Raw genomic sequence first — 72,089 nt, forward strand, 5'->3', positions numbered from 1 at the left:
TAAATTTAGGGGGTATTCCTCTGAGACTACCCAGGAAAAAGAGCAAACCTACCTAGTAAAAAGGAGTGCTTGCGAAGTAAAGCTGCGACCGCTAATAAAGATCCAAAAAGCTCAAAAGTGATCTTTATAGCAGCACAGCGATTTTACGGTGTTTTTGCAGTGATCAGAAAAAAAAAATTCTGTCACTGCGGTGGGGCGGACTAAACGCAAGTGTGGGCACAAGATCAGGCCTGATCGGGCGAACACTGCGTTTTTTGTAGAACCTAAGGTGACCCTAATGTACTTATATAGATCTGATTGCGATCAGTATTGATCACTTACAGATACTATATAGTACTAGTGCTGATTAGCGACAGCGATGACGCTAATCAGCGACTAATCGGTGACTGCGGTGCGGTGGGCGCTAAACTACCTAACAAGTGGCTAACTAACTGGCGGTGATAAGGGACCCTTACAGGGGGGGTGATCAGTGACAGGGGGGTGACAAGGGGGTGATCAGGGTGATCAGGGAGTCTAATATGGGCGATCAGGTGCTAAATAAGGGGTTAAATAAATGACAGGGTAATGTCTAATGTGTAGTGTGGTGATTTGGTGCTACTTACTGAGCTGCCTGTGTCCTCTGGTGGTCGATCCAAGCGAAAGGGACCACCAGAGGACCAGGCAGCAGTTATATCAGACGCTATTTTCAAAATAGCGTCTGATATAAGCATTTCATTTGTCCATTCAAAAATCTACAGCCTGCCAGCGAATGATCGCGGCCGGCAGGCTGCAGAAGAACTTGTGCACTATGCGTTCCTGTGAACGCGCGCTCCTGTGTGCGCGCGTTCACAGGAAATCTCGGCTCACGCGAGATGACGCCAATCGGCGTTAGCGTAGCCTGGGGGAGCCGCAGAGATGACGCCTTTCGGCGTTACAGTAGCGGTAAGTGGTTAAGACTGTGTTCACATGTTATGGTCATAGTGTGTTTGAGGTTTTATAGGTGCTATTAAAAACTATCCCATATTTTAAAAAAAACAAAAAAAAAACATTAACCCATTCAAGACCACGCCACATTTTGCAAATCTGACATGTTTCACTTTATGTGGTAATAACTCTGGAACCCTTTTACTTATATAAGCGATTCTGAGATAGTTTTTTCGTGACATATTGTACTTCATGTTAGTGGTAAATTTAAGCCAATATGTTTCACCTTTATTTATAAAAAAATCCCAAATTTACAGAAAATTTGGGAAAAATCACAATTTTAAAAATTTGAATGTCTCTCCTTTTAAAGCAGATTGTGACAACTCATAAAATAGTCATTACTGTACATTTCCCAGATGTCTACTTCATGTTGGCATCAATTTCTAAATGTCATTTTATTTTTAGGACATTAGAAGGTTTAGAATTTTAAAAGCAATTCTTAAAATTTTTAAGAAAATTTCCAAAACCCACTTTATAAGGAACAGTTCAGTTCTCAAGTCACTTTGTGGGGCTTTCTTAATAGAAACCACCCATAAATGGCCCCATTTTAGAAACTATACCCTTCAAGTTATTCAAAACTGATTTTTCAAACTTTGTTGTCTCTTTAGGTGTTCCACAAGAATGAAAGGAAAATGTCATTCTTTTTTTGCAGATTTTGCAGATTTTCCATTATAATCTATTTCTCCCTGTAACACAGCAAGGGTTAACAGCCAAAGAACACTCACTATTTATTAGGCATCATGCACACGACCGTTGTGTGCATCCGTGGCCGTTGTGCCGTTTTCAGTTTTTTTTTCGCGGACCCATTGACTTTCAATGGGTCCGTGGAAAAATCAGAAAATGCACCGTTTTGCAGCCGCATCCGTGATCCGTGTTTCCTGTCCGTCAAAAAAATAGGACCTGTCCTATTTTTTTGACGGACAACGGTTCACGGACCCATTCAAGTCAATGGGTCCGTGAAAGAACACGGATGCACACAAGATTGGCATCCGCGTCCGTGATCCGTGGCCGTAGGTTACTTTCATACAGACGGATCCGAAGATACGTCTGCATAAAAGCTTTTTCAGAGATGATTTTTTACTTCGTGAAAACTCTTATCCGACAGTATATTCTAACACAGAGGCGTTCCCATAGTGATGGGGACGCTTCTAGTTAGAATATACTACGAACTGTGTACATGACTGCCACCTGCTGCCTGGCAGCACCCGATCTCTTACAGGGGGCTGTGATCCACACAATTAACCCCTCAGGTGCTGCACCTGAGGGGTTAATTGTGCATATCATAGCCCCCTATAAGAGATCAGGGGCTGCCAGGCAGCAGGGGGCAGACCCCCCTCCTTCCCCAGTTTGAATATCATTGGTGGCCAGTGTGCGGCCCCCCCTATTGTAATATCATTGGTGGCCAGTGTGCGGCCCCCCCGGTCCCCCCTCTATTGTATTAATATCATTGGTGGCCAGTGTGCGCCCCCCCCCGGCCCCCCTCTATTGTATTAATATCATTGGTGGCCAGTGTGCGGCCTCCCCCCCGATCATTGGTGGCAGCGGAGATTCCGATCGGAGTCCCAGTTTAATCGCTCTGGGGCTCCGATCGGTAACCATGGCAACCAGGAAGCTACTGCAGGCCTGGTTGCCATGGTTACTTAGCAATATTACAATATTAGAAGCATCATACTTACCTGCTGGCTGCTGCGCTGTCTGTGTCCGGCCGGGAGCTCCTCCTACTGGTAAGTGACAGGTCTGTGCGGCGCATTGCTTAATTATCTGTCACTTACTAGTAGAAGGAGTTCCCGGCCGGACACAGACAGCGCAGCAGCCAGCAGGTAAGTATGATGCTTCTAATATTGTAATATTGCTAAGTAACCATGGCAACCAGGCCTGCAGCAGCGTCCTGGTTGCCATGGTTACCGATCGGAGCCCCAGAGCGATTAAACTGGGACTCTGATCGGAATCTCCGCTGCCACCAATGATCGGGGGGGGGGGGGGGCGAGAGGGGAGGCCGCACACTGGCCACCAATGATATTATTACAATAGAGGGAGGGAGGGGGGGCCGCACACTGGCCACCAATGATAATACAATACAGGGAGGGGGGGCGACGGAGGCCGCACACTGGCCACCAATAAAATTACAATAGAGGGGGGGAGGGGGGCCGACGGAGGCTGCACACTGGCCACCAATGATATTCAAACTGGGGAGGGAGGGGGGTCTGCCCCCTGCTGCCTGGCAGCCCCTGATCTCTTACAGGGGGCTATGATACGCACAATTAACCCCTTCAGGTGCGGCACCTGAAGGGTTAATTGTGCTAATCACAGCCCCCTGTAAAAGATCGGGTGCTGCCAGGCAGCAGGGGGCAGTCATGTACACAGTTTGTAGTATATTCTAACTAGAAGCGTCCCCATCACTATGGGAACGCCTCTGTGTTAGAATATACTGTCGGATCTGAGTTTCACGATGTAACTCAAATCCGATGGTATATTCTAACATAGAGGCGTTCCCATGGTGATGGGGACGCTTCAAGTTAAAATATACCATCGGATTGGAGAAAACTCAGATCGTATGGTATATTAACTCCTGACTTTACATTGAAAGTCAATGGGGGATGGATCCGTTTGAAATTGCACCATATTGTGTCAAGTCAACGTCAAACGGATCCGTCCCCATTGACTTGCATTGTATTTCAGGACGGATCCGTTTGGCTCCGCACGGCCAGGCGGACACCAAAAAACTTTTTCTTCATGTCCGTGGATCCTCCAAAAATCAAGGAAGACCCACGGACGAAAAAACGGTCACGGATCACGGACCAACGGAACCCCGTTTTGCGGACCGTGAAAAAATACGGTTGTGTGCATGAGGCCTTGCCCTGATTCTGCAGTTTACAGAAACACCCCACGTGTGGTGGTAAACTGCTGTATGGGCACATGGCAGGACACAGAGGGAAAGGAGTGCCATATGGATTTTGAAGGGCAGATGTCGCTGGGATAATTTTAAGCTGCCATGTCACATTTGAAGACCCCCTGATGCACCCCTAGAGTAGAAACTCCCCAAAAGTGACCCCATTTTGTAAACTATAGGATTAGGTGATAGTTTTATTAGTACTATTTTGGGGTACATATGATTTTTGATTGATCGATATTACACTTTTTGTGAGGCAAGGTAACCAAAAAATGGCTGTTGTTGCACAGTCTTTATTTTTAGTTTTTTACGGAGTTCTCCTGACAGGATAGATCATGTGTTGCTTTTATAGAGCAGGTCGATACCGATGCGACAATACCAAATAGGTGTATTTTTTTTGTTGTTTCAGTTTTTCATAATAAAGCATTTAAAAAATAATCATTTTGTGTCCTCATTTTCTGAAAGCTACATTTCTTTTAATTTTCTGTCAATCGTCTTGTGCAGGGCTCTTTTTTTTGCAAGAAGAGCTGACATTTTTATTGGTACCATTTTTTGGGTACATATGATTTTTTTGATAATTCATTATGACACTGTTTTGAGGCAAGGTGACCAAAAATGGCTATATTGGCACAGTTTTTATTTATATTTTTTAACAGCGTTCAACTGAAGGGGTATATCATGTGATATTTTAATAGAGCAGGTCATTATGGACATAGCAATACCTAATATGTCTATTTTTTTATTTTATTTCAGTTTTTTACATTAAAATCATTTGTGAAACATTTGTGTCACTATTTTCTGAAAGCTACAGTAAATTTTATTTCTCTGCCGATCGTCTTTTGTAGGGGCAAATTTTTTTTGTGGAAAGAGTTGACATTTTTATAGGTAGCATTTTTGGGCACATATAATTTTTTTGATCACTCAATATTGCACTTTATGTGGCAAAATGACCACAAAAATTTGTTGTTTTGGCAGTCTTTATTGTATTTTTTTATGGAATTCAGCTTAGTTTTACACAATAAAAGCATTTTTGAAAAAAATTATGTTTTAGCATATTTTCTGAAAGCCATATTTTTTTATATTTTGGGCGATTGTCCTATGTCTGGGCTCATTTTTGGAGGGTAGAGATGATGGTTTGATTGTTACTATATTGGGGATACATGTCTTTTTGATTGCTTGTAATTACACTTTTTGTGATGTATGGTAAAAAAAAATTGCATTTTTGGTACAGTTTTTATTTTAAAAAAATTTACGGTGTTCATCTGAGGAGTTAGGTCATGTGCTATTTTTATAGAGCTGGTTTTTACGGATGTGGCGATACTTAATATGTCAACTTTTTTCAACTTTATTTCACTTTTAAACTATAGAAGCATTTATGAAGGAAAAAAAAAAGCATGTTTTAGTGTCTCCATTTTCTGAAAGCCATATTTATTTTATTTTTTTACCTTTTAGGCGATTGTCTTATGTAGGGGCTCATATTTTGCAGGAATAGATGATAGTTTGATTGGTATCATATTGAGATGTGTATGACTTTTTGATCGCTTGGAATTACACTTTTTGTGATGGTGACAAAAAGAAATTAATTTTTGCATTTTTTTTTACGGCGTTCACTTAGATAAAGTGATATTTCTATAGGGCAGATCATTACAGATGCGGTAATACCTAATAATCTTTTCTTTTTTACATTTATTTTAGTTTTACGCTATAAAAGCATTTTGGAAGAAAAAATTAATCATGTTTTAATGTCTCTATTTTCTGAAAGCCATATTTTTTTATATCTTGGATGATTGTCTTATGTAGGGGTTCATTTTTTGCGGGATAAGATGTCGGTTTATTGGTACTATTTTGGGGTACATATGTCTTTTTTATCACTTGTAATTAAACGTTTTGTGATTTATTAAGTGACCAGAAAAATTGCATTTTTGCTCAAGTTTTTTTTTTTTTTTTTAACAGCGTTCACCTGAGGTGGTAGATTATGTGAAACTTTTATAGAGCACATCATTACGGACGCATTGATACCTAATATGTCTGTTTTAAAAAAAAAACCATGCAAACGCTATTTTATGGTGAGGGGGCTTTTATTTTACAGAAATTTTTTTAATTATATAAAACCATTTTTTTCACTTTGTTTTTACTTTTTATTTATTTGTCCCATTGTGGGACTTCAACTTTTCAGGGTTTGATCCCTGTTTCAATTCAGTAAAATACATTATGTCAGCGTCTTACACAGTAGGGCCTCTTGCACACGACCATATGTATTTTGTGGTCTGCAAAAAATACGGATGATATCCGTGTGCATTCCGTATTTTGCGGAATGGAACAGCTGGCCCCCTAATAGAACAGTACTATCCTTGTCCGTAATGCGGACAAGAATAGGACATGTTCTATTTTTTGGCGGAACGGAATTACGGAAACGGAATGCGCACGGAGTACCTTGCAGTTTCTTTGCAGACCCATTTGAAATGAATGATTCCGTATATGATCCGCAATAAAAACGGAACGGACACAAAAAGAAAAAATGTTCATGTGCAAGAGGCCTAAGACGCTGACAGTTGCCTAGGAGACCCAGCCCAAAGTAACAAAATTTTGGTCATCTGTGGGGAGAGAACTGATGAATATCTGTGAGATTGATATTCCCCTGTCTCCTAAAATATACATTTGAGGTATATTCACTAAACTTCAGATTTCAAGCAACATTAAAACATTATTACACCCCCTTTTGGCAATAGCTAGAGTACTGATTGTGGGAAGTTGGAAAATGGAGGAGCCAAAGTGCACGGCAGCGCCGACGTGTGAAGCTTTAACTACGGTCAAGAATAATATATGTCTATTACGGCCCACTGGCTAAATGTGGTTCCTGTCCAGCCAAACCAGCAATTTGGCCAGGTGACACCGCTTTCGCCTCCATGTTCTCACGCCGTTGGTTCTGCGACAATGTCCACCCATGCCTCCTCATCCACCACCATGTCCTCAGCCTCCACTGCAGGGAAAATTCACAGTGCTCCTCTAGAATACCACATGCTCCGTGTCCTTCATCAAGGAATCAAATCCTGGCTTTCTCAGCGACATCTCAAAATCGGAACCATGGTGACCGACAACGGGAAGAACATGGTGTCGGTGCTGCATCAAGGAGGGCTGAGCCATGCGCCCTGCATGGTGCACATGCTCAATCTGGTTGTCAAGTGGTTCCTGAAGTCTTTCACCTATTTGCAAGACATCCTAAAAATGGCCAGGAAACTTTGCATGGTATATTCATCGAACTGCCGATTTCGAGCAACATTAAAACATTATTACACTCCCTCTTGGCAATAGCTAGAGTACTGATTGCAGGACGTTGGAAAATTAAGGAGCCTCCCTCCTTTGCACATTGGCAATCTAAAGGGGATCAGGTTTATAGATTTGAACAACTATCTTTTTGGGAATCACACTCCCCGCTCAAGTTTAAACAGATCTGGGAACTGTGGAAAAAATATAGAGTCTATTCAGATTAGGATTAAGGTATCTGACTTTCCTTACATGGTCAATCACAGTACTATCATGGGCTGCGGAACCTCAGTTCTATGAAACACAAGGCCGAAGTATTCCTCACAGTCCACACTCTACCCTTCCTTCACCCTGACCTACCCTCCCCCCTCTTATAATTACGCTATTACTTTTCTTTGAAATTGCTACAGTTTTATATGTTATGTACTAAATACACCCTGCAGTACTTTTTGGGAAATGTGTGGGTACTTAGACTTGGTTTTGATAATATACTGAGAATGTATAGCTGATGTTGTATAATTCAACAAAACCCCCACTGTGATCATCTTTCTGTCAATTTTGTACCCATGCATACAACAATAAAAATTGTTGTAAAAAAAACAAAAACAATGTGAGCAAAGAGCTTAAATTTTTCATGTATAGTAGGTATAGTATTACTTAAATCCAGAATAATACCAAATCCCTAGCTCTATTGTTTGCATGTGTAATACACCATCCTTTTTTTTTGTTTGTTTGCGGTTTGTATGTAGCTTTATGGATGTACACTTGTGACTTTGGATGTGCTAGTCGAATTTTTCTTGCAGTCTGTTTTTAAATTATGCTTCCCATTTCTTCCAGGTCTGCTTCTCTTTCTTGAAACACACAGTGGAGAGGGCATCCTCTGTCATGTGATGTTTGTGAGAAAGACAGAACACTACATAGAGAGAGAGAGAGATGGAAAATAGTGAGAGATACTTAGAGAAAAACATACTGTAAGATTTGCATACAGGCATACAGGCTTGAAATACAGAAACAGACAAATACCGCTGTGGAAAAGGCAGAAACACACCAGCATCAGGGCACAGACAAAGCAAGCAGTTTGAAACAGCAAGCAACAGATGAAAGATAGAGAAAGACCAAGTGACACTGAGCAACATCTACAGAGGCAAATGGAAAAAAGAAACAGAAAACGCTACAACAAAACCTCAGCTACTGTTACGTCAGGATTATTTAATGTGATGTAATTAGTGATGAGCAAAGTATTTAAAAGTTCGATTCAGCGGCTTTGACAAATTTTCCCAAAAAATCCACTTCGTGACAAATTACCTTGTCATGAAGCCTATTTCTTCGTAAGTAGTGGGGAGCGCGGTTTGCACCGCCTGCAAGCAGTGACAGAGGGAGCGTACTTTTTCGGTACCCCGTGTCTGCCTTCAGTGTTTCCCAGCAGGCTGAGCCAGAGAGGTGCAGCCTGCGGGTCAATGTCAGTATAGCGCTTACCTTAAAATGCATTGCACTATAGGGATAGTGCATTGTATTTCAGAATCAAAAGATTGCCTGTTATAATCCCCTTGTGGAACTATTAAGTGAGACTTCGCGAAGTAATAACTTCTGCTGATAGGAGCCAATACATTCTAATACTGTACGGAGGGCTCGCTCCGTACAGTCTCCAAACAAAGTATTATGCAAATTAGGTTTCATCCGAAGTTGATTTGCTAATCCCTAGTAGCTGCACAAACTGGCAATGGCAGCAGATAACAGAAGATTTCACAGCAGCATATCCAGTGTGACTTTTATTGGGGACCAAGAGTGCACACACAAATACGACGTTTCGGCTACACAGTAGCCTTTCTCAAGTATACTTATACTTGAGAAAGGCTACTGTGTAACCGAAACGTCGTATTTGTGTGTGCACTCTTGGTCCCCAATAAAAGTCACACTGGATATGCTGCTGTGAAATCTTCTGTTATCTACTCGTATATATGGGACGGCGTTGGATTGGCGGTTCTATCACGGCTGATGCATTCCGGATAGGTCAGAAGGTCCATTTTGTGCTGCTCTAAAACTACTTCTTATTATGACAATGGCAGCAATGACTGGATAGACTGAGACTGTACAGGGACACAACCCAACTGGTTACCACCCCTCTGTACTGAAGGCTAATAGCAATTGACTAATATCTTCTAGTAGAATTAATAAAGGAATGTGTAACGGGGTGCCGAAGGCACACTCGGTCTCCCATCAGCCGCAGACCTGCTGCTTAGCTTCGGGAGCGAGGATCTGTGTTTGACCTCGTCCCCAGGGCGGCTTTGCTAGCTGGGAGGCTCCTAGGTCTGCCTTGAATGCCGAGCTGATCACTCGGTGCTCGACTGGTCGGTCTGTCGGTCATGTGACGCTGGCCACGTCACATGACCCTCACTCCCCAATATAAATACAGGCAGCCTGCTGGCCACAGGTTGCCTGTTAATTTAGGTTCCTGGAAGTTGTTGGATACCTGTGTACTTACCTGATCCTGTTCCCTGATGATCCTTTGCCTGTTCCTCCTGTACTGCGCATCCTTCCTGGTATATTGACCTCGGCTTCCACCTGACTATTCTTTGCAGACTCCTTTGGTACTTCTCGACTCTCCTGGTATTTATGACCCCGGCTTCTCCTGACTTTTCTTTGCTTATCCCTCTGTACTGCGTTGTCCTCTTGGTTTTGACCCGGTCCGTTCACTATCCGTTATTTGTCTTGTTTGTCCTTCCCGCACGTATACTAAGTTAGGGACTGCCGTCCAGTTGTCCCCTGTCATCAGGACTCGTGAGGCAAGTAGGCAGGGCCAGGGTTGAGGGTGGAGCGCAGTGGTCACTATCCTCCCCCCTTTGTGTGTGTACGTGACCGTTACAGATTAACAGGCCCAATAACCACTGTATAATGAATCCTCTGGTGACCCTGACGACTGACCATGTCTCTAATCTGACGCAGATGGTGCAGGAGCTAGGGGAAAAACTCAGTTCTTTTGAGTTAGGGCAAGGTTCTTCCACTCCTCAGGCCTCCAGTCCGCATTTTGAGCCCCAGATTAAGCTCCCAGAACCCTTTTCTGGAGACCGGAAGAAGTTTTTCTCTTTTAAGGAGAGTTGCAGACTTTACTTCCGTTTGCGCCCCATGTCCTCTGGCCCCGAGAGTCAACGCATGGGCATTATCATTTCCCGACTACAGGGTGATCCCCGGGACTGGGTGTTCTCTTTACCTTCTGGCGCCAGTTGTTTAACTTCTGTGAAGGGGTTCTTTCAGGCCCTGGGTACCCTCCATGATGAACCAGACTGGGCTCTAGTAGCCGAGACGGCTCTAAAGGCACTGGTTCAGGGCAATCTACCTGCGGAGGATTATTGCACCCAATTCAGAAGGTGGTGTGTCCCCTCAGGATGGAACGAACCAGACCTGAAGAGTCAGTTCAGGTCAGGTCTGTCTGATAATTTAAAGGATCTTCTGGTCAGTTATCAACTTCCAGAGACCTTAGAGGAGATGATGACCCTTGTTGTCCGACTTGACCGACGGGTTAGAGAGAGACGACAGGAACAACAGTTCTCTTCCCAGATGGTGGCCCAGCCAGAGGCCTATCCCAGAGACAATGCTTAGGTCTCCACCGAGGAACCCATGCAGGTTGGCATGACCCGAGGGAATCTTCGCCGCAGACGTGGAGAATGCTTTTACTGTGGAGATCCTGACCATTGGATCAACTAGTGTCCTAAGAAGGTCCTCTCTGTCAAGTCTCCTAAGGCAAGGCAACCTAAAGACCAGGTACACCCTAATTTTTCTAAATGTAAGCTTTTGGTACCCATTACGATTTCTCTGGGGGTGGATAAATGGCCGGGTAAGGCCTTTATTGATTCTGGCTCAGCGGCCAGCTTTATTGACTCTGAGTACACTGTAAGATTGGGTATTCCAATGTTTGCTTTACCAACTCCTATCCATGTCCTAGATATTGATGCTACTCCTCTTATTGGTGGTACGGTGAGCTCATGTACCTCCGAGATTTCTCTAACTGTGGGTGTGTGCCACTCAGAGAGATGTTCCCTTTTAGTCCTGGAGAACCTACTGGCTGAGGTGGTACTAGGGTTGCCTTGGCTCCGACTACATAACCCCACTATAGATTGGTCCAAGGGGGATTTGGTGAGATGGGGGCCTAAGTGTGACTCGTGCTTGTCCGTGGTACAGGCTGGGGTCTCAGTAAAGTCTGATACTTTACCCACTGTTGTTAGGGAATATTCTGATGTATTCTCATCACCAACCCCGGAGGTTCTCCCCCCCCCCCCCCCATAGACCTTATGATTGTACTATAGAGCTAGTAGAGGGGGCCAAGTTTCCTAAGGGGCGAATTTATAATCTTTCTAAGCCCGAACGCAAGGCCATGGAAGATTATATTAACCACCTCAGCCCCCAGTGCTTAAACACCCTGAAAGACCAGGCCACTTTTTACACTTCTGACCTACACTACTTTCACCATTTATTGCTCGGTCATGCAACTTACCACCCAAATGAATTTTACCTCCTTTTCTTCTCACTAATAGAGCTTTCATTTGGTGGTATTTCATTGCTGCTGACATTTTTACTTTTTTTGTTATTAATCGAAATTTAACGATTTTTTTGCAAAAAAATGACATTTTTCACTTTCAGTTGTAAAATTTTGCAAAAAAAACGACATCCATATATAAATTTTGCTCTAAATTTATTGTTCTACATGTCTTTGATAAAAAAAAAATGTTTGGGTAAAAAAAAAAATGGTTTGGGTAAAAGTTATAGCGTTTACAAACTATGGTACAAAAATGTGAATTTCCGCTTTTTGAAGCAGCTCTGACTTTCTGAGCACCTGTCATGTTTCCTGAGGTTCTACAATGCCCAGAAAGTACAAACACCCCACAAATGACCCCATTTCGGAAAGTACACACCCTAAGGTATTCGCTGATGGGCATAGTGAGTTCATAGAACTTTTTATTTTTTGTCACAAGTTAGCGGAAAATGATGATTTTTTTTTTTTTTTTTTTTTCCTTACAAAGTCTCATATTCCACTAACTTGTGACAAAAAATAAAAACTTCTATGAACTCACTATGCCCATCAGGAAATACCTTGGGGTCTCTTCTTTCCAAAATGGGGTCACTTGTGGGGTGGTTATACTGCCCTGGCATTCTAGGGGCCCAAATGTGTGGTAAGGAGTTTGAAATCAAATTCTGTAAAAAATGACGAGTGAAATCCAAAAGGTGCTCTTTGGAATATGGGCCCCTTTGCCCACCTAGGCTGCAAAAAAGTGTCACACATCTGGTATCTCCGTACTCAGGAGAAGTTGGGGAATGTGTTTTGGGGTGTCATTTTATATATACCCATGCTGGGTGAGAGAAATATCTTGGTCAAATGCCAACTTTGTATAAAAAAATGGGAAAAGTTGTCTTTTGCCAAGATATTTCTCTCACCCAGCATGGGTATATGTAAAATGACACCCCAAAACACATTCCCCAACTTCTCCTGAGTACGGAGATACCAGATGTGTGACACTTTTTTGCAGCCTAGGTGGGCAAAAGGGCCCATATTCCAAAGAGCACCTTTTGGATTTCACAGGTCATTTTTTACAGAATTTGATTTCAAACTCCTTACCACACATTTGGGCCCCTAGAATGCCAGGGCAGTATAACTACCCCACAAGTGACCCCATTTTGGAAATAAGACACCCCAAGGTATTCCGTGAGGGGCATGGCAAGTTCCTAGAATTTTTTATTTTTTGTCACAAGTTAGTGGAAAATTATGATTTTTTTTATTTTATTTTTTTTCATACAAAGTCTCATATTCCACTAACTTGTGACAAAAAATAAAAACTTCCATGAACTCACTATGCCCATCAGCGAATACCTTGGGGTCTCTTCTTTCCAAAATGGGGTCACTTGTGGGGTAGTTATACTGCTCTGGCATTCTAGGGGCCCAAATGTGTGGTAAGGAGTTTGAAATCAAATTCTGTAAAAAATGACCTGTGAAATCCAAAAGGTGCTCTTTGGAATATGGGCCCCTTTGCCCACCTAGGCTGCAAAAAAGTGTCACACATCTGGTATCTCTGTATTCAGGAGAAGTTGAGGAATGTGTTTTGGGGTGTCTTTTTACATATACCCATGCTGGGTGAGATAAATATCTTGGTCAAATGCCAACTTTGTATAAAAAAATGGGAAAAGTTGTCTTTTGCCAAGATATTTCTCTCACCCAGCATGGGTATATGTAAAATGACACCCCAAAACACATTCCCCAACTTCTCCTGAGTACGGAGATACCAGATGTGTGACACTTTTTTGCAGCCTAGGTGGGCAAAGGGGCCCATATTCCAAAGAGCACCTTTTGGATTTCACAGGTCATTTTTTACAGAATTTGATTTCAAACTCCTTACCACACATTTGGGCCCCTAGAATGCCAGGGCAGTATAACTACCCCACAAGTGACCCCATTTTGGAAAGAAGAGACCCCAAGGTATTCGCTGATGGGCATAGTGAGTTCATGGAAGTTTTTATTTACTGTCACAAGTTAGTGGAATATGAGACTTTGTATGAAAAAAAAAAAAAAAAAAATCAGCATTTTCCACTAACTTGTGACAAAAAATAAAAAATTCTAGGAACTCGCCATGCCCCTCACGGAATACCTTGGGGTGTCTTCTTTCCAAAATGGGGTCACTTGTGGGGTAGTTATACTGCCCTGGTATTTTCCAGGGGCCCTAATGTGTGGTAAGTAGGTAAATGACCTGTGAAATCCAAAGGTGCTCTTTGGAATATGGGCCCCTTTGCCCACCTAGGCTGCAAAAAAGTGTCACACCTGTGGTATCGCCGTATTCAGGAGAAGTTGGGGAATGTGTTTTGGGGTGTCATTTTACATATACCCTTGCTGGGTGAGAGAAATATCTTGACAAAAGACAACTTTTCCCATTTTTTTATACAAAGTTGGCATTTGACCAAGATATTTCTCTCACCCAGCATGGGTATATGTAAAATGACACCCCAAAACACATTCCCCAACTTCTCCTGAGTACGGCGATACCAGATGTGTGACACTTTTTTGCAGCCTAGATGCGCAAAGGTGCCCAAATTCCTTTTAGGAGGGCATTTTTAGACATTTGGATACTAGACTTCTTCTCACGCTTTGGGGCCCCTAGAATGCCAGGGCAGTATAAATACCCCACATGTGACCCCATTTTGGAAAGAAGACACCCAAAGGTATTCAATGAGGGGCATGGCGAGTTTATCGAAATTTTTTTTTTTTGGCACAAGTTAGCGGAAATTGATATTTTTAATTTTTTTCTCACAAAGTCTCCCGTTCCGCTAACTTGGGACAAAAATTTCAATCTTTCATGGACTCAATATGCCCCTCACGGAATACCTGGGGGTGTCTTCTTTCCGAAATGGGGTCACATGTGGGGTATTTATACTGCCCTGGCATTCTAGGGGCCCTAAAGCGTGAGAAGTCGTCTGGAATATAAATGTCTAAAAAATTTTACGCATTTGGATTCCGTGAGGGGTATGGTGAGTTCATGTGAGATTTTATTTTTTGACACAAGTTAGTGGAATATGAGACTTTGTAAGAAAAAAAAAAAAAAATTCCGCTAACTTGGGCCAAAAAAATGTCTGGAGCCTTACAGGGGGGTGATCAATGACAGGGGGGGTGATCAATGACAGGGGGGTGATCAATGACAGGGGGGTGATCAATGACAGGGGGGGTGATCAATGACAGGGGGGTGATCAATGACAGGGGGGTGATCAGAGAGTCTATATGGGGTGATCACCACAGTCATTGATCACGCCCGTGTAAGGCTTCATTCAGACGTCCGGATGCGTTTTGCGGATCCGATCCATCTATCAGTGCATCCGTAAAAATCATGCGGATGTCAGAATGGAGCTTTACAGGGGGGTAATCAATGACAGGGGGGTGATCAGGGAGTATATATGGGGTGATCACCACAGTCATTGATCATGCCCCTGTAAGGCTTCATTCAGACGTCCGGATGCAGTTTGCGGATCCGATCCATCTATCAGTGGATCCGTAAAAATCATGCGGACGTCTGAATGGAGCTTTAGAGGGGGGTAATCAATGACAGGGGGGGTAATCAATGACAGGGGGGTGATCAGGGAGTCTATATGGGGTGATCACCACAGTCATTGATCACGCCCCTGTAAGGCTTCATTCAGACGTCCGGATGCGTTTTGCGGATCCGATCCATCTATCAGTGCATCCGTAAAAATCATGCAGACATCTGAATGGAGCTTTACAGGGGGGTAATCAATGACAGGGGTGTAATCAATGACAGGGGGGTGATCAGGGAGTCTATATGGGGTGATAACCACAGTCATTGATCATGCCCCTGTAAGGCTTCATTCAGACGTCCGGATGCGTTTTGCGGATCCGATCCATCTATCAGTGCATCCGTAAAAATCATGCAGACATCTGAATGGAGCTTTACAGGGGGGTAATCAATGACAGGGGTGTAATCAATGACAGGGGGGTGATCAGGGAGTCTATATGGGGTGATAACCACAGTCATTGATCATGCCCCTGTAAGGCTTCATTCAGACGTCCGGATGCGTTTTGCGGATCCGATCCATCTATCAGTGCATCCGTAAAAATCATGCGGACATCTGAATGGAGCTTTAAAGGGGGGTGATCAGGGAGTCTATATGGGGTGATCACCACAGTCATTGATCATGCCCCTGTAAGGCTTCATTCAGACGTCCGGATGCGTTTTGCGGATCCGATTCATCTATCAGTGCATCCGTAAAAATCATGCGGACATCTGAATGGAGCTTTACAGGGGGGTGATCAGGGAGTCTATATGGGGTGATCACCACAGTCATTGATCACGCCCCTGTAAGGCTTCATTCAGACGTCCGGATGCGTTTTGCGGATCCGATCCATCTATCAGTGGATCCGTAAAAATCATGCGGACGTCTGAATGGAGCTTTACAGGGGGTTTATAAATGACAGGGGGGTAATCAATGACAGGGGGGTGATCAGGGAGTCTATATGGGGTGATCACCACAGTCATTGATCACGCCCCTGTAAGGCTTCATTCAGACGTCCGGATGCGTTTTGCGGATCCGATCCATCTATCAGTGGATCCGTAAAAATCATGCGGACGTCTGAATGGAGCTTTACAGGGGGGTGATCAATGACAGGGGGGTGATCAATGACAGGGGGGAAATCAATGACAGGGGGGTGATCAGGGAGTCTATATGGGGTGATCAGGGGCTAATAAGGGGTTAATAAGTGACGGGGGGGGGTGTAGTGTAGTGTAGTGGTGCTTGGTGCTACTTTACTGAGCTACCTGTGTCCTCTGGTGGTCGATCCAAACAAAGGGGACCACCAGAGGACCAGGTAGCAGGTATATTAGACGCCGTTATCAAAACAGCGTCTAATATACCTGTTAGGGGTTAAAAAAAAACACATCTCCAGCCTGCCAGCGAACGATCGCCGCTGGCAGGCTGGAGATCAACTCTCTTACCTTCCGTTCCTGTGAGCGCGCGCGCCTGTGTGCGCGCGTTCACAGGAAATCTCGCGTCTCGCGAGAGGACGCGTATATGCGTCCAGGCGGAATGAATCAACCACCTCCAGGACGCGTCTGTGCGTACAGCGGTCCGGAGGTGGTTAAGGAGAGCCTTGGTAAAAGGCATATTAGACCTTCTGTCTCTCCTATGGGGGCGGGGTTTTTCTTCGTTAAGAAAAAAAGATGGTGGTCTTAGGCCATGTATCGATTACCGGAGATTAAATAAAATCACTGTCCAGAATAGATACTCCCTCAAATTGATTCCGGATTTATTTAACCAGGTTCTGGGGGCAACCTGGTTTTCCAAGATTGACCTGAAAGGGGCATACAATCTAATCCGAATCAAGGAGGGAGACGAATGGAAGACGGTGTTCAATACTCCGGCAGGACACTTTGAATATCAGGTGATGCCTTTTGGACTCAGCAATGCCCCAGCTGTGTTCCAAAACTTCATGAAGGACATTCTTAGGGAGTTCTTAGGTAAATTTGTTATTGTCTATCTTGATGACATTTTGATATTCTCTCCTGACTTCGAATCCCATGTGTCTCATGTTAAACAAGTATTAGAGGTGTTGAGGGAGAATCAGCTATCCGCTAAGCAAGAGAAATGTGTCTTTGGTGTACAGGAGATTCTGTTTCTAGGGCATGTTCTGACTCCTCATGCCTTCAAGATGGATCCTGGTAAGGTACTAGCAATTAAGGAATGGGTAAGACTTTCATCCTTAAAGGCCTTACAACGGTTCTTAGGTTTCGCCAATTACTATCGTAAATTTATTATGAATTTTTCCGCAATTGCTAAACCGTTGACCGACCTTACTAAGAAAGGGGCGGATTTGGAGAATTGGTCTACTGAGGCCATTTCTTCATTTGAAAAATTAAAAAAGGCATTCAGTAGCGCTCCCATTCTGATCCAGCCTGATCAGGAGAGACCTTTTTATTGTGGAGGTGGATGCGTCCGAGGACGGCTCAGGAGCAGTCCTTTCACAAGGTCCTGCTAGCCTCACTAACCTGAGACCATATGCCTTCTTCTCCAGGAAATTCTCTCCCACGGAGAGAAACTACAACATAGGGAATAGGGAGCTGCTGGCCATTAAATGGGCATTTGAGGAGTGGAGGCATTTTCTGGAGGGGGCAAGGCATTGTGTAACTGTTGTCACTGACCATAAAAACCTTATGTTTCTCGAGTCTGCTAAGAGGTTGAATCCCCGTCAAGCCAGATGGGCTCTGTTTTTTACTCGTTTTGATTTTTCCATTACGTTCAGGCCGGGAAGTAAAAATGTGAAGGCGGACGCATTATCTCGGAGCTTCCATGCTTTTCAACCTACTGAGGTACCACCTGAATCCATCCTACCAGCAAAAATCTTCATAGCAGCTCTAACCCAGGATATCTCGGCTCGCATTAGGTCTGAACAACATCTGGCACCGGTATCCACCCCAACAGATAAGTTGTTTGTTCCCGTACAATTTCGTCTCCAGCTGTTGGGTGAGTGTCACGATTCTGCCTTTTGTGGACATCCGGGTGTTGAGGGCACTAAGGATCTGGTTTCTAGATCTTTTTGGTGGCCCTTTCTAACTAGGGATGTCAAGTCCTACGTGTTAGCCTGTGAGGTTTTTGCCAGGTCCAAGACACCTAGAACTCGCCCTGCTGGTAACCTACGACCCCTACCCATTCCCAGTAGATCCTGGTTCCATATCTCGATGGACTTTATAACTGACCAACCGCCGGCGGAGGGTAAGACTGTAGTTTGGGTAGTGGTCGATAGGTTTTGCAAGATGGTCCATTTCATTCCACTGTCTAAACTCTCGAATGCCAAAACCCTGGCGTCTATTTTTGTGAAAGAAATTGTTCGGTTGCATGGTATCCCGGAAAATATTGTTTCTGACAGGGGTGTGCAGTTTGTGTCCAAATTCTGGAGGGCCTTCTGTCAAAAATGTCAAATTTCATTGTCTGTTTCCTCTGCCTACCACCCTGAGAGTAATGGGCAGACTGAACGCCTTAATCAGTCTGTGGAACAATTCTTGAGGTTGTATGTTGCTGATGACCAGCAATTATGGGTGAAATTTCTTCCATTGGCTGAATTTGCTTTGAATAACCGTGTCAATTCTTATGCTGGGGTTTCACCTTTCTTTTGTAACCATGGTTTCCATCCCCGTTTTCATTCTGGGTCATCCGTCTCCTCCTCTAACCCTGAAGCGGATAGGCTCTCCTCTGAACTGTGCACAGTTTGGGCCCGGGTTCAATCGAACTTAGAAAAGGCTCAAAGTTCTCAGAAACTCAAGGCCGATAGGAGACGTTCAAGGGGGGGTGAATTTTCAGGTTGGGGATAAGGTATGGTTGTCCTCCAAGAATCTCTCTCTTAAGGTAGATTCTAAAAAGTTTGCTCCTCGTTTTATTGGACCATATAAGATCACGGAGGTGATTAACCCGGTATCATTTAGTTTGGAGCTGCCCGAGTCATTCCACATTCATAATGTGTTCCATAAATCTCTACTTAAAAAATATTTTGAACCGGTAGTACCATCGAAAGCCTCTGCCGGTTCTTGTTAATGATTCTGTAGAGTATGTGGTGTCTAAAATAGTGGATGTCAGGAAGGTGCGTAATTCCTTGAAGTACCTGATTCACTGGAAGGGGTATGGACCTAAAGAGAGATCTTGGGTACATGCCAGGGAGGTTCATGCTCCTAGACTTGTTTGAATCTTTCATTTAGAACACCCTGAAAGGCCATCGCCTGAAGTCTTGGGTCCGGTGGCCCCTCGCAAAAGGGGGGGTACTGTAACGGGGTGCCGAAGGCACACTCGGTCTCCCATCAGCCGCAGACCTGCTGCTTAGCTTCGGGAGCGAGGATCTGTGTTTGACCTCGTTCCCAGGGCGGCTTTGCTAGCTGGGAGGCTCCTAGGTCTGCCTTGAGCGCCGAACTGATCACTCGGTGCTCAACTGGTCGGTCTGTCGGTCATGTTACGCTGGCCACGTCTCATGACCCTCACTCCGCACTATAAATACAGGCAGCCTGCTGGCCACAGGTTGCCTGTTAATTTAGGTTCCTGGCAGTTGTAGGATACCTATGTACTTACCTGATCCTGTTCCCTGACGATCCTTTGCCTGCTCCTCCTGTACTGCGCATCCTTCCTGGTATATTGACCTCGGCTTCCACCTGAATATTCTTTGCGGACTCCTTTGGTACTTCTCGACTCTCCTGGTATTTATGACCCCGGCTTCTCCTGACCTTTCTTTGCTTATCCCTCTGTACTGCGTTGTCCTCTTGGTTTTGACCCGGTCCGTTCACTATCCGTTATTTGTCTTGTCTGTCCTTCCCGCTTGTATACTAAGTTAGGGACTGCCGTCCAGTTGTCCCATGTCATCAGGACTCGTGAGGCAAGTAGGCAGGGCCAGGGGTGAGGGTGGAGCGCAGTGGTCACTATCCTCCCCCCTGTGTGTGTGTGTACGTGACCGTTACAGAATGGCACAACATAGAGACATAAGAATAGATTCTCCAGAATTTTTATTACATGGAGAATACATGAAGCTATTAAAACAGACATGTCAGGAGTGGTGACAGGTCCTCTTTAAATGACTACGTATATACTTGCCTCTAGAGTGTAATTTTATTGACCTGCCTCGACTTACAAAAATGTAGGCACTTATATGTGCTTCTGCTAGCAAGCTTTGGGAGGAATAGAGTTTAAAGCTCCCCCGAAATGTTCCATCATATTCATGGCTTCATGAGGGTAGCAAAGCTTTGACACTTTGATGCCATACACACTTTAATACCTATGTTCCTATGGGGTCAGCAACCAATGCGGGTTTGAGATGATTGACTGACACAGAGGTCTTCCCTTAAGAGGCTTATACATCTCATTGCATCACAGTATTGATAAACCTATCATATGTCGCTCTCCGAGTCTGCACAGAGTCATCACTATCCATCTGACACACATCACAGTGACTATTCACCAATAGTGCTCACTGTTCTGAGCTTGCCCAGCTTTATCTTTTCAGTTTATCAAGTCACATTGGGACGGACTGTGCATGTATTAGAATCAAAGAGTCTTGCAAAAATGAAGGACACGTGGGTAATAGATACTATCATTAGAGGAGAATCCCAGCCATTGCATATCTGTATATATAACTACTTATTATATACTTTTCAAAAATACTTTTAGATATCTGTATGCTGGATTATAGTCCCAAAAACAAGCAGTATAAGAGACTGATTTATCAGGTGTATCGGTACAACGGTTATGCTACAGAAGTGCACAGGATATTGAATCATCATTGGTACATTTTAAGATCAAAGCAAATGTTCTTACTGAGCATCCCAGTGTGACAAGTAAGAGGCTGAGTGGTACACAGTGCTCTACCGAATGAGAAAACTGATATACTGTACTGTAAAATCTCTTAGATGTTTGGCTCCATGTAGAAACTGTACCTTCTGTAAAGTTTTACCTAATAAAAATATATTCTAGTCCAATCTAGACCAACAAGAGCTATGAAACTAGACAGTAGATTATCTGCCGCAGGCAGGACTTAGTAGTACCCGCATGCACATATTCAAAGATATACAGTACAGGAGCTCTAGAGATGTACAGTATATCTGGGCACATTGATGCCATTTAGATGAATAAAGACATCTTGATGGCCAGACATGTCAAATATGTAAAACAAAATAATGCTGGGGTTCTCCGATTTTGGGGTGTTTGTAAACTTACCTTGAGTTCCAAAGAGGGAGACAAAAATCTACAAAACTTCTAGATTTATTGTCAACATACTGAGTCCTGCAGGGCTAAATGAAGGCTTTTCATTCACAGCATTTATCTAGAATGAATATACACAGTACCTATATAGCATCTACTTTGTATGGGATATAATTAGAGATGAGTGAATTGAAGTTGACAAAGTGGAATTCGATCCGAATTTCAGAAAAAATTTGATTAGCACCGAATCCGAATTTCCTGGCGCTTCATGGTAACAAATCAATTTTTTCCTAAAATGGCTGCTGCACATGTTAGGACATGGAGCAAAGAACTCTGGGAAGGCAGGATCACCCGCAATACCATGCATGCAGCCAATCAGCAGCCAGCCCTGTGATGTTACAGCCCTATAAATAGCCTCAGCCATCTTGGATTCAACCGTTTTCCAGTGTACTTAGTGCAGGGAGAGATGTCTGCAGGCGCTAGGGACAGTGCTAGGAAAGACTTGAAAACTTTTATTTTGCTGAACAGAAGTTCAGAGAAAGATCATTAGAAATGTAGGGAAAGGATAGGGAGGAATTATTTCACAGTATTAAAGCAGAACAGAGTCCGATAGGGGAGTGTACAACCTGGGTAAGAGGAACAATCCTATTACACCTTGCTGCACTGACTGCGGATCCAAATTGCAATTAGACTGCTACTTTCAGGTTTGCAATAGATAATACCTCTGTAATTCCAGCAAACCTTTTTAGTTATTGGGGTGCAAGTGCTGTGAGATACAGCCATTAACAGGGTGTATTACTAGGAAATATTTATATGTCTTATTAGCCCTTGTGCGGTGCAGTCATATGTTCTAAAGCCTTTTTTGGCGTGTATAAACGGAACAAAATAAGGGCTTATTTGCCATTCAGCGGTGCAGTCATATGTTCTAAAGCCTTTTTTTGGGGTCTATTAGCACAAAAAAAAAGGGCTTATTAGCCATTGTGTGGTGAATTGAGAAAATTAAAGCCTTTTTTGGCGTGTATTAGTGGAAAACAAAAGGTATTATTTGCCGTTCAGAGGTGCAGTTATATGTTCTAAAGCTTTTTTAGGGGTGTATTAGTGGAAAAAGGGGCTTATCAGCCATTGTGTGGTGAAGTGAAAAAATTACAGCCTTTTTGGCGTGTATTAGTGGAAACAAATAAGGGCTTATGTGCCGTTCAGCGGTGCAGTTATAAGTTCTAAAGCCTTTTTTGGGGTGGATTACTGGGGAAAAAAAGTACTTCTTAGCTGTTGTGTGGTGAAGAGACAAAATTACAGCCTTTTTTGGCTTGTATCAGTTAAAAACAAAAAGTATTATTTGCCATTCAGCTGTGCAGTTATATGTTCTAAAGCCTTTTTTGGTGTGTATTAATGGAAAAAGTAAGGGCTTATTTGCAGTTCAGCTGTACAGTTATATGTTCTAAAGCCTTTTTCGGCGTGTATTAGTGGGGAAAAAAAGGGCTTATTAGCCGTTGTGTGAAGATATAAAATTACTGCCTTTTTTGGAGTGTATTCACTTCCTTTTTATTACTTATTTGATCTAACAGTATGTCAGAAAGAGAAGTGACAGGCCCTGCACAGGGGAGGGGCAAAAGCCTAAATGTTTCTGGCAGAGGCATAGGTTGCAGCTGAGTAAGGGGGCGTGAAAGCAGGAGTCACTTCGAGAGGCCTGAGCTCCCGGTGTCATCTAGCGGTCGTATCTTGACCAGCAACCCAGCAGTTCTAGAATGGTTAACTCGGTCATCCACTTCATAGTTACATAGTTAATATGGTTGAAAAAAGACAAACGTCCATCAAGTTCAACCAAGGGAAAGGTGGGAACGCGAATCCCAGAAGGAAGTGAGACTCGTACTGAGGAAGTCTATTCCACAGATTCACAGTACTTACAGTAAAGAAGCTTTGACGCTTCTGGAGACTGAACTTTTTCTTCTTCAGTCGGAGGCAGTGTCACCTTGTCTTTTGAGCACATTTTACATGGAATAGCTTTCCACCGTATTTTTGTATGGCCCATTTTTATACTTGTATAGGTTAATCATGTCCCCCCTTAGACGTCTCTTCTCAAGACTAAATAAATTCAATTCTTTTAATCTTTCTTCATAACTAAGACTCTCCATGCCCCTTATCATTTTAGTTGCTCTCCTCTGTACTTTTTCCAGCTGTAAGTGATATCAGACACCCCCAGCCAAAAGTCGGTGGGTTCATCAGACACAACCCTTAGTTGTGCCCTGTCCCCTCACCTGTCCTCAACCTGCCTCTGTCCTTTTCTGTTCCCTCAGCCAGAGAAGTATTGTATGCTGTGGGCTCAGCTCCATTATACAGTGAGGACGAACTACTAGTGGACAGTCAGCAGCTACTGTCCAGCCAAGATCTGGAGGATACATCCACCACTTCCTCCGGTAGGTGGGCAAGTAGTGATGAGGAGTGTGGTGTGGGAGCTGGTGTTGCGAGCAGTCAGACTCCTGGCTCAGAGACCGTTGAGGAAGATATCAGTGATGTGCAGACAGTACTCAATGATGATGTAGCCAGGGCCGGCGCCACCAGTAAGGCGACTTAGGCAGTCGCCTAGGGCGCCATCTAGCAGGGGGCGCCCGGCGCCCGTTGCGGTAAAAAAAAAAAAAAAGTTGCTTATATAAGTTCGGGCGGCCAGCGGCGCCCCTCATGCGGCGCCGCATGAGCGGCTGAGGCTGAGAGCTTGCCGCTCTAAAGAATCCTGCCTGCGCCTGCTCTGTGCTATTGTTAATGTAGCGTGGCCGAGCTGTGTTCGGTCCGCGGTACAGGAGCTTTTGTTTCCTGTACCCGGCCGGACTGACAGGAAGTGCTCACTTAGTGTGCACTTCCTGTCAGTCCGGCCGGGTACAGGAAACAAATGCTCCTGTACCACGGATCGAACAGAGCTCGGCCACGCTACACTAGAGGTGGGGCGTGGGGGTAGAATGAGAGTGACAAGGGGGGAGGGGGGGTGGAAATAATGAGAGTGACAAGGGAGAGGGGGGTGGAAATAATGAGAGTGACAAGGGAGGGGGGGTGGAAATAATGAGAGTGACAAGGGAGGGGGGGTGGAAATAATGAGAGTGACAAGGGAAGGGGGGGGTGGAAATAATGAGAGTGACAAGGGAAGGGGGGGTGGAAATAATGAGAGTGACAAGGGAGGGGGGGTGGAAATAATGAGAGTGACAAGGGAGGGGGGGTGGAAATAATGAGAGTGACAAGGGAGGGGTGGAAATAATGAGTGACAAGGGGGGGTGGAAATAATGAGAGTGACAAGGGAGGGGGGTGGAAATAATGAGAGTGACAAGGGAGGGGGGGTTGGAAATAATGAGAGTCACAAGGGAGGCGGGGATAATGAGAGTGACAAGGGAGGGGTGGAAATAATGAGAGTGACAAGGGAGGGGGGGTGGAAATAATGAGAGTGACAAGGGAGGGGGGGTGGAAATAATGAGAGTGACAAGGGAGGGGGTGGAAATAATGAGAGTGACAAGGAAGAGGGGGAATAATGAGAGTGACAAGGGGGGGTGGAAATAATGAGAGTGACAAGGGGGGGGGTAATGAGAGTGACAAGGGAGGGGGTGGAAATAATGAGAGTGACAAGGGAGGGGGGTGGAAATAATGAGAGTGACAAGGGAGAGGGGGGGGTGGAAATAATGAGAGTGACAAGGGAGAGGGGGGAAATAATGAGAGTGACCAGGGAGGGGGGGTGGAAATAATGAGAGTGACAAGGGAGAGGGGGGAATAATGAGAGTGACAAGGGAGGGGGGGATAATGAGAGTGACAAGGGAGGGGCAGGAGAGAGTGACAAGGGAGGGGGGAATAATGAGAGTGACAAGGGAGAGGGGGGGTGGAAATAATGAGAGTGACAAGGGAGGGGGGGTGGAAATAATGAGAGTGACAAGGGGGGGGATAATGAGAGTGACAAGGGAGGGGGTGGAAATAATGAGAGTGACAAGGGAGGGGGGGTGGAAATAATGAGAGTGACAAGGGAGGGGGGTTGGAAATAATGAGAGTGACAAGGGGGGAATAATGAGAGTGACAAGGGAGGGGGTGGAAATAATGAGAGTGACAAGGGAGGGGGGGTGGAAATAATGAGAGTGACAAGGGAGAGGGGGGGGAAATAATGAGAGTGACAAGGGAGGGGGGAATAATGAGAGTGACAAGGGAGGGGCGGGAGAGAGTGACAAAGGAGGGAGGGGGGGAAGAGAGTGACAAGGGAGTCCCCAGAGCCAGACCAAGAGCCAGACTGCAGCCAGATACCAGATCATCTTATTGTCCTGGTGGTAAGTAGACAATGCAATATGTTTATTATTTAATTGTTTAGTTATTAATACTACATTGGAAACTAATTTACCTCACATTTAGGGTCCATTCACACATCCGTGTGTGTTTTGCGGATCCACAAAACACAGACAGCGGCAATGTGCGTTCCGCACTTTGCGGACCGCACATTGCCGGCACTATTGCGGACAAGAATAGGACATGTTCTATTTTTTTCAGGATCGGAATTGCGGATCCGGGTCCTCAATTCTGGATCGGGGCCACACGTTGTGCGTCCCCATAGAAATGTATGGGTCCGCAATTCCGTTCCGCAAAAAGAGACGGCTACAAGAAGCTGGATTAACCCTAAGGGAAACATAGCAGTTCTTTTAATTTAAAAGCTGAGAAAGGGGTGGAACATGATACGGGCAGATCATCTGATAAGGGGGGGGGGGGGGCGGCAATTTTTATCGTGCCTAGGGCGGCAAAAATCCTTGCACCGGCCCTGGATGTAGTCGATCACAATTGGGAGCTGGGTGACGAAGAGGCTCCATTATCAATGGGAGAAGAGGGTGGCAGCTTGCACATGAGGCAGCGGCGGAGCCAGCAAGTCGGCTGAGTGGGCAGGAGTCAGCAGGGTGTCAGCAGTGGGAGGTCGGTAGCCAAATGTGCCAGAGGTAGACCACCCGCTTCGCAGGAGCCTACCTGCCCTGAAAGTAGTGGTGCTAGGGTTCACGGAGACAGGGGCAGTAGCAGTCAGTCAGTGCGGAGTGTTAAAATCACCTACTCGGCGGTGTGGCAGTTTTTTGTTAAGCCGCCAGAGGAGGTGAAGATAGCCATTTGTAGAATCTATGGGCAGAACGTAAAGCGTGGCCAGGGTGCCATTGTTGGCACCACGGCCCTGCGTCAACATATGCAGTGTCACCATAAATTGGCCTGCAAGAACCGTGGCTCCAATGTGGCGGTCCAGTCCTTGCCCTTCTACTCCTCGTCAGTCATTGCGTCAGCAATCGATCACCAAAGTGATCAGCAACAGTATGCGTGCACTCATCCAACAGCACAGATGCTGAACACGCTCCTGTCCAAGTTGTTGGTGCCGCAGTCCCTCCCTTTCTGCACCTTTCAGAGAACTAATGGCTTGTGCCGAGCCGAGGTGGAGAGTCCCAAGCTGTCATTTCTTTGCCAAAAAGGCAGTACCAGCCCTGCACAAACATGTACAACAGAAGATGGGCCAGTCCTTGAGCCTGTCGGTGTCTGCCAAAGTGCACGGCAGCGCCGACATGTGGAGCTATAACTACGGTCAAGGATAATATATGTCTATTGCGGCCCACTGGCTAAATGTGGTTCCTGTCCAGCCAAACCAGCAATTTGGCCAGGTAATGCCGCTTTCGCCTCAATGTTCCCACGCCGTTGGTTCTGCGACAATGTCCGCCCATGGCTCGTCATCCACCACCGTGTCCTTATCCTCCACCTCAGGGACAATTCACACTGCTCCTCTAGAATACCACATGCTCCATGTCTTTCATCAAGGAATCAAATCCTGCCTTTCTCCGCAACAACTCAAAATCGGAACCATGGTGACCGACAACGGGAAGAACATGGTGTCAGCGCTGCATCAAGGAGGGCTGAGCCATGCGCCCTGCATGGTGCATGTGTTCAATCTGGTTGAGAAAGGGCATAAACGATTTCTTCATTATACAAGCCGACAGGAGTACTACCCTGTGTAACTTTGATGTCAGTCAGTTTCAGCTCAATCGTGTCACCTGCCATTTGCTCAGGCCCATTGGGGATGTCACATTATTTGTCAGTCACCAGGACTATGGGATAAATAACATCATTCCACTGCTTCATAACCTGGAACAGATGCTGGTAAGTCTGGTTGATCAGGGGACTGGAGACGTGGCGCCTATATCTCATTGTCACATCAGCCCTTGTGGGGGCTGAACTGGAGAAGGAGGAGGACATTGGAGCACAAGCAATGTGTAGTGAAATGGGTGGTTTTTCTATACAGGCGACAGGAGAGGAGGAGCAGAAGCAGCCGGAGGAGCAAGAGGGAGATGAGGAAGATGAGGCAGAGGATCCAGGCACACCGTGGCAGTATGCAGTGGAGATGTAGGCAGGGAGTTCCTCCGAGTCACTTGCGAAAATGGCCCATTGCATGCTCACTTGCTTGCGGAGTGACAGACGAATTTTCACCATTCGGCAGAGGTATGACTTCTGGCTCTTCACCTTGTTGGACCCTCACTACCGGTCCAAAATGGGGGCCTTTTTTGCACCCGCTGAGAGTGGGGACAAACTGAACTACTATCGAGACATCCTATGTAGTCAATTGGCCGCTGCCTATCTGCGCCATTGTCCATCCTCTCGTAGGTTTGAATGGGGGGGGGGGGCACTCTGCACTTTCGTTACACTGCCATGTCTGCTGTGGCAGGATGGGGGGGAGTAGGAGCAGTACCAGCTCCATCAGCAGCAGCTTGAGTCTAGAGTTGATGATGAGCAGCTTTCTTAACCCGCCTAGTGAAGAAACTACTCACCAGCAGCAGCAGCTAGACCTGGAGCAGAACCTGAACCAACAGGTGGGGCATACTTGGAGAGCACCCTGCCAGCCATCATTGAAGATTTGCTGGACTACTGGGCAGACAAACTGGATTTGTGGCCACAACTGGCTGAGTTTGCCCTGGAAAAGCTGTCCTGCCCGGCCAGTAGTGTGGCATCAGAGTGGGTGTTTAGTGCGGCGAGGACCATAGTTACCCCAAGGAAAGATCGCCTGTCCACCCAAAATGTGGAGAGACTGACCTTTGTCAAGATGAATCAGAGATGGATCAGACAGTATTTCCACCCACCAATGTCGGATGCATCACATCTGATGCTAAGTGCTCCTTCTTACACCCACCATCCTCAGTGGATATTCTTATTGCCACCCACCTCCCCACTCTGTCACCATGTCACTTTGTGGTCTCCTGATGCTGCTGCCACCTCACCACTCAGGTCTCATCATGCTGCTGATGCAACCTCCACACTCTGTCACCTTGCCACTCTGTGGCCTCCTCATGCTACTGCTAACTCAACCCTATGTCACCTTGCCAGTCTTTGGCCTCCTCATGCTTCTGCTGCTGCCACCTCCACACTATGTCACCTTGCCACTCTGTGGCTTCCTCATGCTGCTGCCACCTCAACACTATCTAAATGGGCCACTCTGTGGTCTCTTCATGCTGCTGCCACCTTCCCACTATGTCACTGGGTCACTCTGTGGTCTCCTCATGCTGCTGCTACCTCAACACTTTGTCATTGGGCCACTCTGTGGGCTTCTCAAGCTGTTCTTCCACCCTCCCCACTCCATGACTGAGCCACTATTTTGCTTTTTTGGCCATCATCATTTATTTGACACTTCTTCTGATCTGTCAGATCAGAAGGAAAAATGAGACGCCCAAAGGATCCTTTCTGTGTAGCAGCTGTAAGGCCTGTATGGTCCCATCAGAATTGGCTTATGATTTGGTAGCCAAAAGCAGGAGTGGACGCAAAACACAGAAGATATGCAAATATTCAATTCACGTGTCATCTCTGTTTTGGATCCACTCCTGTTTTTTTTTTTGCTTTAGCAATACTAATGGATTACTTAACAAGTGAAGGTGGATACCCATTTTTTGGTGGGTTATTGTTCTGAAGGATCAGAGAAAGAGCAAAATTTGATGTCAACACAAACTTACTGCTGGCTCCCTCTCCACTCTGTCAGGGGGGCTTTACTTATATAATTATCTAATAGAACAGGTTTTGTAGACATCTATGTGAAATCAGCTAACGACGGTGTTAAAGGAGTGTGCTCTTTCACACTACAGTAGGATCTTGGGCCTCTGCACGGTTCTTTATACCTGGCGCTAACATTCACCTGTAAGGCTTAATTCACACTTAAGTTATTTGGTCAGTTTTGGCCCCCGTAACTGTCCAAATAAGTGAAGTGTGCAGTGATTCTACGTTTGTCATGTGGTGTCATACTGACTCACAGTATTGTTTTACTACCACAGCTGACTCCCTATGCGTGTTACTGCAAGGCACAGTGTTCTACTCCACTATACAGGCTCTCTGCAGCCAGGAAATAGCAGTTTTCTTTAACGCAATTTGCCGCAAATAAATTCAGATGGAGTTTAGCTAACTGGCCGAATCAAATTTTTGAGAAATTCGCTCATCTCTAGATATAATGCCCAATAGACAAATAGTTGATCTCAAATATTCTAGTGCACAGAATTGCAATAGGATGACATTGCCTAGATCAAGTAAAATGGAAGGGAACATAGCTAGAGATTATCCTCCAGGTCCAGATGTTTATTTGATGCCGCTGTGCAAAAATTTTTACTTTTGAGATAGATTAACCTATGTAAAAAAAAAAAACTGAATTTAGGATAATAATTTATGTATTATATTATGTATATATCATACTGACCTTCTTGTACATTATGCTCTTACAGTTTGAAAAATGTCCCGTTTGGACCAAATGTCACATGTGTTGCTGCATGTAAACAAAGCACATTTTCCATCTTTGAAAATTCATCTGGAGTAGTGGAGTTCTTCAATAGTGCTGTTCATACACCAACTCAATGGGGCAGTGAGCCATGGGCCTGAGGACAGCTATACAGTTGAATTCAGCAGTGTGGCTTGTTACTCACCTCCCAGACCTGTTCAGTCGCCGGCTGGATACATAAGTACCTGACACTCCAAACAGATTAATACCAGGAGCATCAGGTTATCATGTACCCAGCCAGCAGGACGGGGGGAGGGTGCCGGTGAATCTGGCAGCACGCTGGGCATTAGCCCTCAAGGCTAGTCTGCCCTTGAATAAGATACTGTAGATATATAATAAAAAGTGGATTGGTCATGTTGAATCTTTTTAAGTAATATTTGAGTGCAAAGGTATACACAACATTGAACAAGGACACCCGATCATTTTTTTTTTGTTTGTTTGCCAATATACATGGTTTTTACTTTCAAAATTGTACAATTATCTGATTAGATGGTTTATCAGGTCCAACTGTAATAGCAGTAACTGTGTTTTGGAAGGATAATGCATATGTTGTATTTGTTCCTTTTTTGTTATAATTGGCATGGGCAGCTCACCCCTGGGTAGAAACTGAAGCTGATGAAAACAGCATACCCTATGTTATGGCTGTTATTACTTGTCAATGCCCTTTATTAAACTAGCTAGATCTTTTTTAGCCCCTGCTTTATTTTTAGATCCTATTAACGTTATTTTAATCACATACATTTTTTTTTTTTCTTTTGTGAAAAGCAGACTTATCAGAATTGGAGCTGTTTTCATTGCCTGTTTGAAAAAATACAATCTTCAAATGTCAAATGTAATTACAGATAGGTTAGATCTAGATTACATCATATAATGAAAGAGAGATTCTACATGTCAAATATTAGCTGTCAAAACAGATGTGGTGGTTTGACATTGACTGTGCAGAGGGTAAACAAAGATGACAGACAGGAGGAGACAAAGGTGAAGGAAGATGACAGGATCGGAGGTATTATATCCTGAGCAAGGGACGAGGCGGCAGTGTGCAGTGGCAAAGGTGAAATGAAGAGGATAGACACTAATGTACATTCTATGTAATGCATTGCTCGTCCTGCCGGGCTGTATTCTAGTATATATTTTCTACTGTCTTTCAGTTAAATATGTTTTTTTTTTTTTTTTTAAGTGAATGATAAGGGAGGCTCAAAAAATATGCATCACTCACACCGATGCAGTCCAAGTGACCAATATTCTGTTGTGATGGCATTTATATCCCTGTACCTCTTTATATTCCAGTGCTTCTTTTGAGTTCATCCACACAGCTGTATTATGGATCTGTAGAGGGAGCCAAGAGACCCTTATGGCATAAAGACATCTATATTATAAACGGCACATGGCAGGTAGAGATTTCACATTTGGATCACAGCAGACCATAGACATAACAATCATGTAGCAAAAAAACAAGCAAATTACAAAGTGATTATTTTTTAACACATGGAATATTTTCAACATACTAACATTATATGGGAATCTCATTGTCATTGTGTTAATGACCCCCAAAGTCACAATCACCATAATATCAGCTTGAAATTGCATCACAATTTTAAAACAATGGAACATAAAGATTGTGTTTTTAATTTACAGTGAGATCACTTAAAATAGTAAAATGTATAGCTATATATCTATAACTATAGAATATTACTCAGTGCCTGATTGTCACTCCGGCTGGCAAATCTGCTATCCAATAATTAACCGTGTTCTTGGAGCAGAGGTGACCACTTTATCCTGTCCAGTTCAATAGCCATGACTACAGTCTCCATAAAATGTGATCAATGCCGGGAGTAATTACCTTAAAGGACAAAAGCTTTGAATAAGATTATCTTATAGAAAATAACCGACCACACTGTTACATCTCAGTGATAATAATATTTTCACAATTAAAGTCCCAGTGATCACTTCTAGACATCATCTCTTAAAGGGAATGTGTCATCAGAAAATTACCGATTGTGGAGGGGCGGAGCTTGCGCCGGTCTGAGATGGCCGCACGTTACTGAGCTCCTGCACTACTGCTGTCTATATCACTAGCTATTAGCAGCTATAAGCCTCACCATGGTAAAAATTGGGAACCCTAAGTTCAGCAAACACCAGGCACAACAGAAGAACTTACCAGCGAGCGGTGAAATGGACAAGTTCATAAAGAAAGCGGTATCCTCGTTCGTGGCGCGGGAATCTAAGATGGCGCCGACTCAGCCTGCACAGCCTCACAAAGCCAGCGCACAGGAGAGATCTGATGAAGACAGTGAAGCCGATGAACCGCAAGGTAAAGGCACTCTCCCTATAACTCGGCACTATCTAAAGCATACCCTGTGTAAAGCCATGGAGCCGATCCTCAGTGAGATAGCAGCCATGCGTCAAGACATGAGGCAAGTGGGGGACAGAGTTGAGGCCCTTGAGACTCACCAAGTTATGATCCTGGACCACCAGAAAGCCACATCCACTTCATTACAGAAGTGCAGCGCTTACCTTAATGATCTGCATAATGCCCTGGAGGGCCAGGAGAACAGGGGGCGCCGCAACAACCTCCGGATACGAGGGATCCCTGAAACGGTTGCCCCAGGAGATATCCCTAATGCGGTCAAACATCTTTGCTTATCACTCTTGGGCCCAAATTTCACTCCAGAAATTACATTGGAGAGAGCCCATAGGGCGCTACGCCCCAAGCCTAAAACAGAAGATCCCCCTAGGGACATAATCTGTAAATTTCTTAATTTCCAGGTTAAGGCTGCGGTGCAAGAAGCGGCTAGAAATCGCCCTGATATTATATTTGAAGGAGCACAAATATCCATATATCAAGATTTAGCTCCCTCCACGCTCAGAAAGCGCCGGATCATGAAGCCCTTGACAGAATGGCTGCGTACTAACAGGATCCAATATAAATGGAACTTTCCTTTTGGGCTATCTTTTACTCAGGAAGGACACCGCTTCAATATCTCCTCACACTCAGATTTAGATGCAATGTACGAGGCATTACAAATACCTCCCTTCCAGATTGAAAACTGGGACCTATTTCAAGATATTGCTGCACTTCCAGAAGTTCCAACCGTCACACCTTTCACCATGATGCATACCCCTAAAGCCCAGAGAACAGGGAAAAGAGGAAGACAACTAACCTCAAAGAGACTTACCCAAGACCGGTAAACTCACTTAGGTTCATTCTGTTTTTTCGTTTGTTACTACCGGAATGTTATCCCAGAATCCTTTCCAATATATTCCAGAATAGACGACAACGGATATCTCACAGTGTGGACTTGTCTCAGCGAAATCCAGAGAAGTCTTAACCATTTGAAATTTCCTATTGTTTGTCTGTTTCACTAATGCTTCCTAACCTTCCCTCACTGGTGACCTTGATCACCTATTAGTATTTGAGTATTTGTCCTGTGACCCCACTCATCATATCTATTGGATTTGTCAACTTTATCCAATTTTCAAAGTTCGCCCTACCAAACCACCACCATTAGTTAGTTGGAGTTTTTCATAATTGTTCATCTTCCCTATTTTTGCAGAAAATGTCTATCCCATGTGGGCTGCCACTTAATGTGCTAGACGGCACAAAACCTGGTCTGTTGACCTCACTCCCCCCACGATGAGTAGTTTATGCTCGAATTGTTCTTCTCTTGTTTTAATGTTTTCCTTTCTTTCCTTTTTTCCCCTGTCTGATCTAAGGTACATGATACTATTGCTACACCACAGTAGAGGACTCCGCATCAACTTAGGAACCTTTTCTTCTGACCTGTTGACTGGCACCCTACCGGTAAGTGCTCTCCCCAGGGGGACTGACACATTTATATGCCTCAATCCCCTCTCATCATACAACTATGGCTGATCTACAAATTGCCACTTATAATGTGAGGGGATTTAACTCTCCTTCTAAGAGATGCCAGATTTTTGCGATGCTACGCAAAGAGGGGTCGGATGTGTTGCTTCTCCAGGAGACACACTTCAGGTTCGACCATTACCCCAACTTGGAATTCTCGCATTACCCTGTGTGGTTCCATTGTGGTGGTGGTTTTTCAGCATCCGGGGATGTGAGTATCGGTTTTAAAAGAAAAATCTTATTCAAATACTCAGAACACATTCAAGATCCTGATGGGAGATACCTTTTGGTGAAAGGGAGTATTGGCCCTCAGATCTACACATTTGTTAATCTGTATGCTCCCAACACCAAACAAACATCCTGGTTTTCCAACATCTATAAAATCATTGAGTCCTTTAAAGATGGTATTGTAGTGCTGGGAGGTGATTTCAACATTGCGCTTGACCCTCTATTAGACATATCCTCCCATAAATCAACTCACTCACTGAACTCATTGAGACGGGTGAGAGATGTTTTCTGGAACCTACACCTAGTCGACTCTTGGCGTACTCTGCATCCCAGTAATGTAGACTACACCTTTTTTTCACACGTACATAACACATACCACCGAATCGACTACTTATTTGTATCCAAGGAACACCTCCAGCACTGTTCAGCGGCAAAGATCGGTTCTATCCACATATCCGATCATGCACCTGTATTCCTTACAGTCTCGTCCCCTACACGTAACACCTCATGCTTCAATTGGCGTCTAAACGAATCCATTATAGGAGATCCCAAAGTCATTACAAAAATATCTTCCCTACTAGAGGAATACTTCAAATTGAATACTAACCCCTCTTTATCCCATCAAACTATTTGGGATGCACATAAACCCTTTATAAGGGGACACTTTAGTAGCATTGGATCATATATTAAGAAACTAAGGGAACAAAATATAGCTTCACTCCTCATTAAAATTAGAAAACTCGAGACCCTACACAAGCGCTCCCTAGCAGATTCTCAACGTCAGGAGCTCACTAGTCTTAGAGCTGAACTGAAAGCCTTATTGGATGCTAAATCCGCTAAATATCATCTTAATTCGCAGCATAAATTTTATGCTCATGGCGATAGGACTACCAAGTTCCTGATGAAAAGAATTAAGGCAAGAAGAGACAGCAATTATATACACCAGTTAAGCTCCCCAAATGGGGAAACCATTTTCTCCTCGAACCAAATAGCTAACCAATTTAGAGCTTTCTATGAGGAACTCTACAACATCCCCCCACCTCCTTCCTCTGAAAACCATCTATCTTCAATCTCCTCCTTTCTAGAAGCAAACCCACTCCCTACGCTCACCGATACTCAGAGAACCCTGCTAGCAGCTCCCTTCTCAAACGAAGAACTATCTGTAGCCCTCTCTCAACTGCCCCTTGGAAAAAGTCCCGGCCCTGATGGCCTCCCTTCATCATATTATAAAACCTTTAAGACTCAGCTACTCCCACACCTTCTTGAAGTATGCAATGCTGCAATTCAAGGTAATACCCTTTCTAGGGATATGACGACTGCACACATAGCACTGATCCCTAAAGAAGGGAAGGACCCCAAACTCTGTGCAAACTACAGACCTATATCCCTCCTAAATATAGATCTTAAACTTTTAGCTAAAATGTTGGCCAACCGTCTGGCAAACTTCCTCCCTTCTTTGATACATGGGGACCAGGTAGGCTTTATCCGCAATAGAGAAGGCAAAGATAACACAACGAGAGTTATCAATGCATTGTGCTACGCCAAACACACTTCATCTCCTCTACTTCTACTTAGCACCGACGCAGAAAAAGCGTTCGATAGAATCAATTGGACATACCTGAGACAAGTTCTGTTGGGCTTTGGTCTGCCTGGTCCCTTTGTTCAAGCGATCTTTGCTATGTATGCACAGGCCACTGCCCTGGTAATGGTTAACGGTAATTTATCACTGCCTTTTCACATACACAATGGTACCCATCAGGGTTGTCCTCTGTCCCCCCTCCTATTCGTGCTGGCAATGGAACATCTGTTGTCTACATTTAGGAAAGATCACAATATTAAAGGCATTAATTTGGGAGAAAGGGACCACAAAATAGCGGCGTTCGCTGATGATGTAATGATCATGACGACAAATCCTACCACTTCTCTACCTTTCATACAAAAGCACCTACAACAGTATAGCTTCATCTCAAACTTCAAGATAAATACTAGCAAATCCCTGATCCTTACTTCGGGAATATCTACCCATACCAAATCTTTACTGATGACAAATTCCCCCTTCAACTGGTCTTCCCCAACCATCACCTATCTAGGAGTTAAAATTAGCTCTCAAATATCAGACCTCTTCGCCCTTAACTACACCCCCCTTAAAAACTCTCTTTTTAAAGCCATAGACAACTTACAGGCTAGAGCGCCCATGCTATCTTGGTTTGGGCGTAAGAATCTTCTCACTTCATTAATTTTACCACGCTTAACATATCTCCAACAGGTTCTACCAATTCCCATACCTTGCTCCTTCTACACTTCCCTGAAACAGAAATTTAGATCCTTCATATGGAATGGCAAAAAGGCCAGACTTTCATATAAACTCTTAGCCCACCCACGTCAGTTAGGCGGAATGGGTCTCCCAGATCCAGAAATGTATGGAAAAGCTATACTTTTAGCTAGAGTGGTTGATTGGCTCCGCAACTCTACTGACAAACCCTGGGTAAGTTTAGAACAAAGCATACTCGACACTCCTTTTCGGACAGCATTATTAGGTCATCACTCCCCCCACATATACCAATGCCTAACTTCCCAATTCTCAAAGCAACTCTTGATGCCTGGAGATGGCTGAACTCCTTTCATTGTTCAGTTCCCTTCCCCTATTTTGACGATAGCAGATATCCTAGGTACGTCCTCTCCAATACTTCTGCAGTCCTCTTCTAAACGCATCAAATCCTCCTCCTTGCCAATTAGAAATCTCTTAAATTCCACATGGAAGCTACTGGAAACAGATGCCATACATACCCTACTCAATCCCTGCCCATGTGACCTTACTCTAATCCCTCACATTAGATCCTTTCTAATAAAAAATAACACTAAAGGTGAACTCCTTCGTCCAATAGGATGGTTTGAAGCCCTTATCATTAACCCTAAACCCTTGAGAAAACTAATCTCACAAATTTATAGCAAATTGAGGAGCCCACCACTTATCACCAAACCATTTTTCATACACAATTGGGAAAGAGAAACTGGGATAAATATACCCTTCAATGACTTACCTGACTTATTTGATACTCCCCATAAGGCTTTTCGATGTGTGCGCATTCAGAAAAATGGTTACAAAATATTGACTCAATGGTATATCACTCCATCTAAATCTGCCCATTTTTCTAAATCTTCCTCTGGCAAGTGCTGGAGGTGTTCCGAGGAGACTGGAACTTTCCTCCATATTTGGTGGAATTGTCCAGTAATTAATAAATGGTGGTCAGATATTTTTCGTTTGAGCAACCAAATTTGTCACGAATCTGTAAAGATGTCCCCTCTTGGTGCATTGTTGTCCCACTACAAGGATGCAAACCAACACCCACCTAGCTACCTCTTCAAACAACTTTTGTGTGCAGCGCGCTTACTCGTACCCAAACATTGGCTTCAGACCACATTGCCAACAATTGATCAATGGAAGCTCAAAGTAGACCAGCTCTATCGCTTTGAAGAGCTTTCTGCTTGGGAATCTCGCACACACCCAGCCTTCATGAAACAATGGTCAATCTGGTCTAGTTTTAGGCTCTCTGGTGGCACTAATTCACTCCTCCCCCTTTAGACACCCATACCTTTTATTTCTGGGCTTGTCATCATAACCTATACTTACTTCAGGCGTTCTAAGTTTAGACATGCCTATACTTACTTGTATGCCCTTGATATCAGGAATCAAATAACATCCAAACCTCTTTAGATTGGACATACTCATACACAGGTTCAGATCTCCAATCTGATGGATAGCTCTCTCCGTGCACAACTTGCAGTGAATATGGTCAGCTAACCTAACCAAGTATTTGTCTGTTTCCTATTAGTCACTGATGTGCTTGTCTCCTCTATATATGCTTGACTTCTATGCTATTGAATATTATGTACCTTTTCCATGTTACGTTATACCGTGTAACCTTCTGTCATGTTTTATCACTATGAAAGTTAAAATAAAAAACCATAAAAAAAATAAAAAAAAATAAATTACCGATTGTTTGAATCACATTTTTATGTAAAAAATTACAGGAAAAAAAGATAATGCGCTTAATAATATAGATGCAAGCATTATATATGGACTAAGCCCTCACTCTGATGTAATAAAATCTGAGACACTTAGCTAATATATTTTGATCAAAACACATCTGTGCCCACCTACCCCCGCCAAGGTGGTCTCAGGTCAGGCAGGTCCTACGCTAAATGTACCTAAGCCATTGGGCTTCTATGTTCAGGAGCGCAGACAGCGCACATATGGTGTGCTGCTCCTAGTCACCTCCATGTGCAAATTTTTATGTTAACCATATTTTTTTTATAATTTTTGATGATAGTTTTAATTTTCCATGATACTTTCTATATTTAAACAAAATCCATAAATTCCTGCATTTTTCGCACTGGCCACTAAGCCTAATAATAGATGCTACTTCATGGTCTGTACAGATAACTTTACTGCAGTTATATATTATTCTAAACCTGCCTGTAATGATAAGAAGATATCACCTCTGCATATAGATAATACCGGATCCACCATTCACAATAGGTGTCAGAGTGTATCTATTATTTCCTTATACAATGACATCTGCCTAAGTCACAGAGCATGCCTAGAAAACCCTCCCATTGTAATCAATAGGGTCCCCCCTGACCATTGTGTCTATGGACCTTAGAGCTGCCATAAAGCAATTTTCTCAATTCTTTGTAAATGCTGCTAAAAACAGCCCAGGCAAGATGGCCGCCCCGATAATAATGTTCAGGGAATAGAATAAAAAAATCCAACAGGAAATAAAATCAGATTAGAAAAAAGTTGGTGTGTCACTATCTGATTTTAACTGGCATATAACCTTTTTGGTGACACATTTCCTTTAACATGCCCGGACCATTTCTATTGTAGGCGTATTACCTGTGGCAAGAAGGCACATCAATGCGAGCTGTGGCAAGAAGGTTTGCTGTGTCTGTCAGCGTAGTGTCCAGAGCATGGAGGCGCTACCAGGAGACAGGCCAGTACATCAGGAGATGTAGAGGAGGCCGTAGGAGGGCAAAAACCCAGCAGCAGGACCGCTACCTCCGCCTTTGTGCAAGGAGGAACAGGAGGAGCACTGCCAGAGCCCTGCAAAATGACCTCCAGCAGGCCACAAATGTGCATTTGTCTGCTCAAACGGTCAGAAACAGACTCCATGAGGGTGATATGAGGGCCCGACGTCCACAGGTGGGGGTTGGGCTTACAGCCCAACACCGTGCAGGACGTTTGGCATTTGCCAGAGAACACCAAGATTGGCAAATTTGCCACTGGCGCCCTGTGCTCTTCACAGATGAAAGCAGGTTCACACTGAGCACATCTGACAGACGTGACAGAGTCTGGAGACTCCGTGGAGAACGTTCTGCTGCCTGCAACATCCTCCAGCATGACCGGTTTGGTATTGGGTCAGTAATGGTGTGGGGTGGCATTTCTTTGGAGGGCCGCACAGCCCTCCATGTGCTCGCCAGAGGTAGCCTGACTGCCATTAGGTACCGAGATGAGATCCTCAGACCCCTTGTGAGACCATATGCTGGTGCGGTTGGCCCTGGGTTCCTCCTAATGCAAGACAATGCTAGACCTCATGTGGCTGGAGTGTGTCAGCAGTTCCTGCAAGACGAAGGCATTGATGCTATGGACTGGCCCGCCTGTTCCCCAGACCTGAATCCAATTGAGCACATCTGGGACATCATGTCTCGCTCTATCCACCAACGTCACGTTGCACCACAGCCTGTCCAGGAGTTGGCAGATGCTTTAGTCCAGGTCTGGGAGGAGATCCCTCAGGAGACTGTCCGCCACCTCATCAGGAGCATGCACAGGCGTTGTAGGGAGGTCATACAGGCACGTCGAGGCCACACACACTACTGAGCCTCATTTTGACTTGTTTTAAGGACATTACATCAAAGTTGGATCAGCCTGTAGTGTGTTTTTCCACTTTAATTTTGAGTGTGACTCCAAATCCAGACCTCCTTGGGTTGAAAAATTTGATTTCCATTTTTTTATTTTTGTGTGATTTTGTTGTCAGCACATTCAACTATGTAAAGAACAAAGTATTTCAGAAGAATATTTAATTAACTCAGATCTAGGATGTGTTATTTTTGTGTTCCCTTTATTTTTTTGAGCAATGTATATCTCTTATATATATAAAAATGAGTTTCTGTCTGTCTAGACATCTGTCTGGATGTTCTTTATGCACAACCAAACGACTGGACCGATCTTCACCAAATTTGGCACACAGGTTCATCAGGTGTCCGGGGAGGTTTTAGACCGGGTCTCAATGAGCCCCCCCAATACAAGACTGCAAGTCTTTCTCTTCAAATCCCAACTGCTATAAACACAGTTTTACTCCAGGTTTCCATAACAACCCAGCAATTTTTCTTTACCGCTTAAAGGGGCGGGCAATGTGGAGGTCACTGTTATTAAAGGGGCGTGCACTGTGGAGGTCACTATTATTAAATGGGCGGGCACTGTGGATGTCACTGTTATTAAAGGAGCGGGCGCTATGAAGGTCCCTGTTAAAGCGGCGGTCACTGTGAAAGTCACTGTTAAAGTGGCGGTCACTGTGAAAGTCACTGTTAAAGGGGCGGTCACTGTTAAAGGGGTGGCGACTGTGAAAGTCACTGTTAAAGGGGCGGTCACTGTGAAAGTCACTGTTAAAGGGGCAGTCTCTGTGAAAGTCTCTGTTAAAGGGGCGGCCACTGTAAAAGTCACTGTTAAAGGGGCGGTCACTGTTAAAGGGGTGGCGACTGTGAAAGTCACTGTTAAAGGGGCGGTCACTGTGAAAGTCACTGTTAAAGGGGTGGTCACACTGAAAGTCACTGTTAAAGGGGCGGTCACTGTGAAAGTCACTGTTACAGGGGCGGTCTCTGTGAAAGTCTCTGTTAAAGGGGCGGTCACTGTGAAAGTCACTGTTAAAGGGGTGGTCACACTGAAAGTCACTGTTAAAGGGGCGGTCACTGTGAAAGTCACTGTTACAGGGGCGGTCTCTGTGAAAGTCTCTGTTAAAGGGGCGCCACTGTAAAAATTACTGTTAATTAAATTAAAGGGGCGGCCACTGTGAAAGTCACTGTTAAAGGGGAGGTCACTGTTAAAGGGGTGGTGACTGTGAAAGTCACTGTTAAAGGGGCGGTCACTGTGAAAGTCACTGTTAACCACTTCCCATCCGGGCAATTTGCCCCCTTCCTGACGAGGCCTAATTTTGCAAAACTGACATATCTCACTTTATGTGGTAATAACTTTGAAACGCCTTTACTTATCCAAGTCATTCAGAGATTGTTTTCTCGTGACACATTGTACTTTATGATAGTCATAAATTTGAGTCAATATATTTCACCTTTATTTATGAAAAAATTTACCAAAAATTTAGAAAAATTAGCAATTTTCTAAATTTCTATTTCTCTGCTTTTAAAACAGAAAGTGATACCTCATAAAATATTTATTACTTTACATTTCCAACATGATGCCAACATAAAGTAGACATATGGGGAATGTTTTTTTTTTTTTTTTTAGGACGTTAGAAGGCTTAGAAGTTTAGAAGCAATTCTTCAAATTTTTAAGAAAATTGCCAAAACCCACTTTTTAAGGACCATTTCAGATCTGAAGTCACTTTGTGGGGCTTACATAGTGGATACCCCCATAAATGACTCCATTGAAGAAACTACACCCCTCAAGTTACTTAAAACCGATTTTACAAACTTTGTTAACCCTTTAGGCATTCCACAAGAATTAAAGGAAAATGGAGATCAAATTTTAAAATTTCACTTTTCTGGCAGATTTTCCATTTTAATCCAATTTTTTCTTTAACACATCGATGGTTAACAGCCAAACAAAACTCAATATTTAATACCCAGATTCTGCGGTTTACAGAAACACCCCACATGTGGTCATAAACTGCTGTATGGGCACACAGCAGGGCACAGAAGAAAAGGAACTCAACATGGTTTTTAGATGCCATGTCCCATTTGAAGCCCCCCTGATGCACCCTTATAGTAGAAACTCCAAAGAAGTGATCCCATTTTGGAAACTAGGGGATAAGGTGCCAGTTTTATTGGTACTATTTTTGGGTACATAGGATTTTTTGATCATTCATTATAACACTTTATGGGGCAAATTGACCAAAAAATTGGTTGTTTTAGCACAGTTTTTATTTATTTATTTTTACAGCGTTCACCTGAGGGGTTAGGTCATGTGATATTTTTATAGAGCTAGTTTTTACAGACGCGGCAATACCTAATAGGTATACTTTTTAAAATTATTTCACTTTAACACAATAATAGCATTTTTAAACCAAAAAAATGATGTTTTAGTGTCTCCATGTTCTAAGAGCTATAGTTTTTTTTTGTTTTTTAGATAATTTCTTATGATGGGGCTCATTTTTTGCGGGATGAGGTGATGGCTTTATTGGTACCATTTTGTGGTACATACGCCTTTTTCATCACTTGTTGTTGCACTTTTTGTGATGTAAGATGACAAAAATTGCTTGTTTTGACACAGTTTTTTTTTTTTTACGGTGTTCACCCGAGGGGTTAGATCATGTGATATTTTTATAGAGCTGGTTTTTACGGACGCGGCAATACCTAATATGTATACTTTTTTTTATTTATTTCACTTTAACACTTTGTGATTCACTTTGCACTTTTTGTGAAGGTGACAAAAATGGCTTTTTTTGACAGTTATTATTATTTTTTTATGGTGTTTATCGGACTGGGTCGATTATGATATATATTTATAGAGCCGACCGTCACGGACGCGGCATTACCAAATATGTCTATTTTATTTTTTCTATTTTTACTTTTTTTTTTTTATTCCTTACTTGGGGAATTTATTTTTTTACATGTGAAACCTTTTTTTTTTTTTTTTTTTAACACTTTATTTTTTTTTTTTACACTTTTCGTCCCCCATAAGGTCATACAAGACCTCTGGGGGACATTTACTTCACTTTTTCTTATTTTTATCACTGTTGATTTCTCCTGTTACTGGGGCTGACCTAGTAGCCCCAGTTACAGGAAAAATACACCCCCAGAGAGGCTGTACAGCGCAATACAGCGCTGTACAGCCTCAGTGCAGCGCTGATCGAGGTCTCTGAAAGACCTCACACAGCCCCTTCACTATCCAGTGAGCGCTGTGTATGCAGCGATCCAGAAGCAAGGGACACCTGGGCACTGTCCCTGCCTTCTCTCTGGGTTGCCCTGCTGTCACTGACAGCGGGCAACCCGATCAGCAGCCATACGATTGGCGTGCAGCTGCAGTTACTGAACGGACGTTCTGGAAGGTCCATTCAGAGATAGAGAACCACCTCCCAGACGTTTATAGTCAACGTGCGGACGGGAGGTGGTTAAAGGGGTGGTCACTGTGAAAGTCACTGTTAAAGGGGCGGTCACTGTGAAAGTCACTGTTAAAGGGGTGGTCACTGTGAAAGTCACTGTTAAAGGGGCGGTCACTATGAAAGTCACTGTTAAAGGGGCAGCCACTGTTAAAGGGGCGGTCACTGTGAAAGTCAATTTTAAGGGGGCGGTCACTGTTAAAGTCACTGTTAAAGGGGCGGTCACTGTGAAAGTCACTGTGAAAGTCACTGTTAAAGGGGCGGTCACTGTGAAAGTCACTGTTAATGGGACGGTCACTGTGAAAATCACTGTTAAAGGGGCGGTTACTGTGAAAGTCACTGTTAAAGGGGTGGTCACTGTGAAAGTCACTGTTAAAGGGGCAGCCACTGTTAAAGGGGCGGTCACTGTGAAAGTCACTGTTAAAGGTGCGGTCACTATGAAAGTCACTGTTAAATGGGCGATCACTGTGAAAGTCACTGTTAAAGGGGCGGTTACTGAGAAAGTCACTGTTAAAGGAGTGGTCACTGTTAAAGTCACTGTTAAAGGGGCGGGCACTGTGAAGTCACTGTTAAAGGGGCAGGCACTGTGAAAGTCACTGTTAAAGGGGCGGGTACTGTGAAGGTCACTGTTAAAGGGGCAGCCACTATGAAGGTCACTGTTAAAGGAGTGGTCACTGTTAAAGTCACTGTTAAAGGGGCGGGCACTGTGAAGTCACTGTTAAAGGGGCAGGCACTGTGAAAGTCACTGTTAAAGGGGCGGGTACTGTGAAGGTCACTGTTAAAGGGACGGCCACTATGAAGGTCACTATTAAAGGAGTGGTCAATATTAAAGGGGCAGTCACTGTTAAAGGGGTGGGCACTGTGGAGGTCACTGTTAAAGAGGCAGTCACTGTTAAGGTCATTGTTAAAGGGGCGGGCACTATGGAGGTCAATGTTAAAGGGGCGGGCACTGTGGAGGTCATTGTTAAAGGGGCGGGTACTGTAGAGGTCACTGTTATGGGGGAAACTGTCAATATCTTTTTTACGACACACGGAAACATAAAATGAAATAGATGAAATATACTTCCTTATTACAATGTGGTAACATTTAATAAGGTATTTTCATGAATTAACATATCCTTTGGTTGTGATATTTGCTTATGTCTTACACTTACAGACTCCAGATGTTGAATATTTCTCACAACTCATATACAGGGTGGGCCATTTATATTAATACACCTTAATAAAATGGGAATGGTTGGTGATATTAACTTCCTGTTTGTGGCACATTAGTATATGTGAGGGGGGGAAACTTTTCAAGATGGGTGGTGACCATGGCAGCCATTTTGAAGTTGGCCATTTTGAATCCAACTTTAGTTTTTTCAATAGGAAGAGGGTCATGTCACATCAAACTTATTGGGAATTTCACAAGAAAAACAATAGTGTGCTTGGTTTTAACGTAACTTTATTCTTTCATGAGTTATTTACAAGTTTCTGACCACTTATAAAATGTGTTCAATGTGCTGCCCATTGTGTTGGATTGTCAATGCAACCCTCTTCTCCCACTCTTCACACACTGATAGCAACACCGCAGGAGAAATGCTAGCACAGGCTTCCAGTATCCGTAGTTTCAGGTGCTGCACATCTCGTATCTTCACAGCATAGACAATTGCCTTCAGATGAACCCAAAGATAAAAGTCTAAGGGGGTCAGATCGGGAGACCTTGGGGGCCATTCAACTGGCCCACGACGACCAATCCACTTTCCAGGAAACTGTTCATCTAGGAATGCTTGGACCTGACACCCATACTGTGGTGGTGCACCATCTTGCTGGAAAAATTCAGGGAACGTGCCAGCTTCAGTGCATAAAGAGGGAAACACATCATGTAGCAATTTTGCATATCCAGTGGCCTTGAGGTTTCCATTGATGAAGAATGGCCCCACTATCTTTGTACCCCATATACCACACCATACCATCAATTTTTTTGTTCCAACAGTCTTGGAGGGATCTATCCAATGTGGGTTAGTGTCAGACCAATAGCGGTGGTTTTGTTTGTTAACTTCACCATTCACATAAAAGTTTGCCTCATCACTGAACAAAATCTTCTGCGTAAACTGAGAGTCCTGTTCCAATTTTTGTTTTGCCCATTCTGCAAATTCAGTGCGCCGATCTGGGTCATCCTCGTTGAGATGCTGCAGTAGCTGGAGTTTGAAAGGGTGCCATTTGTGAGTATCTAATAACCGCCGAAGGGATGTTCGACTAATGCCACTCTCCAGTGACATGCGGCAAGTGCTACGCTGTGGGCTCTTGCTGAATGAAGCTAGGACAGCCACTGATGTTTCTTTATTAGAGACAGATTTCATGCGTCCACATTTTGGCAAATCCAACACTGAACCAGTTTCACGAAACTTAGAAAACAGTTTGCTAACTGTAGCATGGGAGATGGGTGGTCTCGTAGGGTGTCTTGCATTGAAATCTGCTGCAATGACCCGGTTACTGCGTTCACCAGACATCAACACAATTTCTATCGGCTCCTCACGTGTTAACCTCGGTGACATGTCAATGGCTGTAAACAAAGAGAAACTTGTAAATAACTCATGAAAGAATAAAGTTACGTTAAAACCAAGAACACCATTGTTTTTCGTGTGAAATTCCCAATAAGTTTGATGTGTCACATGACCCTCTTCCTATTTAAAAAACTAAAGTTGGATTCAAAATGGCCGACTTCAATATGGCTGCCATGGTCACCACCCATCTTGAAAAGTTTCCCCCCTCACATATACTAATGTGCCACAAACAGGAAATTAATATCACCAACCATTCCCATTTTATTAAGGTGTATCCATATAAATGGCCTACCCTGTACATGAGGCAGTGAAATGCACAGGTTATTACTAATTCATAACACTTAGAGGTTATTAGCAAGGCCATATCTAAGATCAGAACAATGAAAGATGCAAGCAGGAAGGAGAAGAAAATAATTCTTCTGGGAAATTTTCCTTCCTTGCTAGAATCCAAACTCTTTTTGCATGTAAATATGAGGAGGAACACCGGCATGAAACATACTTCTGTAAACAAGCTCTTAGTATTTGTGATAGACAAGTTTACTAGGTGGATAGGGATATCAGATTTGCAGGATTATCTGTGAATATAAAATATAAAAATAATCATATTAACCCCTTCCAAATTATACCCCTTCTTTGTATACAGTGCTGCCTGCATCCGGGTTCTAAGGGAACCAGTCTGGCCCCCTGAGCACAGGAGCGCCAGCCAATAGAAGGCAGTGCCAGCATGTCCAGTACAATGATGTCATGGGTCACATGACTCATGACACACCATGGGAGCAGAAGCGTGGCTTATTTATACAATTAACTGCTTGTTGGCCACAGTTGCCTGTCAATTGGTCTTCTAACCTCACTAGCCTTGTCTACTCTGCATAGCTTTATTTGCTATTCTGACTTTGATTCTGGTTCTTGGACTATGCTTTGCCTGCTGTTATTGGTTCTGACAGATTATCCTGGTTCTGATTTTGTCTGTTTGGTTTCTGGTCTCTGGTTTTGTGACTACGTTCCTTCTCTGTGACTTGGTATCGGACATGATCTCCTGTGTTTTGACCCTAGTCTGCCTGACTGGTGTTTGTTTACTTTCGTGTCGGTGATTGTTACCCCTTGGTTAGGCCCCAGCACTCAGATAAGTTAGGGACTGCCACCAAGTTGTGGGTAGCTAGAAGTGACTGGGCCCCGCGACAAAATTTAGTACAGGGTCCCCACCCCTCACCTTTTCCACAACCCCCTTTGCAACTCCCACTCCTGTGGCTAGTCAAGATCAGACCAGGCCCCAACAAATCGCACATCTTCCTATCTTTTTAACTCATTACAGCATTTGCTGCCTGTGCAAGAAAAATATTTTTACGTTTTAATAGTTCAGACATTTTAGGAGGCAATACCTATTATGTTTATTTTTTTATTGTCTTTTAATATGTCAAATTGTAGTGGAATTATTTATTTTTGTGACCTGTTTATTTTTTGTTTTGTTTTTATTTTACTGTCATTTTTAGCATCCATTTTGAAGCAGGACACATGACTGCTGGAGCCAATGACTGGCCCCTGTGGTGACGTGTCACCTATATGGCACATGACTCAATGACATGCTTCATGGATGACATGTCACTGCTGTGGCTAGTCATTGACTGCAGTAATCACGTGCCCCACTGTGTGGAAACCCAGGAGCTGCAGAGCTGGCAGTGGAGGCACAGAGATAGCACCCATCTCACAACCTCTGCCCACTCCTTCCTCCAGAGCCGGTGCAAGTATTTTTGCCAACACAAGCGATGCTACACCTGCGTGCCACTCTGTGAGGAGGTGAGGGCCGGGGCCGCACTGCACACCTGCAGGCTGGGGCGGTCAGCTGGGCCCGACGGGGCAAGTCCGCAAGTTATGTATTTAATAAAAAATAAAAATAATAAATAAATGAAATTCTGCCCTGGCGCCGCCCCCCCTTCTCTGCACCCTCAAGCAGCCGCTTGGTCTGCCTTATTATAGAGCCGGCCCTGCCTTCCTCTGTCAGCCTCCTGTACTATAGCATGCAGTACATGGCATTCACCCTTCTCTGCCTCCGCTGCACTACTTGGTACTAGAGTTGAGCGAACACCTGAATGTTCGGGTTCGAGAAGTTCGGCCGAACTTCCCTGAAATGTTCGGGTTCGGGATCCGAACCCGACCCGAACTTCGTCCTGAACCCGAACCCCATTGAAGTCAATGGGGACCCAAACTTTTTGGCACTAAAAAGGCTGTAAAACAGCCCAGGAACGAGCTAGAGGGCTGCAAAAGGCAGAAACATGTAGGTAAATCCCCTGCAAACAAATGTGGATAGGGAAATGAATAAAAATAAAAATAAAAAAACTAAAAATTAACCAATATTAATTGGAGAGAGGTCCCATAGCAGAGAATCTGGCTTCACGTCAGCAGAGAATCAGTCTTCATGCCATAGCAGAGAATCTGGCTTCCCGTCACCCACCACTGGAACAGGCCACTGTCACATATTTAGGCCCAGGCACCCAGGCAGAGGAGAGAGGTCCCATAACAGAGATTCAGGCTTCATGTCAGCAGAGAATCAGTCTTCATGTCATAGCAGAGAATCAGGCTTCACGTCACCCACCACTGAAACAGGCCACTGTCACATATTTAGACCCAGGCTGAGGAGAGAGGTCCCTTAACAGAGATTCAGGCTTCAGGTCAGCAGAGAATCAGTCTTCATGTCATAGCAGAGAATCAGGCTTCACGTCACCCACCACTGGAACAGGCCACTGTCACATATTTAGGCCCAGGCACCCAGGCAGAGGAGAGAGGTCCCATAACAGAGATTCAGGCTTCATGTCAGCAGAGAATCAGTCTTCATGTCATAGCAGAGAATCAGGCTTCACGTCACCTACCACTGGAACAGGCCACTGTCACATATTTAGGCCCAGGCACCCAGGCAGAGGAGAGAGGTCCCATAACAGAGATTCAGGCTTCATGTCAGCAGAGAATCAGTCTTCATGTCATAGCAGAGAATCAGGCTTCAAGTCACCCACCACTGGAACAGGCCACTGTCACATATTTAGGCCCAGGCACCCAGGCAGAGGAGAGAGGTCCCATAACAGAGATTCAGGCTTCATGTCAGCAGAGAATCAGTCTTCATGTCATAGCAGAGAATCAGGCTTCACGTCACCAACCACTGGAACAGGCCACTGTCACATATTTAGGCCCAGGCACCCAGGCAGAGGAGAGAGGTCCCATAACAGAGATTCAGGCTTCATGTCAGCAGAGAATCAGTCTTCATGTCATAGCAGAGAATCAGGCTTCACGTCACCCACCACTGGAACAGGCCACTGTCACATATTTAGGCCCAGGCACCCAGGCAGAGGAGAGAGGTCCCATAACAGAGATTCAGGCTTCATGTCAGCAGAGAATCAGTCTTTATGTCATAGCAGAGAATCAGGCTTCACGTCGCCCACCACTGGAACAGGCCACTGTCACATATTTAGGCCTCGGCACCCAGACAGAGGAGAGAGGTCCCGTAACAGAGAATCTGGCTTCATGTCAGCACAGAATCAGTCTTCATGTCATAGCAGAGAATCAGGCTTCACGTCGCCCACCACTGGAACAGGCCACTGTCACATATTTAGGCCAAGGCACCCAGGCAGAGGAGAGAGGTCGCGTAACAGAGAATCTGGCTTCAGGTCAGCACAGAATCAGTCTTCATGTCATAGCAGAGAATCAGGCTTCACGTCACCCACCACTGGAACAGGCCACTGTCACACATTTAGGCCCCGGCACCCAGACAGAGGAGAGGTTCATTCAACTTTGGGTTGCCCCGCAATATAATGGTTAAATGAAAATAAAAATAGGATTGAATGAGGAAGTGCCCTGGAGTACAATAATATATTGTTAAGGGGAGGTAGTTAATGTCTATTCTGCACAAGGGATGGACAGGTCCTGTGGGATCCATGCCTGGTTCATTTTTATGAACGTCAGCTTGTCCACATTGGCTGTAGACAGGCGGCTGCGTTTGTCTGTAATGACGCCCCCTGCCGTGCTGAATACACGTTCAGACAAAACGCTGGCCGCCGGGCAGGCCAGCACCTCCAAGGCATAAAAGGCTAGCTCTGGCCACGTGGACAATTTGGAGACCCAGAAGTTGAATGGGGCCGAACCATCAGTCTGTACGTGGAGGGTGTGCACAGGTACTGTTCCACCATGTTAGTGAAATGTTGCCTCCTGCTAACACGTTCCGTATCAGGTGGTGGTGCAGTTAGCTGTGGCGTGGTGACAAAACTTTTCCACATCTCTGCCATGCTAACCCTGCCCTCAGAGGAGCTGGGCGTGACACAGCTGCGTTGGCGACCTCTTGCTCCTCCTCTGCCTTCGCCTTGGGCTTCCACTGGTTCACCTATGACATTTGGGAATGCTCTCAGTAGCGCGTCTACCAACGTGCGCTTGTACTCGCGCATCTTCCTATCACGCTCCAGTGTAGGAAGTAAGGTGGGCACATTGTCTTTGTACCGGGAAACCAGCAGGGTGGCAACCCAGTAGTCCGCACACGTTAAAATGTGGGCAACTCTGCTGTCGTTGCGCAGGCACTGCAGCATGTAGTCGCTCATGTGTGCCAGGCTGCCCAGAGGTAAGGACAAGCTGTCCTCTGTGGGAGGCATATCGTCATCGTCCTGTGTTTCCCCTAAGCCACGCACCAGTGATGGGCCCGAGCTGCTTTGGGTGCCACCCCGCTGTGAACATGCTTCATCCTCATCCTCTTCCACCTCCTCCTCATCATCGTCCTCCTCGTCCTCCAGTAGTGGGCCCTGTCTGGCCACATTTGTACCTGACCTCTGCTGTTGCAAAAAACCTCCCTCTGAGTCACTTTGAAGAGACTGGCCTGAAAGTGCTAAAAATGACCCCTCTTCCTCCTCTTCCTCCTTGGCCACCTCCTCTTCCATCATTGCCCTAAGTGTTTTCTCAAGGAGACATAGAAGTGGTATTGTAACGCTGATAACGGCGTCATCGCCACTGGCCATGTTGGTGGAGTACTCGAAACAGCGCAACAGGGCACACAGGTCTCGCATGGAGGCCCAGTCATTGGTGGTGAAGTGGTGCTGTTCCGCAGTGCGACTGACCCGTGCGTGCTGCAGCTGAAACTCCACTATGTCCTGCTGCTGCTCGCACAGTCTGTCCAGCATGTGCAAGGTGGAGTTCCACCTGGTGGGCACATCGCATATGAGACGGTAAGCGGGAAGGCCGAAGTTACGCTGTAGCGCAGACAGGCGTGCAGCAGCAGGGTGTGAACGCCGGAAGGGCGAACAGACGGCCTGCACTTTATGCAGCAGCTCTGACATGTCGGGGTAGTTGCGAATGAACTTCTGCACCACCAAATTCAGCACATGCGCCAGGCAAATGATGTGCCCATTATCGCACAGCACCAGGCCGGGCTTGAGGCTCACCGGCAGCAACCACTCGTCAGTCTGTTGTTCTATACCCCGCCACAACTCCTGTGCGGTGTGGGACCTGTCCCCCAAACATATGAGTTTCAGAACGGCCTGCTGACCTTTACCCCGGGCTGTGCTGAAGTTGGTGGTGAAGGTGTGTGGCTGACTGGATGAGCAGGTGGAAGAAGAGGAGGAGGAAGCTGAGTAGGAGGAGGAGGAGACAGGAGGCAAAAAATGTTGCCCTGCGATCCTTGGCGGCGGAAGGACGTGCGCCAAACAGCTCTCTGCCTGGGGCCCAGCCGCCACTACATTTACCCAGTGTGCAGTTAGGGAGATATAGCGTCCCTGGCCGTGCTTACTGGTCCACGTATCTGTGGTTAGGTGGACCTTGCCACAGATGGCGTTGCACAGTGCACACTTGATTTTATCGGACACTTGGTTGTGCAGGGAAGGCACGGCTCTCTTGGAGAAGTAGTGGCGGCTGGGAACAACATACTGTGGGACAGCAAGCGACATTAGCTGTTTGAAGCTGTCTGTGTCCACCAGTAGGGATGAGCGAACCCGAACTGTATAGTTCGGGTTCGTACCGAATTTTGGGGTGTCCGTGACACGGACCCGAACCCGAACATTTTCGTAAAAGTCCGGGTTCGGTGTTCGGCGCTTTCTTGGCGCTTTTTGAAAGGCTGCAAAGCAGCCAATCAACAAGCGTCATACTACTTGCCCCAAGAGGCCATCACAGTCTTGCCTACTATTGAGATGGCTGTGATTGGCCAGTGCAGCATGTGACCCAGCCTCTATATAAGCTTGGGTCACGTAGCGCAGCATGTCACTCTGCTGATTCAAGCATAGGGAGAGGTTGCTGCTGCGACGTTAGGGCGAGATTAGGCAGATTAACTCCTCCATAAGACTTCATTCTGTGATCGATCTCCAGCTGTGGATCATTGAAGTGCTAATATCGAATTGCTCACTTTTTTTAGGCTGCCCAGTGCGTTTTTATATCACTTTTTTCTGGGGTGATCGGCGGCCATTTTGTGGCTTGTGGTGCGCCAGCACAAGCTACCACCAAGTGCTTTTAACCATCAATAGTGTGGTTATTTTTTGCTATATCCTACATCAGCTGCAGGCTGAGCCTGTGTCACCGAAGTGCATTTAACCATCAACAGTGTGGTTATTTTTTGGCCATATACTACATCAGGTGCAGGCTGAGCCTGTGTCACCCAAGTGCATTTAACCACCAACAGTGTGTTTTTTTTTGGCCATATACTACATCAGGTGCAGGCTGAGCCTGTGTCACCCAAGTGCATTTAACCATCAACAGTGTGGTTAATTTTTGGCCATATACTACATCAGGTGCAGGCTGAGCCTGTGTCACCCAAGTGCATTTAACCATCAACAGTGTGGTTAATTTTTGGCCATATACTACATCAGGTGCAGGCTGAGCCTGTGTCACCCAAGTGCATTTAACCATCAATAGTGTGGTTATTTTTTGGCCATATACTACATCAGGGGCAAGTTGAGCCTGTCACCCAGCGCCTAAAAAATAGACCTGACATTTATATTCCTCCAAATCAGTACTGTTTTAGCTGGTCAAGTTATTTGTAGTGACCGTAAAAGCACAGTTTTTGTTCTGGGTTGAAAAACTATTCCCAAATTTGCCATTCTCAAAATAAGTAGTTTATGCTATATCAGGCCTACTTTAAATCTATCCCAAAAAGGATATCTTAGATTCAAGGTGCTGATAGTGTCATTCAGAAAAACTTAACACACACGCTACCGTGCAGATACAAGTCTAATTCTGTGATTAAACGTATACCTGTCACACAGCGCAAAAAAAATAGGCCTCACATTTCTATTCAACCAAATCTGGACTGTTTTAGCTGGTCAAATTATTTGTAGTGACCGTAAAAGCACAGTTTTTGTTCTGGGTTGAAAAACTATTCCCAAATTTGCCATTCTCAAAATAAGTAGTTTCTGCTATATCAGGCCTACTTTAAATCTATCCCAAAAAGGATATCTTAGATTCAAGGTGCTGATAGTGTCATTCAGAAAAACTTAACACACACGCTACCGAGCAGATACAAGTCTAATTCTGTGATTAAACGTATACCTGTCACACAGCGCAAAAAAAATAGGCCTCACATTTCTATTCAACCAAATCTGTACTGTTTTAGCTGGTCAAATTATTTGTAGTGACCGTAAAAGCACAGTTTTTGTTCTGGGTTGAAAAACTATTCCCAAATTTGCCATTCTCAAAACAAGTAGTTTCTGCTATATCAGGCCTACTTTAAATCTATCCCAAATAGGATAATTCTGTGATTAAAGGTATATTTGTCACACAGCGCAAAAAAAATAGGCCTCACATTTCTATTCAACCAAATCTGTATTGTTTTAGCTGGTCAAATTATTTGTAGTGACCGTAAAAGCACAGTTTTTGTTCTGGGTTGAAAAACTATTCCCAAATTTGCCATTTTCAAAATTGTGGTGAACGGGAACAATGAGGAAAACATCTAATAAGGGACGCGGACATGGTCGTGGTGGTGTTAGTGGACCCTCTGGTGCTGGGAGAGGACGTGGCCGTTCTGCCACAGCCACACGTTCTAGTGTACCAACTACCTCAGGTCCCAGTAGCCAGCAGAATTTACAGCGATATTTGGTGGGGCCCAATGCCATTCTAAGGATGGTAAGGCCTGAGCAGGTACAGGCATTAGTCAATTGGGTGGCCGACAGTGCATCCAGCACGTTCACATTATCTCCCACCCAGTCTTCTGCAGAAAGAGCACAGATGGCGCATGAAAACCAAGCCCATCAGTCTGTCACATCACCCCCATGCATATCAGGGAAACTGTCTGAGCCTCAAGTTATGCAGCAGTCTCTTATGCTGTTTGAAGACTCTGCTACCAGGGTTTCCCAAGGGCATCCACCTAGCCATTCCCCAGGAGTGGTAGAGATAGAATGCACTAACGCACAACCACTTATGTTTCCTGATGATGAGGACATGGGAATACCACCTCAGCACGTCTCTGATGATGACGAAACACAGGTGCCAACTGCTGCGTCTTTCTGCAGTGTGCAGACTGAACAGGGGGTCAGGGATCAAGACTGGGTGGAAGACGATGCAGGGGACGATGAGGTCCTAGACCCCACATGGATGTCACGGAACCATGAACCAGACGTACAACAAGGGATAAGTGAAAATAAGAAGGCTTTATTGAAAATAAAGCTGTAAAGCAAAAGTCCAAACGGATGGCGAAACCGAAGCAGAGTCTTTGCGAAGCCAGAGGTCAGGAACCAGAAGGGTAGTCAGACGAAGCCAGGATCAGGAACCAGCAGGGTAGTCAGACGAAGCCAGGATCAGGAACCAGCAGGGTAGTCGGACGAAACCAGGATCAGGAACCAGCAGGGTAGTCGGACGAAACCAGGATCAGGAACCAGAAGCAGCAGCAGTCTAGAAGCATGTGAACACAGGAGGACCAAGCAAGGAACTGAAGCCACAGACCTCCTATATATATGAGCTGGGCATCCAGCTCCTCCCAGTGGGAAGGAGAAGCCGCAGGGTGGGAGGCTACAAGAAACCCAGAAACCAAGATGGCCGCCAGCACATGTCAAACGAAGGAGAACAGCAAGAAGGTAAGACCATGACAGTACCTCCCCCTCAAGGGCCCCTCCTCCGCGGAGTAAAGAACGGTTTCTGAGGGAAGCGTGCGTGGAAGGCTCGGAGCAAGGCAGGAGCATGGACATCTGCGGAGGGAACCCAGGAACGCTCCTCTGGACCATAACCACGCCAATGGACCAAAAACTGCACCCGACCGCGGACCAGGCGTGAGTCCAGGATATTGCTCACCTCATACTCCTCACGATTACCCACTTGGACCGGACGAGGCCGAGGAACCGAGGAAGTGAAACGATTACACACCAGTGGCTTCAACAGGGAGACATGAAACACGTTGGAGATCCGCATGCCAGGAGGAAGCGCAAGGGCATAGGCTACCGGGTTTACCCTGCGAAGCACTCGGAAGGGACCAACAAAGCGAGGCGCCAGCTTGGGAGTGGGCACTCGAAGGTTGAGGTTGCGGGTGGACAACCATACACGGTCTCCGACCTGGTAGGAAGGAGCAGGCGCTCGTCTGCGATCAGCCTGGAGTCTCTGGCGCTGCGCAGAGACCTCAAGGGACTTCTGGATCAGTACCCAAGAAGCACGTAGGACGGAAAGGTGATCCTCCACAGCCGGAATATCCTGGGGAGAGAATACCTCCGGTAACACGGCAGGTTGGAACCCATAATTGGCCATGAAGGGAGACGTCCCAGAGGAAGAGTTCACCGCCGTGTTCCTGGCAAACTCAGCCCAAGGCAGGAGGTCAACCCAATTGTCTTGGTGATCGGAGACATAGCAATGAAGGAATTGCTCCAAGGCCTGATTGGATCGTTCTGCGGCCCCATTGGACTGAGGGTGGTAGGCCGAGGAGAAGGAGAGATGAATCCCCAACTGGGAGCAAAAGGCGCGCCAGAACCTGGACACAAACTGACTCCCCCGATCCGACACAATCTCCTTGGGCAAACCGTGCAACCGGAAGACCTCCCTGGCAAAAATCGTGGCCAACTCTTGTGCAGAGGGTAACTTCTTGAGAGGAAAACAGTGGCACATTTTGGAAAACCGATCCACAATCATGAGAATGACCGTATGGCCTCGGGATGCAGGGAGGTCCACAATGAAATCCATCCCCAGGTGTGACCATGGGCGCTCCCCGGTGGCTATGGGTTGCAGAAGGCCCAACGGAAGGTGCCGAGGGGACTTACTCTGGGCACAAACGGAGCATGCCGCTACATATGCGGCGATGTCGGAACGTAGGGAAGGCCACCAGAACAGACGTGAAACAGCCCAGGACAGCTGATTCTTTCCAGGATGCCCCGCGGTCTTGGAGTTATGGTAGGTTCGCAACAACCGAGTGCGCAACTCCTCAGGCACAAAACATCTGCCGTTGGGTCTCCCAGAGGGAGCACCAGATTGAGCCGCCAAAATCTGCTCACCCAGGGGAGAGGTCAGGCTGGTGCGAATGGCGGCCAAGATCTGATTCGGAGGTATGACCGAAGTCGGAATCGACTCCTCCCTGGACAGCTCGGAGTACTGCCGTGATAAGGCATCCGCCCTGATGTTCTTGGAACCGGGTAGGTAGGAGACCACGTAATTAAAACGTGACAAGAACAGAGCCCATCTGGCCTGACGTGGTGTCAATCTCTTGGCCTCAGAAAGGTAGGTCAGATTCTTGTGGTCCGTCAGGATGAGGACCGGAACCACCGAACCCTCGAGCAAGTGCCTCCATTCTTTAAGGGCCTGCACGATGGCCAATAACTCCCTGTCACCAATCTGATAGTTGTACTCCGCGGAAGACAGTTTCCGGGAGTAAAACCCACAAGGAAGCAGAGGACCCTCTGGTGTTCTACGCTGAGACAGAAGGGCGCCTACTCCCGTCTCAGACGCGTCCACCTCGAGGACAAAGGGCAACCCAGGGTTGGGATGCGACAGAATCGGAGCCGACACAAAGGCGGACTTTAGAGCCTCAAAAGCTCGGATGGCCTCGAGCGGCCAGATGTGGGAATTACTGCCCTTCCTGGTCAGATCCGTGAGAGGCTTGGCTAGCATGGAAAAGTCCCTGATGAACTTCCGATAATAATTGGCGAAGCCCAAAAAGCGCTGCAGGAAACGAAGACCACTGGGCTGGGGCCACTGTAAGACAGCCGAAACCTTCTCAGGATCCATGGAGAACCCCTCAGCGGAAATGATGTAACCTAAGAAGGTTACCTGGGATCGGTGAAATTCGCATTTCTCAAGCTTACCGAACAGCTTGTTCTCTCGTAACCGTTGCAACACTCGTCTGACATCCAGAATGTGGGCCTCCATGGATTCAGAATATACCAAGATGTCATCCAAATAGACCACCACACACTGCTGCAACAGGTCACGGAAAACATCGTTGATGAATTCCTGAAAGACTGCGGGCGCATTGCACAACCCAAAGGGCATAACCAAGGATTCATAATGACCGGTCCTGGTGTTAAACGCGGTCTTCCACTCATCGCCCGCCTTGATCCTTACCAGGTTATATGCCGCCCTCAGGTCGAGTTTGGTAAAGACCGTGGCCCCTTTAAGGCGATCGAACAGCTCGGAAATCAAGGGTATCGGGTAAGCGTTCTTGATCGTGATGCGATTGAGACCCCTGTAATCGATGCAAGGCCTCAACTCACCGCCCTTCTTTTTCACAAAGAAAAATCCAGCCCCTGCCGGGGACGAGGATTTGCGAATGTGTCCGCGTGAAAGCGCCTCCCTCACGTACTCCTCCATGGCCTCATTCTCCGCTACCGACAGTGGATAGACTTTGCCACGAGGAGGAACGGCACCAGATTGTAACTCTATGGCACAATCGTATGGGCGGTGCGGAGGTAGGGCAACCGCGCGCACCTTATCGAATACATCCCGGTACTCCTCGTATTCAGGAGGCAACAGAGAGTCCGAGGAAGTACACAGCAACTTGACAGACCCATGGATGCAACTAGCCCCACACTGCGGTGACCACGAGAGGATCTCGGCCGATCTCCAATCGAAAGTCGGATTATGCTTCCGGAGCCAAGGGTACCCCAAGACCACCGAGTAGTGTGGAGACGAAATAACCTGGAGGCAGACCGACTCTCTGTGAACGGCACCAATGGCTATCCCCACTGGAAGGGTCTCATGAGTCACGTGTGGCGGCAGAAGGGGTCTGCCGTCTATCGCCTCAAGAGCCAGTGGGGAACCTCGAGCCTGCAGAGGAATGGAATTGGCGGCAGCGAACACATTATCAATGAACAAACCACCAGCACCAGAGTCCACCAACGCCTGGGTCGTCACCGAGCCCCCGACCCAGGAGAGGACAACAGTGATCAGTGGTTTGTCAACACGGGAAACCGGGGACGAGGAGACTCCACCCAAGATCTGCCCCCGACAGGATCTCAGGTGCGAGCGTTTCCCGGACGGTTCGGACATGCCAACCGAAAATGCCCACCGAGACCACAGTACATGCATCGGCCCTCGCGTCTCCGGAGTACCCTCTCCCCCTTGGACAGGCGAGCAAACCCCAGCTGCATGGGTTCACCCCCAGACAAGTCATCCCCAGGAGGCGTGGGAGGAGAGGGAGGCACGGGTGGGACAGCAAACGTAGGCGCCAATCTATTAGAAAACCTCCGCAGGCTCTCCTTAAAGGAAGGTCTCTCCCTGAGTCTGGTGTCAATCAAAATCAGGAAAGAAATAAGAGACTCGAGCTCCACTGGTAGGTCCTTAGCTGCAACCTCATCCTTCAAGGCATCCGAGAGACCATGAGAGAAAGCAGCGACCAGAGCCTCATTATTCCAGCCCACCTCTGCTGCCAGGGTACGAAACTCAATGGCGTATTCAGCTACGGATCGTGAACCCTGTCTGATGGACATAAGGAGCCTCGCAGCAGAGGCAGCACGAGCCGGCACATCGAATACCTTCCGAAGAGAAGCAACAAAACCGGAAAACTCGGCAACCACCGGATTGTTGTTCTCCCATAAAGGGCTGGCCCAGGCCAAGGCCTTGTCCGAGAGCAGCGAGATCAAGAAGCCCACCTTTGATCTCTCAGTGGGAAAGGCATGTGGCAGCAACTCGAAATAAATGCCCACCTGGTTAAGGAAACCTCGGCACTGAGTTGGCTCTCCCCCAAAGCGCTGTGGAAGAGGGGCAGAACCGGTCATACCCCGAAACACCGCAGGTGCAACAACAGGTGTCGGGGTAGACTCTGGCGCAACAACCGGAGCGGCAGTAGGAGCGGGCCCAGGAGCGACAACCGACCCATCGGCAACGGGAGCGAAATGAGCCGTGCGTTCAAGCAGGGTTTGCAAAGCCACAGCGAACCGACCCAACAGGTGATCCTGCTGATCAAGTCTGGCAACCAGCGTGGGTAGCGAGGATGGCCCTGTACCGTCAGAATTCACGGCTTGGTCCTAATGTCACGGAACCATGAACCAGACGTACAACAAGGGATAAGTGAAAATAAGAAGGCTTTATTGAAAATAAAGCTGTAAAGCAAAAGTCCAAACGGATGGCGAAACCGAAGCAGAGTCTTTGCGAAGCCAGAGGTCAGGAACCAGAAGGGTAGTCAGACGAAGCCAGGATCAGGAACCAGCAGGGTAGTCAGACGAAGCCAGGATCAGGAACCAGCAGGGTAGTCGGACGAAACCAGGATCAGGAACCAGCAGGGTAGTCGGACGAAACCAGGATCAGGAACCAGAAGCAGCAGCAGTCTAGAAGCATGTGAACACAGGAGGACCAAGCAAGGAACTGAAGCCACAGACCTCCTATATATATGAGCTGGGCATCCAGCTCCTCCCAGTGGGAAGGAGAAGCCGCAGGGTGGGAGGCTACAAGAAACCCAGAAACCAAGATGGCCGCCAGCACATGTCAAACGAAGGAGAACAGCAAGAAGGTAAGACCATGACAATGGAATGAAGGTCGTGCCACTGACTTTCACAGTTCGGAGGAAGAGGCAGTGGTGAGACCGAGCCAACAGCGTAGCAAAAGAGGGAGCAGTGGGCAAAATCAGAACACCCGCCGCCAAGAGACTCCGCCTGCTATTGACCGCCGCCATCTGGGACCGAGCACCCCAAAGGCAGCTTAAAGGAGTTCCCTGGCATGGCACTTCTTTAAACAATGTGCTGACGACAAGACCCGAGTGGTTTGCACGCTGTGCCATCAGAGCCTGAAGCGAGGCATTAACGTTCTGAACCTTAGCACAAACTGCATGACCAGGCACCTGCATGCAAAGCATGAACTGCAGTGGAGTAAACACCTTAAAAACAAAGAAGTCACTCAGGCTCCCCCTGCTACCTCTTCTGCTGCTGCCGCCTCGGCCTCTTCTGCTGCTGCCGCCGCCTCGGCCTCTTCCTCCGCCTCTGGAGAAACGTTGGCACCTGCCGCCCAGCAAACATGGGATGTACCACCAACACCATTACCTGCGTCACCAAGCATCTCAACCATGTCACACGGCAGCGTTCAGCTCTCCATCTCACAAACATTTGAGAGAAAGCGTAAATTCCCACCTAGCCACCCTCGATCCCTGGCCCTGAATGCCAGCATTTCTAAACTACTGGCCTATGAAATGCTGTCATTTAGGCTGGTGGACACAGACAGCTTCAAACAGCTCATGTCGCTTGCTGTCCCACAGTATGTTGTTCCCAGCCGCCACTACTTCTCCAAGAGAGCCGTGCCTTCCCTGCACAGCCAAGTGTACGATAAAATCAAGTGTGCACTGCGCAATGCCATCTGTGGCAAGGTCCACCTAACCACAGATACGTGGACCAGTAAGCACGGCCAGGGACGCTATATCTCCCTAACTGCACACTGGGTAAATGTAGTGGCGGCTGGGCCCCAGGCGGAGAGCTGTTTGGCGCACGTCCTTCCGCCGCCAAGGATCGCAGGGCAACATTCTTTGCCTCCTGTATCATCCTCCTCCTACTCAGCTTCCTCCTCCTCTTCTTCCACCTGCTCATCCAGTCAGCCACACACCTTCACCACCAACTTCAGCACAGCCCGGGGTAAACGTCAGCAGGCCGTTCTGAAACTCATATGTTTGGGGGACAGGCCCCACACCGCACAGGAGTTGTGGCGGGGTATAGAACAACAGACCGACGAGTGGTTGCTGCCGGTGAGCCTCAAGCCCGGCCTGGTGGTGTGCGATAATGGGCGAAATCTCGTTGCAGCTCTGAGACTAGCCGGTTTGACGCACATCCCTTGCCTGGCGCATGTGCTGAATTTGGTGGTGCAGAAGTTCATTCGCAACTACCCCGACATGTCAGAGCTGCTGCATAAAGTGCGGGCCGTCTGTTCGCGCTTCCGGCGTTCACACCCTGCTGCTGCACGCCTGTCTGCGCTACAGCATAACTTCGGCCTTCCCGCTCCCGCCTAATATGCGATGTGCCCACCAGGTGGAACTCCACCTTGTACATGCTGGTCAGACTGTGCGAGCAGCAGCAGGCTATAGTGGAGTTTCAGCTGCTGCACGCACGGGTCAGTCGCACTGCGGAACAGCACCACTTCACCACCAATGACTGGGCCTCCATGCGAGACATGTGTGCCCTGTTGCGCTGTTTAGAGTACTCCACCAACATGGCCAGTGGCGATGACGCCGTTATCAGCGTTACAATACCACTTCTATGTCTCCTTGAGAAAACACTTAGGGCGATGATGGAAGAGGAGGTGGCCCAGGAGGAAGAGGAGGAAGAGGGGTCATTTTTAGCACTTTCAGGCCAGTCTCTTCGAAGTGACTCAGAGGGAGGTTTTTGCAACACCAGAGGCCAGGTACAAATGTGGCCAGACAGGGCCCACTACTGGAGGACGAGGAGGACGAGGATGAGGAGGAGGTGGAGGAGGATGAGGATGAAGCATGTTCACAGCGGGGTGGCACCCAAAGCAGCTCGGGCCCATAACTGGTGCGTGGCTAGGGGGAAACACAGGACGATGACGATACGCCTCCCACAGAGGACAGCTTGTCCTTACCTCTGGGCAGCCTGGCACACATGAGCGACTACATGCTGCAGTGCCTGCGCAACAACAGCAGAGTTGCCCACATTTTAACGTGTGCGGACTACTGGGTTGCCACCTTGCTGGATCCCCGGTACAAAGACAATGTGCCCACCTTACTTCCTACACTGGAGCGTGATAGGAAGATGCGCGAGTACAAGCGCACGTTGGTAGACGTGCTACTGAGAGCATTCCCAAATGTTACAGGGGAACCAGTGGAAGCCCAAGGCGAAGGCAGAGGAGGAGCAAGAGGTCGCCAACGCAGCTGTGTCACGGCCAGCTCCTCTGAGGGCAGGGTTAGCATGGCAGAGATGTGGAAAAGTTTTGTCACCACGCCACAGCTAACTGCACCACCACCTGATACGGAACGTGTTAGCAGGAGGCAACATTTCACTAACATGGTGGAACAGTACCTGTGCACACCCCTCCACGTACTGACTGATGGTTCGGCCCCATTCAACTTCTGGGTCTCCAAATTGTCCACGTGGCCAGAGCTAGCCTTTTATGCCTTGGAGGTGCTGGCCTGCCCGGCGGCCAGCGTTTTGTCTAAACGTGTATTCAGCACGGCAAAGGGCGTCATTACAGACAAACGCAGCCGCCTGTCTACAGCCAATGTGGACAAGCTGACGTTCATAAAAATGAACCAGGCATGGATCCCATAGGACCTGTCCATCCCTTGTGCAGATTAGACATTAATTACCTCCCCTTAACAATATATTATTGTACTCCAGGGCACTTCCTCATTCAATCCTATTTTTATTTTCATTTTACCATTATATGTGACAGTGGCCTGTTCCAGTGGTGGGTGACGTGAAGCCTGATTCTCTGCTATGACATGAAGACTGATTCTGTGCTGAAATGAAGCCTGAATCTCTGTTACGAGATCTCTCTCCTCTGTCTGGGTGCCGGGGCCTAAATATGTGACAGTGGCCTGTTCCAGTGGTGGGTGACGTGAAGCCTGATTCTCTGCTATGACATGAAGACTGATTCTTTGCTGACATGAAGCCTGATTCTCTGTTACGGGACCTCTCTCCTCTGTCTGGGTAACGGGGCCTAAATATGTGACAGTGGCCTGTTCCAGTGGTGGGTGACGTGAAGCCTGATTCTCTGCTATGACATGAAGACTGATTCTCTGCTGACATGAAGCCTGAATCTCTGTTATGGGACCTCTCTCCTCTGTCTGGGTGCCGGGGCCTAAATATGTGCCAGTGGCCTGTTTCAGTGGTGCGTGACGTGAAGCCTGATTCTCTGCTATGACATGAAGACTGATTCTCTGCTGACATGAAGCCTGAATCTCTGTTATGGGACCTCTCTTCTCTGCCTGGGTGCCTGGGCCTAAATATGTGACAGTGGCCTGTTCCAGTGGTGGGTGACGTGAAGCCTGATTCTCTGCTATGACATGAAGACTGATTCTCTGCTGACATGAAGCCTGAATCTCTGTTATGGGACCTCTCTCCTCTGTCTGGGTGCCGGGGCCTAAATATGTGACAGTGGCCTGTTCCAGTGGTGGGTGACGTGAAGCCTGATTCTCTGCTATGACATGAAGACTGATTCTCTGCTGACATGAAGCCTGATTCTCTGTTACGGGACCTCTCTCCTCTGTCTGGGTAACGGGGCCTAAATATGTGACAGTGGCCTGTTCCAGTGGTGGGTGACGTGAAGCCTGATTCTCTGCTATGACATGAAGACTGATTCTCTGCTGACATGAAGCCTGAATCTCTGTTATGGGACCTCTATCCTCTGCCTGGGTGCCTGGGCCTAAATATGTGACAGTGGCCTGTTCCAGTGGTGGGTGACGTGAAGCCTGATTCTCTGCTATGACATGAAGACTGATTCTCTGCTGACATGAAGCCTGAATCTCTGTTATGGGACCTCTCTCCTCTGTCTGGGTGCCGGGGCCTAAATATGTGACAGTGGCCTGTTCCAGTGGTGGGTGACGTGAAGCCTGATTCTCTGCTATGACATGAAGACTGATTCTCTGCTGACATGAAGCCTGAATCTCTGTTACGGGACCTCTCTCCTCTGCCTGGGTGCCTGGGCCTAAATGTGTGACAGTGGCCTGTTCCAGTGGTGGGTGACGTGAAGCCTGATTCTCTGCTATGACAGGAAGACTGATTCTCTGCTGACATGAAGGCTAAATCTCTGTTATGGGACCTCTCTCCTCTGCCTGGGCCTAAATATGTGACAGTGGCCTGTTCCAGTGGTGGGTGACGTGAAGCCTGATTCTCTGCTATGACATGAAGACTGATTCTCTGCTGACATGAACCCTGAATCTCTGTTACGGGACCTCTCTCCTCTGCCTGGGTGCCTGGGCCTAAATGTGTGACAGTGGCCTCTTCCAGTGGTGGGTGACGTGAACCCTGATTCTCTGCTATGACATGAAGACTGATTCTGTGCTGACATGAAGCCAGATTCTCTGTTACGGGACCTCTCTCCTCTGTCTGGGTGCCGGGGCCTAAATATGTGACAGTGGCCTTTTCCAGTGGTGGGTGACGTGAAGCCTGATTCTCTGCTATGACATGAAGACTGATTCTCTGCTGACATGAAGCCAGTTTCTCTGCTATAGGAGGTAATGAGATCCGCACACCCTATTAAGTGAAGGGTGCCCACGGAGGACGAGGGGTCGTCACGTAGTAAGTGAAGAAATTCGTGGCACACCAAAGTAGATTCAATGCAATTTAATAATTAGTTGATGTTTTACATCATTTCATATTCCATATGTTCACATATATAATCAATACATCCGGGTAGGAGCAGTGTACAGTTGTATAGTGTGTCCCAACGTTTCGGCCATATGTCTGGCCTTTGTCAAGGGATCTGTAGTTATTCACTGTGGAATAACTACATGCTATGGCATGAAGAGACTGATTCTCTGCTGACATGAAGCCAGATTCTCTGCTATGGCATGAAGAGACTGATTCTCTGCTGACGTGAAGCCCGATTCTCTGCTATGGGACCTCTGTCCAATTGATATTGGTTAATTTTTTTTTATTTAATTTTTTTTTAAATTCATTTCCCTATCCACATTTGTTTGCAGGGGATTTACCTACATGTTGCTGCCTTTTGCAGCCCTCTAGCTCTTTCCTGGGCTGTTTTACAGCCCTTTTGGTGCCGAAAAGTTCGGGTCCCAATTGACTTCAATGGGGTTCGGGTCGAAGTCCGTGGCTTATCTAAGGATGCCCGTTTCTATGGTGGAGCATTACCTAGTACTCCACAAAAAGTCCACCTATGATCAGTGATGAAATTATCATTTAGCATCACTGATCTTTAAAAGCCTTTAGAGTCCTATACATCTCCCCTGATGATGCTATCTTGCTGAAATGTGCATGTAGGGAGCGGGACTAGAGTAGGGCAATTCAGGGCCAGGCGACAGGGCAAGGTTCCGGACGGGGTCGCCCTTTTAAGGACGAGTGCCCTGTGGTTAGGCTGCTATCCCCCACTAGTATCAGGGCAAGCCATAGACCACGTTTATAGGGCAAACCAGGGCCATAGCTGCACCCCGCCATCCCTACAGCAGAATAGCGCCTTCATAGGAGTCAACCAACGTGACATCATCTGGACGCATTCTGCACCCTGGACGCAGACTACTGAGTGGTAGGAGTACGGTTTATTCCTGGGTGCCGCCGAGCATTCCCCTTATTATATATTGGGTGCCGCCGTGCACAACTAACCGGTATACCGCCGCTCTGATTATTAATTGTTTATCTTTGTATTTTTGGGCCTATTATTCTAAATTATCTTTATTAAAAGTTATGTTTTAAATGTAATCAACAAATCACTAACTCCGTTATTCATGCTAATAGTTTTTCAACCCAGAACAAAAACTGTGCTTTTACGGTCACTACAAATAATTTGACCAGCTAAAACAGTACAGATTTGGTTGAATATAAATGTGAGGCCTATTTTTTTCACGCTGTGTGACAGATATACCTTTAATTACAGAATTAGACTTGTATCTGCTTGGTAGCGTGTGTGTTGAGTTTTTCAGAATGACACTATCAGCACCTTGAATCTAAGATATCCTTTTTGGGATAGATTTAAAGTAGGCCTGATATAGCAGAAACTACTAATTTTGAGAATGGCAAATTTGGGAATAGTTTTTCAACCCAGAACAAAAACTGTGCTTTTACGGTCACTACAAATAATTTGACCAGCTAAAACAGTACAGATTTGGTTGAATATAAATGTGAGGCCTATTTTTTTCGCGCTGTGTGACAGATATACCTTTAATTACAGAATTAGACTTGTATCTGCTTGGTAGCGTGTGTGTTGAGTTTTTCAGAATGACACTATCAGCACCTTGAATCTAAGATATCCTTTTTGGGATAGATTTAAAGTAGGCCTGATATAGCAGAAACTACTTATTTTGAGAATGGCAAATTTGGGAATAGTTTTTCAACCCAGAACAAAAACTGTGCTTTTACGGTCACTACAAATAATTTGACTCGCTAAAACAGTACAGATTTGGTTAAATAGAAATGTGAGGCCTATTTTTTACGCGCTGTGTGGCAGATATACCTTTAATCACAGAATTAGACTTGTATCTCCACGGTAGCGTGTGTGTTACGTTTTTCAGAATGACACTATCAGCACCTTCAATCTAAGATATCCTTTTTGGGATAGATTTAAAGTAGGCCTGATATAGCAGAAACTACTAATTTTGAGAATGGCAAATTTGGGAATAGTTTTTCAACCCAGAACAAAAACTGTGCTTTTACGGTCACTACAAATAACTTGACCAGCTAAAACAGTACTGATTTGGAGGAGTATAAGGCTACATTCACACGTCAGTTTTTTTCTATAATCCGATTTTCTGTCCGTTTTTTGCGGATCCGTTGTTCCTGAAAATGTTTCCATATGTCATCCGTATGTCATCCGTTTTTTGCGGATCCACAAAAAAACGGAAACATGTATAAATTTCAATAAGCAAATAAAGTTGTTTGGATTTCTTTAAAAAAAAAAATAAAAAAATTAAAATGTAATTTCCAGGAACGGATTCCGTATAAAACGGATGACATACGGAATGACATCCGTATGTCATCCGTTTTTTGCGGATCCATTGACTTTGTATTGTACCAGGATCCGATTTTTCTGGAAAAGAATAGGACATGTTTTATATTTAAACGGACATGCGGAACGGAACAACGGAAACGGACAGCACACATTGTGCTGTCGTTTTTTTCCAGGACCCATTGAAAATGAATGGGTCCAGATCTGGTCCAGATCTGTTCTGCAAAAAACGGAACAGATCAGGAAAGAAAAAACGGACGTGTGAATGGACCCTAAATGTCAGGTCTATTTTTTAGGCGCTGGGTGACAGGCTCAACTTGCCACTGATGTAGTATATGGCCAAAAAATAACCACACTATTGATGGTTAAATGCACTTGGGTGACACAGGCTCAGCCTGCACCTGATGTAGTATATGGCCAAAAAATAACCACACTGTTGATGGTTAAATGCACTTGGGTGACACAGGCTCAGCCTGCAGCTGATGTAGGATATAGCAAAAAATAACCACACTATTGATGGTTAAATGCACTTGGTGGTAGCTTGTGCTGGCGCACCACAAGCCACAAAATGGCCGCCGATCACCCCAGAAAAAAGTGATATAAAAACGCTCTGGGCATCCTAAAAAATGTGAGCAATTCAATATTAGCACTTCAATGATCCACAGCTGGAGATCGATCACTGAATTAAGTCTTTTGGAGGAGTTAATCGGCCTAATCTCGCCCTAACGTCGCAGCAGCAACCTCTCCCTATGCTTGAATCAGCAGAGTGACGTGCAGCGCTACGTGACCCAAGCTTATATAGAGGCTGGGTGTCACAACCAGACAGTTGAGAAGCTCTGACAGGAGCTTTCCAGATCCTCCTCCTTGAGTTTCTTTGTTTTGGTTAAGTTCCTCATCTCGTTAGTCTATCTCAGCTGTCATGCAGTTGGACTGATTGCTTCCCTTTAAGTTCCTCCCCAATATGCAGTAGTGTGCGGCTTATACAACTTCCTGGAGTGTGTGTGCATGCTGTTTCTATTCCTCAGTCCTCTGCAAGATAAGTGCTGTTCCTTTATTTGTGATTTTCTGTCTGCTGGATTTTCAGGTGACCCTGACTCCCTCCCACTGTCTGGTGTAGGGAGCCGGTGGTCGTGTCCCCTCACTATTGTAGGGTCTTCAGGTATTAGATAGCCGAGGTACGTGGATATGCGCCCATCCACCTTTTGGGTGTTCGCATAGGCTGAGCAATTAGGGAGAGTGACAGGTCTCATGTAGGGGTCTCCCTTTTGTTCCTTAGTTGTGGATCCAGTGAGTCATATATTGTATTGCATTGTCTTGTTTCCTGTACACCATCCGTGACATTATAAGCCGCCAAAACCGTCTCAAGCATGGATCCGGTTTCACTTTTGGCTGAGCGCTTCCAGGGTCTTTCATTGGAGGTAGCTGATCTCCGTAAGACTTTTTCTCAGTTTCAAGTGACCGGTTCAGCTTGCGTTCATGGAGTTTGTTCTGAGCCTAAGATCTCGCTCCCGGATACGTTCTCCGGGGGTAGTGAGTATTTTGTGCGTTTTAGAGAGGCTTGCAAACTCCATTTTCGCCTTTTTCCCCATTCCTCTGGTGATGAAGAACGGAGGGTGGGGATCATTATATCGCTGCTCAGGGGTAACGCTCAATCCTGGGCCTTTTCGCTGCCGGAGGGGGCACGGCCCCTCCGTTCAGTGGATGAATTCTTTTTAGCCCTGGGTCAGATATATGATGATCCGGATCGTATTGCTCTGGCTGAGTCTAGACTACGTCTGTTATGCCAGGGTAAACAATCTGCAGAGATATACTGCTCAGAATTTCGGAGATGGGCAGCTGATACTGGTTGGAATGATGCTGCAATCCGAAGTCAATTTTGCCATGGTCTTTCAGAGGGATTGAAAGATGCATTTGCCTTTCATGAGAGACCTACCTCCTTGGATTCTGCTATGTCTCAGGCTGTTCGTATTGACAGGCGTCTTAGAGAGAGAGAGGAGATATCTCCTTCCTGTCATACTCAGTCCCGGGACAGTGCAGCGGTCTCTTTCTGTGCGCAGGGGTCTCAGTCGCTGTCAGCCCCTTCTGAGCAGGAGCCCATGCAGCTGGGGTTGATTGCCTCTGACAATAGAAGATTCAGCCCGCATGGGAGGGTTTGTTTTTGTTGTGGAGGTATAAATCATTTGGCAAATGTTTGTCCCTCTAGGAGATTCAGGCAGTCTTCTGGGAGTAATAAAGAAACAAAAAGGAAAAAATCTTTTAAAAATGTTCCGTCTGTTACTATTGGCAGGGTTGAGGCGGAAATTGAAGGTTTTCCGTTTGCTTGTAGTTCCCGTTTTGTCCTGCCTGCTAGGGTGGCGCTAGAGAGCAAGAGCATTTTTTGTGAGATTTTTATGGATAGTGGAGCAGCTGTCAATCTCATTGATAATCAATTTGCAATAACTCATGGTTTCCAGGTATGCACTTTGGGAAAGGATATTCCTGTTTTTGCTATTGATTCCGCTCTACTTTCTCACAAATCATTAAAGGGCATAGTTCACAATATTCGTTTAATTGTGAGTGATGCTCATGTTGAGGATGTGTCATGTTTCGTCCTTAGCGGTTTGCCTACTCCTCTAGTGTTGGGGCTACCCTGGCTCACTAAACATAACCCCACCATTGATTGGCAAGCGAGGCAAATAAATGGTTGGAGTGACTTTTGCAGAGAGAATTGCCTCATGACATCTGTTTCTGAGGTTTCTACTAAGACTGTACCACCTTTCCTCTCTGAATTTTCGGATGTCTTCTCTGAGAGTGGAGTTCAGGATTTGCCACCGCACAGGGAGTACGATTGCCCTATTAATCTCATCCCAGGCGCCAAACTGCCTAAATCTCGTTTATACAATCTTTCCCAACCTGAGAGGGTCGCTATGCGTGCTTATATCTCTGAGAGTCTGAGAAAAGGACACATACAACCCTCGAAGTCACCTGTTGCCGCTGGTTTTTTCTTTGTTAACAAAAAAGATGGTTCTTTAAGACCTTGTCTGGATTTCAGGGAGCTGAACAGTATCACTATTCGTGACCCTTATCCACTTCCCCTGATCCCGGACCTGTTTAACCAGGTTGTTGGGGCTAAAATCTTTTCCAAATTAGACCTAAGAGGGGCATACAACCTGGTCAGGGTCAGAGAAGGAGACAAATGGAAGACGGCTTTCAATACCCCTGAGGGCCATTTTGAGAATTTGGTTATGCCTTTTGGTTTGATGAATGCCCCAGACGTTTTTCAGCATTTCGTGAACAGCATTTTTTATAATTTAATGGGAAAATTTGTATTAGTGTATTTGGATGACATTTTGATTTTTTCTCCTGATTTCAAGACTCATAAGGAACACTTACGTCAGGTCTTGCTCATCCTGCGGGAGAATAAATTATACGCGAAACTGGAGAAATGTATGTTTGCGGTTCCAGAAATTCAATTTCTGGGGTTTCTTCTCTCCGCTTCTGGTTTTCGCATGGACCCCGAGAAGGTCCGCGCTGTGCTTGAGTGGGAGCTTCCTGAGAATCAGAAGGCGCTGATGCGTTTTTTGGGCTTTGCCAATTACTACAGGAAATTTATTTTGAATTACCGTATTTATCGGCGTATAACACGCACTGGCGTATAACACGCACCCTTCATTTTAAGGGAAATTTCAGGAAAAAAAATTAAATTTCAAATTGTACTGCTATGGGGTGGGGGGATCTGTGGATGGAACTGTTATGGGCGGGATCTGTGGATGACACTGCTATATGTCATCCACAGATCCCCCTCATAACAGTGTCCATTTCAAATTGTACTGCTATGGGGTGGGGGGATCTGTGGATGGAACTGTTATGGGGGGGATCTGTGGATGACACTGCTATATGTCATCCACAGATCCCCCTCATAACAGTGTCCATTTCAAATTGTACTGCTATGGGGTGGGGGGATCTGTGGATGGAACTGTTATGGGGGGGATCTGTGGATGACACTGCTATATGTCATCCACAGATCCCCCTCATAACAGTGTCCCCCAATACACCGGGCCCCGCCGCTCACCGAAGTATTTATAAACGTGAATCCTTATCCTGTTATTAGGCTGCCCTCTCCCATGTCCCCCCTGTATCCCCACAGCACTTACGATTCACACGCTTCCATAGCAGGCAGAGCGGACGGCACCAGTAACGTCACTCACTGACGTCGCGCGTCTGCTCCGCCTGCTTCATTCATAAAGGGGGCGGAGCAGGCGCTCGACGTCAGTGAGTGACGTTACTGCTGCCGTCCGCTCTGCCTGCTATTGAAGCTTAAGTAAGTGCTGTGGGGATACAGGGGGGACATAGGAACATGGGAGAGGGCAGCTTAATAACAGGATAAGGATTCACGTTTATAAATACTTTGGTGAGCGGCGGGGCCCGGTGTAAGAGTACAGTGACTGCACCGGGCCCCGCCCCTAGTTACGGACTCCAGCCCCTCCTCTCTCCCGGCTCATACAGCGCAGTGAATATCGGCGTATAACACGCATACATGATTTGCCCCCTATTTTCAGGGGGAAAAAGTGCGTGTTATACGCCGATAAATACGGTATTCCTCTGTTGTTAAACCACTCACTGATATGACCAGAAAGGGGGTAGATTTTTCTTCCTGGTCGGTAGAGGCGCGTAAGGCCTTTTCTAATATCAAGGAGAGTTTTGCTTCCGCTCCCATCCTGGTACAACCTGATATTTCATTACCCTTCATAGTTGAGGTTGATGCTTCTGAGGTAGGGGTGGGTGCGGTCTTGTCTCAGGGTTCCTCTTCTGCCAAATGGCAACCATGTGCCTTTTTCTCGAAGAAACTCTCCTCCGCAGAGAGAAATTATGATGTGGGAGATAGGGAATTGTTGGCCATCAAGTTGGCTTTTGAGGAATGACGCCATTGGCTAGAGGGAGCCAGACACCCTATTACCGTGTTTACTGACCATAAAAATCTGGCCTACTTGGAGTCAGCCAAGCGTCTGAACCCGAGACAGGCCAGATGGTCTTTGTTCTTTTCAAGGTTTAATTT

Source organism: Bufo bufo, chromosome 9 (genome assembly GCF_905171765.1).
Source record: "Bufo bufo chromosome 9, aBufBuf1.1, whole genome shotgun sequence".
NCBI lineage: Eukaryota > Metazoa > Chordata > Amphibia > Anura > Bufonidae > Bufo > Bufo bufo.